This window comes from Topomyia yanbarensis, chromosome 2 (assembly GCF_030247195.1).
Source record: "Topomyia yanbarensis strain Yona2022 chromosome 2, ASM3024719v1, whole genome shotgun sequence".
Classification (NCBI taxonomy): domain Eukaryota; kingdom Metazoa; phylum Arthropoda; class Insecta; order Diptera; family Culicidae; genus Topomyia; species Topomyia yanbarensis.
In genome coordinates this window covers 415,136,673-415,208,761 of record NC_080671.1, presented here as the reverse complement: position 1 = coordinate 415,208,761, position 72,089 = coordinate 415,136,673, and the positions used below count along the sequence as shown (strand labels likewise).

The window sequence follows — 72,089 nt, the reverse complement described above, 5'->3', positions numbered from 1 at the left end:
CTTTATACATTCATTGCAGAATTTATTAAAATCGACATTTTCTGCGTGTTCGTGCTCATCACCCTGTAATTCCGGAACCGGAAGTCGGATCCATTAGAAATTCAATAGCAGCCTATGGGAACGTTGCACCTTTTATTTGAGACTAAGTTTGTCAAAATCGGTTCAGCCATCTCTGAGAAAAATGAGTGAAATTTTTGGTCACATACACACACATACATGCATACACACACAGACATTTGCCGAACTCGACGAACTGAATTCAATGGTATATGTCACTCGGCCCTCCGGGCCTTCGTTAAAAAGTCGGTTTTCAGAGCAATTGCAATACCTTTCTATTGAGATAGGCAAAACCGACTCAGAATAGTGGTGGGGTGGGTAAAATTGAATTTTTTTTTTGTTTATCACGGACGTCAAATCATGCACAGTCCTTCCCGTCTTGTGCAGGAAGCAAGACCTACGGTTTGGATCCACGCATCCGAACCGAGGGTCCAGATCCAGACACTTGCCTGGATCCAAGCACCAAGTCTGGGCCTAGTTCAGGTCCGTACTTAGTAAGGGGAAAAAGGGTTGGGCTGGATCCAGGGACTGGTCCGAATCCGGGTACTGGTCCTAATAAGGGAACTGGTCCTGATCCGAATGCTAGTCCGGATCCGGGTGCTGGTCCGGATGCGGGAGGATCGGGTTTAGGAACTGGTCCGGATTCGGAACTGTGCCGGATTCGGAAACTGCGGAAACTACCCAATAAAAAATCCAAAATTCCAGCTGGTTTCTGCCAATATTGTGGCAGATTCCAGCCTGAATTTGGGCAGAAATCTGCCAGAATTCCGGTTGGCTTGACGCGATACTAAAACAATTCTTTTTGTTTCGCGGGTAGAGCACGAGGGGAAAAAACAAAAACGCGTATACATTAGGACAGTTCATGTTTTACCACAACATTACACTTTACAAGAAAACGCAAAGTTTTTAATCCTTGATGAAGGTGGAACAAATCCATTGAAATGTTGGAAGTAAAAGCAATATTGTTGTTTTCGCTGTCTAATTTATCACTGATGAGCCGAAAAACTCCTCATAATAGAAGCTCGACAGTCAAGAAGACATTCATAATTAGTAGTTTTATTAAGATTTTTATATAAACCGCCTATAGGCGGTGGTGAGAACTAGAGGGTTAAATTCGCAGTATTTTTTATATTCGATACTCCAACGCGTTAAAATGAATAAAACTCTTTGTTAATTGATAAATCACTGAAACTGAACAATTTTAGTATTTAAACATATTTTCAGATAGTTAAATAGTTGGACTCGATTTATACGAACTTTGGTCGCTCGAAGTTTGCAGTATATTGAAGTACTTTGTACAATACCTATTAACTTCTATTTAACAATGAATATATTTTCGGAATTAGTTTAAAGAAACATTTCAATGAAAAACATTGGTAATAAGAACTTAAGGAGAGCTAAGGGTCTCAGCATGAAAAAAAAAAAACATTATTTTTGCGATTTTTTTTGGAAATTTGTGTGATGCGAATTGATCAAAACTTTTGTACATTATAATGAATCATTTTGATAACATTCTGTAATTTTCCATACAAAAATTTCGACAAGCTACTCGGCAACAAAGCTTTTTGTAGAACGTCTGTGGAAAAACACGATTTGCTACTACTACTTAACCGATTTATTTCAAACTTTGCATACACATTTTGTGTAAAAAATACTTAACCCCTAAGTTGAGTTTTTGAGACACTCGAGTTCGAATGTATCATCATTTTTCGTCTAAAAATTCTCAAATATTGCTTTGATTTTGCGAGGAATGCAAGAGAAGGTCCTCTCAAAATCAATTTTTAAAATTTTGCATTTTTTAATTTATTATTATATATTATATTATATTTTTAATTTAATATTACCACAAAAATAATTCAACAGGGGGATATTATATTTCCTGATTATACATCATATTATCATGATTTAATGTGTTCCACAATATTCCGCCAAGTCACTCGGTCAGTTGCTGCTTGTCTCCGATCTCTCAGGTGCCCGATACTTGCCAGGTTCTGCTCCACTTGGTCCAGCCACCGGGAACGCTGCGCTCTTCTCCGTTTTGTACCTGTCGGGTTGGAGGTGAAAACCAACTTGGTGGGGTTGCTGTCCGACATCCTCACAATATGCCCTGCCCACCGTACCCTTCCAGTTTGAGTTACTTTCCGGATACTTGGCTCACCATAGAGTCGCGCAAATTCGTGGTTCATCCTTCTCCTCCCCACGCCATCCTCCTGCACACCACCGAAGATCGTTCTCAGCACCCTTCATTCGAAGACTTCGAGTGCTTGCAGATCCTCCTCGAGCATTGTCCACGTTTCGTGCCCGTAGAGAACCACCGGTCTAATCAGTGTGTTGTACATGGCGCATTTCGTGCGGTGGTGAAGATTCCTGGATCTCAAAGTTTTGTGGAGCCCATAGTAAGCACAACTTCCAGATATAATACGCCTTCTGACCTCCCGGCTGGTGTTATTGTCCGCAGTCACCAATGAGACTAGATAGCTGAACTCGTCAACCACCTCGAACTCGTCGCCGTCGATCGTAATACTACTGCCCAAGCGTTCCCCATCGCGATCGGTTCCGCCAGCCAACATGTTCTTCGTCTTAGACACATTTATCTTCAGTCCTACTCGTGCTGCTTCGCGCTTCAGTCGGGAATACAGATCTGCTACCGTCTTCTTGTTTCTACCGATTATGTCCACGTCGTCAGCGAAGCACACGAACTGTCCGGACCTCTTGAAAATCGTGCTCCGCATGTTGAACCCCGCTCTGCGCATTACACTTTCCAGCGCTATATTGAACAGCAGGCAGGACAACCCATCGTCTTGTCTTAGTCCCCTGCGTGTTTCAAACGGACCCGAGAGGCCGCCCGAAATTTTGACACAACACCTTACACGATCCATCGTAGCCTTAATCAGTCTTGTCAGCATCCCAGGGAAGCCGTTATCGTTCATCATTTTCCATAGCTCTACACGGTTCACCGTGTCATATGCGGCTTTAAAGTCGATGAACAGGTGATGTGTCGGAACCTGGTATTCACGGCATTTTTGGAGGATTTGCCGTATAGTAAAGACTTCGTCGTTTGTTGATCTGCCTTTGATAAACCGGCCTGACAACTCCCGACAAATCCATTTACCAGCGGTGATAGGCGCCGGAACAGAATCTGGGATAGTACTTTGTAAGCGGCATTTGTCACTCTGATCGCTCTGTAGTTTTCACAGTCCAATTTGTCGCCTTTCTTGTATATCGAGGTGATGACCCCTTCCTTCTACTCCTCCGGTAGCTGTTCTCTGTCCCAGATTCTTTCGATTATTAGACGCATGCTTTCCGTTAGTTTCTCTGGACCCACCTTGAAGAGTTCCGCTCCAAGATTATCCTTACCAGCTGCTTTGGTGTTCTTGAGCTGTTGAATAGCCTCGTTAACCTCATTCATAGTCTCCGTCGTCTGCGACACAGACATGACACTCCACCTTTCGACCACCTCACGTTCGTCCATCAAGATGCCACCTTCCTTGTCTCTATACATTTCGGCTCGCTGCACAAAACCGTTGCGAGAGTCATTCAGCTTCTTGAAGACCGCCCGCGTTTCCTGAGAGCGATACACCCGAGCAAACGAAAAGCCCATAACACTCCCATGCTCATGGGGTTTGACATGGGTGTTTGAAATGGGTTCCCACGAAAACACCATCACCATGGTCCGGTAGATCCCATATAAAATACCATATGTTGGTGTATTTATGGGTTATTGCGACCATTTTATGGTGTCTTGGTGGTTGTGAATTTTGGCACGGACCACGTTTAAGGTCTTTTCATGGGGCTATGTGGTGTTTGAACCCATGAGTATTTGCTCGGGCAGCAGTTCCATCTCCTCTCTCTCAGACTCTTCCAGACCGCGCTTTTTGTCCTGAAAAAGACGAGTCTGCTGTTTTCGCTTCCGTCGATATGTTCTCCACGTCTCCACGTTCTGACGAGTGGCTTGAAGCAACATCGCTGCGCGTGCTGCATTCTTCTCGTCCAATATCTCCTGGCACTCGCCATCGAACCAATCGTTCCGTCAACTCCTCTGTACGTATCCCAGGACGCTCTCCGCATTGCTGCTTTAGTCCTGGTCCAGCAGTCCTCAATTCACCCCCTACGATGGCCTACTACGCCCGTAGAAAACGACTGTATCAAAAATATCGATTTTTAATGAAAAAGAAAGAAATTTGTGTTATCGAACCCTTCGGGCGTAGTTGGTAAATCAATCCTAACCCTACACATGGGCTAAAAAAAATTCTTAAGAGATTTTTCGAACCCGAAAGAAGAGGTGAATGACCTTAAGGTTGGAACCACTTGTTACCGTCATTTGGTAATAATTTAGTACGTGTTGGATTTTAGGGAATACTCTGTATAGCTTAGCTTGCGTCAACGGTCATTTCAAACACGAGTGGGTGGCTAATTAAACTGCATTGGTGGCACTGCTGTCGGTGGGGATTGGAAACCAATCCACTGAACTGATCCAAAACGGAAAAACGGAGAGAATTTGGTTTGGGGAGAAATTGGTTGGAGTCGATTGGAGATGGGAGAAAAATCACGATATATGAGGCAGAAAAGTCACGACCGCTAAACGAGACGCACGAGTTTTTTTGCATTCGCGAAAATAGTGAGCCGAATGGCTTCCCTAAGGACGAGCCTCGTTAAACCTTAACCCGCACGAGACCGGTTCCTGAATTATCGCCAGTTGTGTTTGGGTGAACCCAAATTTAAGCCTAAAAACGCAACAATATCAACGGGTGTTAATACCCTCCGGATTGAGCCGTAAGTTCCGACGTACCACGTGCCGTCCACAAACCGTACCCGTGATCGAAGGGATTTCCGCCCCGCCGCAAACCTTCCCTCCATCGAAAGCCGAGAGACCGTAATCGTCAGGATCCAGATCCGCCGTCCAGATCAGCTGCCATCATCATCACCACCACCACCGCCGCCGCAGATCCTCACTACCCCGCCATCCCACCGTGTAGCCACCGTCGTATTGACACAATAAAACGTAGAAGGTATTTATTGCAAGGGTTTATTAAGTGTAGGTTACCACACGTCCGAAATCTCCCCCATAGCCACAACGCCCTGGGACTTGGTGAATAAAAGAGGCCTTGAGTGCCCGCTCCAAGACTCCCATACCAGGAGTCGGAGTTTTGGCGAATCCCCATCTGGGACAAGCATTTTCCCGAGGCGAGAGCCTTATACACTATATTTAAAGTTTAAAAAAATCCCGACCTTTTCTTTATATGACAGGTAGAATGACATAACGGCTCTGTTGAACCCCAAAGTCGCGGCGTATCAAATAAATGAATTGAAATCTTCAGCTCCGCAAACAATATATCTGCTCCCAATTAACATCAGCATTCATGCACACATTCTTTCTGTTAACATTCAATGCTATTATATATTTCTATTGAGATACTCAAACTGACAAAACCAACACTTTTAAACAAAGTTCGCCTAATTGCAGGCATCATTCGCAGAACACTTTCTCGGTCCAAATAACCTCAGATCGTCCCAACCACAGCGGTTAAATATTTGTCACCATTCCCGTCGATCTCACGAGTGTCTTTTCATGCACTGTCTCACTCAGCTGCCACGATGGGGGGGGGGGGGGTTAAGTCAACCTTGTTAAACGTGCTTCATTTGTTCTCGCCAATTCTGAAAGAGTGCGCCGTTATATCAAGCAGCAGCAGCAGCAGCAGCAACAACAACCGATAGTGATGTTCAGTTTCTATAGCACAACAGGGTTCCACTTAACCTATTGCCAGCGTCCACATTCAGTGGCAGAAGTAGCGGCATCAACAGAGCCATTTATTTTCTTTTATCAAATCTCGGCCCACCTCCTCCGCCCATTCGGACAGCGGATGGTTTTTTTTTCGTGAACTTCTTCTTGTCATTCAGGTTCTATTCAATTTGAATGGTACTAGAGAACAGCTGGACAATTGTTCTTCACCGGTGAGGATTCCACGCTAGCCATTTTGATGTGGAAATCGGGGTGAGTTTTTTCCATCGAAGCGATGAAATTTGAACTTCTCCTAGTTACCGTTGGAAATTTTTTGTTCATATTGGAATGTTGTGAGTTCTGAATCTTAATTAAATATTTTAATCATTCAGGGTTATGTAGTAACCGGAAATTCCGGGATCTATACAATATCTAAACCGTAACAAGACGTTCTTTTTATTAGATATCATTTTTGTTGGTTTTGTAAAGTGCACCCCTATTTAGAAAACAAAGACCTTGTTTTTGTTTCACCTAAAAAACTGAGTTTATTGAATTTATAGATGTGCCTGGGGAAAAAGCTCTTCTCCACAAAACGAAAGATTTGTCCATTCGGTATTTAACTTCCGTTCAAAAATTCAGGAATTAGCGTCTTTCTAGTTATGTAACGAAAATAAAAATGTGCTAAAGCGCAGATAAATAAATATGTCTTTGACTTTTTCCGAAATATTTGGGATGCTTTGAGCTCAAAATGAGAGGGTGCGGGCATTGTTTTTAATTTTATAATTTTGAAAATATGATCAACAACATTTGTCCTGTGGAGGTCATATTTGTTCACCGTTTAACCTTCCCACACATGTTTCGCACTGATTCGCTAATCCCACGCCGAGAAATCTTCATTTCGATAAATGGTTCCGTCGCTCGCAAACTGATCAAGATAAATTACTCCAATATTTGTCAACATTGGGCGCCACCAATAACGCCATCCAGCATTGTTTATTCATACCGATCTCGAATGGTTTCTTTCGTTTGGTCTAATAGCTTTGTCGCTATGGCTAGCGCTGGTGATAGTTTTTATCCCGTCTAGCCGGTTCCATCCTCCGCCATTATGGCAACAGAGCAAAAAAAACCCAGATGCCACATAGCCGTCGAAAGATTCATGGTGACAGATTTCGCATTCATCGGTGACGCTATAACTCTTTTGGGAGCACTTTCCCACACCACTCTACCACTCTACACTGTGCACTAAGTTCTGCTTGGTGCACTACCCCGCCGGGCCGCATCCGGCAGTTCTACGGGGGTTATGCGTGCTTTCATTGTAAGTAGAACCCCCACACAAACACCGGGTTTAGGCTGCAACCGGTTGACCGACCATAAATCTTAGTCTGTGCGGCTTTACTGATCTAGCCCCGGATAGTGCCATGTTACGAATAGTCCGTCTGGCACGAGCTTACTTCCGGGTGGAATCGTTCGGAAACTTGCCGGGGAACCACCATAACACACGGCTACCGGAGTGCTGTTGTTGTCGATGCGGATTTTGCATGTTGACAGATTTCGATGGTCATGTTTTTGTCCACCCCTGCTATTTTGTGGGGTTACCATCACCGGTGTCGCCACTGCTGCCACAGGGTCTCAAAAGTGAACATAGATCATTATGGATAATGGGACTTATTTCACGCTCCGCTTGGTTTCAGTTGTTTCGAAATTAGTGAAAGGTTTTCAGTGACGAAAGCCGCTCTAAACAATGTTAATACTAAAACGATTTAAAAAATTACCACAACCCATCGAGACTGTAATACAAATGACAACATTACATATTTGTTGGCCAAACAATGACCCCAACCAATTTGTGTCGAACCCGAGCAGAAAAAGGTAACTAATGGATCACCGTCAATCACGTCCGTCGGGGTCACAACCGACATCAACAAACAATTCAATCACTTCCTACGCCTCTTCCCCTCCCCGTCCAGGGGTAGGCACCGGAGATTTTACGCAGCCAAAGAATGCGTCCGGAAAAAGAAAATGTGTGCGCGACCATACCGCCCGAGGTGAAGTCAATTTATAACAAAATGCTCGTTTTACTGGTCAAAGCAAATTAATCCTGAAACCGATGGAGTGGCCAACCGGCCGGCTGGCTTCCATTGGCTGGCGGGTCGGCCTAAAAGTGGTCATGTTTTCAGTCGACGACCAGCCGAATTCATTAATTTGCCCTGTGTCACTTTCGCTTTCACGCGGACCATTTCTTCTCGCGGCTTGCCAAAAATATGGCCGACGATAATTCATTCACTCCATTCATGTGCGCTGGCTGGGAATGGTAATTTTTTCCGGGAGGTAACCCTGGAGCTCGGTTGATTTCCCGGCTGGAAGTGAGTGGCGGTTGTGGCGTAGACGAGTGGATTGTTCTAATGGAGGACTAATAATTCAAGCTGGTATCAGCGCCTATGGTAAACAAACAGTGACGTGCACAGTTTAATGGCTACTGCCGCTTGTATATGAGTATATGTTCGGTGGTTTAATCCATTAAGCCTCAGCGTTTTTGCTCGACCCAAAACTGAGTGAGATTCTAACTCGAGCTGTTGTCAAACCACACATTTTGACAGCAGGTAAGGTTAGAGGCTGACCCTGTTTTGCGTCTCACACAAACCACTTAAACTGTACTTTTTTATTTGGGCAACAACAGAAAGGTCCTTCTTTGGGTGACCTTGCAAATCAAATATATTTCTTCATGGTTGGGGTGCCCATATCAGGCGACTGAAAGCTCAGGACAATCGAAGTGGAAACCCCCTCCGTTACCACTCGATCAAATGTGCTTGGCGATACTTTCCTCAGAGACCTGCCAGAATGTCTTTCGTGAGAATTTGCTCACCGGGTAGTTGTTCGGATTTAGACACAAGCGGTTTGTGCTACACCAATCAATGAATGCTTCAAGCTCTTGTTGGAGAAATCTGTAATCTACATTTGAGCGGATCAAACGAAATATTTTTAAATTATCTACGAAAGACCACGAGGAGTATTCAGAACTAAATACACGTCATTGAAGTAAAGTAGAAACATGGACGATCCTAAGTAGCCTCCCTGTCGTAAAAGTAAATGTCTGGCAATCTCCAATGAAAACTGTGACCTCCCGACCTGTGAGCTAGGACCAAAGCAAAAACTATCGTTATATCCAAATTTCTCCATTTTAGTAATTGTCGTATCGTGGTTCATCTAATATCAGTTTGAGTGCTACATTCCCTATTACCTGTTATGAAGGATATTCTGGCATCACTGCACCGATCCTGCCGTATACTGAGAACCTTGGGCCGAATTACAGCAGTGTGACACTGGGACAAGAGGCGGGAGCTGACTAGATGACACAGCAAGTCGATAGAAACAACGTGCAACATAAAATTGCGGTTAACATCATTTGTGAGCAGATTAAATTTGTAATATTTCATTATTATAGTTAAATATTTCTTTAAACACCTTTAATTTATAGATGATATTGATCATTTACATTATTTGGAGGGAATTGGACCTAACCTAACAATAAAATTGAATCATAGCTTTGAGCTACCGAGAAAATAATCGTCGCTACGAAGAACTCTTCATCCCTCCGAACATAGGATGTTAGACATGGCAGGATAGACACTAAAGAGACAGAGCTCAAGGAAGAATATTTTTATGAACTGGAAACGTGGTCGCGGATTTCCAGTGAGACAGAAAAATTCCATAGGCAAGGGATGTTCGATAGATTTCGTACTTCTTATCATATTTAAAACAACAGATGGAGATGGCTTTTGGTCAACGGTTTTAGCAAATATTATTTAATTTTACTGTATCGATTTTGTTGGTTATTTTCGGAAAATTTGAGAAACGAAAGCAATGAAATTGAAAGACGGATAGGTATTCTAGAGCGAATCAGTTATAAACTTAGAACGGAAAACTAGGACTAGGCAGGCTCATATGGACATGATCGAAAGGAAATGTGAAGAATCCTTTGCCTTCTGCTAAGTAGGAGTTGGGCGTTGCACCCAAGTCGCTATAACCCAATTAATATGGGTATTTTCGGAATGGTCTTAAAGAGTAGGTGCCAGAAATTGATTTTTGACGTCATTTTGATATCAAAGATGGCGACTTCCGGTTTAGCGAAATTCGCTATAACTCAATCAATATGGATATTTTTGGAATGGTCTTGAGGATTAGGTGCTAGAAGTTGATTTTTGACGGCATTTTGAAATGCGACTTCCGGTTTAGTAAAATCGCTATCACCCAAGCAATATGGCAATATGGATATGTGCGGAATGGTTTTGACGAGTAGGTGCCAGAAATAAATAAATCTGCACCTTCCCCGCAAGGTTTTCAATTAAAAATTGATTTTTGGCGCCATTTTCAAATCCCAAATGGCGACTTCCGGCTTAGTGAGATTCTCTTCAACTCAATCAACATGAGTATTTTCGGAATGGTTTTGAAGAGTAGCAGACAAACGGTTGGCGTCATTTTAAAATTCTAGATGGAGACTGCCGGTTTACCGAAATTCCCTTATGAAAAATCTGGACAATCATCTAAATCACCCTCAAATATAAGATCTAATAAACCAGCAAAATGCAAAATATTTTTATGTGTTCATCCAGAAGAGTGCGGTGATGATGGAAGAGAGAAAAGAAAGAGACGTATGTGGTGTGAGTTGGGGGTTTGAATTTATTCAAATTAAACATATTGCTTAAATTTAAGTAAATTTAACTGTTTAATTAAAGCTATTTGTACTACGACTTCAAATTCCAAAAATACTAATATTGATTGGGTTATAGCGAATTTTGCGAAATCGGAAATCGACATCTTGGATTTAAAAATGGCGTCAAAATCAATTTTTGGAACCTGCTCGTTAAGATCATTCCAAAAATACTTATATTGACTAGGTTGTAGTGAATGTGGCTAATCCGGAAGTCTTGGAATTCAAAATGGCGTCAATCATTGATCTTTGTCTCCTACTCGTCAAGACCATTCCGAAAATACCCATATTGATTGGGTTATAGTGAATTTCGTTAAACCGGAAGTCGCCATCTTTGATTTCAAAATGGCGTCAAAAATCAATTTCTGGCACCTACTCTTCAAGATCATGCCGAAGATACCCATATTTATTTAGCGAATTTAGCTAAACCGAATGTCGCCATCTTGGATTTCAAAATGCGTCAAAAATCAATTTCTGGCACCTACTCTTCAACTCCATTCCGAAAATACCCATATTGATGGGGTATAGCGAATTTCGCTAAACCGGAAGTCGCCATCTTTGATTTCAAAATGGCGTCAAAATCAATTTCGGGCACCTACTCTTCAAGAACATTCCGAAAATACCCATATTGATTGGGTTATAGCGAATTTCGCTAAACCGGAAGTCACCATCTTTGATTTAAAAATGGCGTCAAACGTCAATTTCTGGGACCTACTCTGGGACCTTTCCGAAAATAACCGTATTGTTGGGGTGCGGGTCATAAGGAATCTTCCAGAGCGTGTTTCGACAATCTGTGTTAGAGAGCCAACGCGAATCCGTGGGGTGACGCCTGCAGAATCGTGATGGCCAAGACCAAAGGGGGCTCTTCACCCCCAGAACGGTCTCCGGACCGGTTGTCGACGATTATCGAAGTATTCTTCCCTTCTCGAGCCACAAGCCCCTGGCCACCTGCACTACGAGACAGTGCGGGCAAGGCCGAATTGGTGGCTCCGGTGACGAATGAAGAACTACTCGCAGTGGTTAATTCCCTAGCAATGAACAAAGCTCCAGGGCCGGATGGAGTTCCAAACAGCGCTCTCAAGGCAGCGATCATAGCGAACCCGAACATGTTCAGGCTAGCTATGCAGAGGTGCCTTGACGAGTGCCGTTTCCCCGATAGATGGAAAAGGCAGAAATTGGTGCTGTTGCCGAAGCCCGGGAAGCCGGCAGGCGACCTATCGGCGTACAGACCAATCTGTCTGATCGACACGACTGGCAAATTGCTTGAGAAGATTATCCTCAACAGGCTAACCCCGTACGCAGAAGGTACGGATGGCCTGTCAAGCAACCAGTTTGGCTTTCGGAAGGGTAAGTCCACAGTGGACGCTTTCAACTCAGTGATAAAGACTGCCGAGATAGCGATCCAACGAAAAAGGCGAGGCATTCGATACTGTGCGTTAGTGACACTTGACGTGAAGAACGCATTCAACAGCGCAAGCTGGGATGCCATCGCGTTCTCGTTACACCGGCTTAGCCTACCGGTGGGTCTGTATCGGATCCTGGAAAGCTACTTCCAGAAATGCTACTGCTATACGAGACAGATGCCGGTCAGAAAAGGGTTCCGAGTACCGCCGGAGTCCCGCAGGGTTCGATCCTAGGCCCGGTGCAATGGAACCTCATGTATGACGGGGTTCTGAGACTGAAGTTCCCTCCTGGGGTCAAGATCGTCGGCTTTGCCGACGACGTAACCTTGGAGGTCTACGGGGAGTCAATCCCTGAGGTAGAACTAACCGCAGAACACGCGATCAACACGGTGGAGGAATGGATGAGCGCGAGAGGCCTGGAGCTCGCTCATCATAAGACGGAGGTAGTTATCGTCAACAACGGCAAGTCGGCACAATATGCAGTTATCCATGTGGGAGAAGTCGCGATCACTTCACAGCGGAGGCTGAAGTCTCTCGGAGTCATTATAGACGACAAGCTGACCTTCGGCAGCCATGTCGACTATACATGCAAGAGAGCGTCGACTGCTGGTGCGGCTCTATCGAGGATGATGTCCAACAGCTCAAAGATGTGCGCCAGTAGACGTAGGTTACTGGCAGGCGTTGCCGTATCTATCCTCAGGTACGGCGGCCCATCATTCATGGTCAAGAGCACTGAGGGTAACCAGCTACCTACAGAAACTGGAGAGCACCTACCGCGTGATGTGCCTCAGAGTGATATCTGCCTACCGCACGGTATCACACGATGCATCCTGCGTGATAGCGAGCATGATGCTAGTCGGGCTGGTTATTCGGGAAGATGAGGAGTGTTTCGAGCTACGTGGAAATAGAGGAGCCCGCGAGCGCACCCGGGTGACCTCGGTCGCCAGATGGCAGCGTGTGTGGGATAACTCCTCGAAAGGTAGGTGGACCCACCGTCTGATACCTAACATATCGAGCTGGGTGGACAGACCCCATGGGGAAGTTCACTTCCATCTGACAGAATTCCTGTTAGGCCATGGCTGCTTCCGACAGTACCTCCACAGGTTCGGGCACGCGGAGGTCCCAGCCTGCCCTGACTGCCCAGGTGTAGACGAAACTGCCGAACACATACTGTTCGTATGTCCTAGTTTCGACGTCGAAAGAAGAGCAATGCTTGACGTCTGTGGCTGGGACACAACCCTTGATACCCTTATTCAGCGGATGTGTCAATCGGTGGAGAAGTGGAACGCAGTCTCGACTGCAAACACCCATATTGCCTGTAGGCTACAGGTAATTTGGCGCACCGAGCAACAGACGACGGGCACGACTAACTAGTGATTGGTTAGTTGGAGCAGAAAAGGCCGAGCGCAGAAAAGTGAGTGAATGGTCTGTTCATGCTGAGGCAGGTTTGGCGCAGCGACTGGCAACCGCGTAAGGAGTAAACCCAGCCACCCCGAAGCAAGGCAGAAGAGCGAGTGTATAGGCGTATAAGTGGACTACCTCATGCCAAGACGGGAGGGTCGTAGCGTAGTATGTTGGGACTTAGCTATCGATGCCTCGTGGCGTGGCAGAGGAATGAAAGGGTGAGCATCCAAGTCAGTCTCACACGGCATGTTAAGGGTGAGCACAAAAGTCTGCCTCACATGGTATGAAAACGGTGAGCACCCAAGTAAGCCTCGCATGGTATGTCAGAAGTGGGGCCTAAGAAAAATGTCCCACATGGGATGCCAAGGGGAGCGACAGGAGTATAGAGTGGTACGATCGAGACTGAACCAGGTGATAGGGTGAGCATCCAAGTCAGCCTCACATGGTATGTTAGAGGCTAGCACAAAAGTAAGCCTAGCAAGGAATGAAAAAGGTGAGCACAAAAGTCAGTCTCATGTGGGGTGTTTGAAAGTGAATCAAGGTGCGACAGAGAGAGAGCACCCAATTAAGCCTAATACAGGACGTATAAACGCGTGAGCGACAGTGAATGAGTACATCAAGTACAGCCATCCCCCAGAAGTAATACCGAGAGGTAATCGAATTTCGAAAAACTGTTCAAATTATATTTTTTATTTTTCGTTGCGAATCCATAAAAAATCCGGAAAAAGCTAGACCGACGAAAAATCGTTTGCACATTTTAGAGATTTTGATTCGCATATTAGTTTGTTCCTGATATGAACAAAGAGTTCTCTGCGCAAGGGTATCATCCCTTTTGGTTGACAACTTCTATACTTTCTATACTACCACGTAGATAATAACAGTAATAACAGAACTAGGAACTGCCCGGAAACACCGGTAAGTGTCTAGTTGTTTTCGTATGAATTCAAATATAACTGCGCAGTTCTTTGAATTGTCATCATGTGTCCGAATTGTTTGAAATACTGATTTCCGGTAAATATGTAAAAAAACTAAAATAGATCAGCTTACATCAAGCGACAGTGACAAAAATTCTGCATGCAGGGAATAAGGGAAAACCGTTGTTATTTCGTAACTACCCACGCGAAAGTTTGACGTCAGCATACGATTGCGAAATTGTCGTTTAAGCTGCACTAAAAGCGTGTCAGTCTGAAATCCTCTCGAAATATGAAAACCATTGATTGTATTTTACTTTCCTAGAAAAAGTCGTCGATTGAACGGGCCTCGAATTTAATAAAATCACAAGCGAATTGTAATAGCAATATATTGGTTACACACAAACATTTTCCATTGGGATGGAGTGATTTACAAAAATATACTTACTAACAAAAAGTACTTCAACTTTCCAAACGTTTCAAAAACACGAAAACCTCGTCCATAGCCGACATCAGCAATTGCAATTTACCGCACAATTCCATAACACTCAAAGTGCGGCAAATTACCGAACTATTCGAAAGCCATACAAAATTTCGTTGGATAGTGTATCTCACTCACTCTCTGTCTGTCTCGTTCGTTCGCTCGCTCGCCATCACCCCGCCCCCATTCTTTCGTCGAAAATCGTTTTCCTGTCAGCAGAGTGCCAACAATAGAACCAAAATCATGTACAACGGTGTGGAACAATACTTACTCCCTTCTAGGCTCCCTTAACCACCGACCCGAATGAACGATCCCATCAGCAGCAACCAACTTGGAATAGATTGGGCTGCAAAAACCAATGGTACCTTCCGTTGCGTTACCTCCCCCCCCCCCCATTCAGTCAATCCATACCCGGTTGGAGGAGGGACGCCGAACGTAACGGAAAATGGCAATGAAAATTGATTGCGTACCCAGCCACTTTTTCCCTCACTTAGCTCTGGCTGCAACTGCCTGGCTGGAATGGTGGGAAACGACCCATCTCGCCTACTATATAGAACCACCGCACGCCGGTTCTGGTTCCTGGTGGCAAGTGGCACTGTCGCGGAAAGCGAGCGTAAATTAAACAATGTGAAATCAATTTTCAGCGTGAAATTGCGCGGTGTCGCCGATGGGGACGAGGTCTGGCAGTTAAAAGTGTAGAAGAAATGGGTTTGAGTTTTCCAGTTGGGAAGAGCCAGTGGTAAACCTCGACAGCAGGGGTTGAAAATCATTGACCTTGTTCGATGATTTTACGATTTCCTCCTCGCCCACGATACGTGCAGGGCACGACCCTATGGCACATAGGCTAACCGGGGCGGTTCGTTGCATTTCCCTGGAACTCGCGATAGTGTACACTGTAAATGTGGAGCGTACACTTTTTGCTACCTCGTCGTAGTCGTCGTCGTCGTCGTCAGCGGTAAAAATTGGATCATTGGCTTCCCAACAGCTGGCGTAGGGTTGCCGCAATTGGTCCAATTGTTTACGGCACTCGGATGCCGTTTGGAATTGCCTTTTACACCTTTAGTGGGTGAACGCGGTGGCGGTTGTAATCGCGTGCGTCAGCCACCTGTTCTACGCTTTCAGGAAACTAATTAAGGAGTTTAATTAGATTGCGGGTTTTTGTCTGCGCGGGAAGGGATTTAGTTTCCGCGTTGGCTCTAATGGAGGGTATTTCCTATAGGGAGTCTGTGGGGGGAATCCGAACGAGTTGTCAGGAACAGATTCTTTTTTGATACCACCCACGACACGGTACGAGACATAATGTAGCGAAACGCGCTTTGTTAGCTACATAGTTCGTCAACCACCTACGTAAGGGTTTATTACTGCTTTCGGGAGATACACATGTCGGCAGAATTTCGTTATCTTAGCCTGATTGGGTCGGCAATCCTATTCGTTTCTTGGAGATGACAGGTTCCTGGAAGCGAACTCACGCCCACAACGGTATGGAAGTTCGCCAACTCCGATATTATAATGTTTCATACGTAGCCGTGCCTTCCGCGAATAGGCTTTTTTACTTGTTCATGCAAATTGTTGAATAAAGAATTCAATTTTAACTGGAGTTCGCCGACATACGGGTCGGTTGAAAGAACCTATCAGAGCAAATCCACCAAAAGTTGTCCAAAAATCTTTAAAATCGATCTGTTTGATGTTGTTTTGTTATAGTTTTCAAATTGCTTTACCGTGGTTAACAGCGATCTGGATTGCTAGTAAACGTATATAAATGCGAGTTTGGATATTGTGATTAATTTTTAAATTCTAATAATTAATTTTATACGTCGCCTCGAGCCGGACATATCAAACGATTGCACAAACGATTTGTAGAATTATAGTCTAGTCTACACATTCACTGCCAATACATGTAGGAATCCTGGAAAATTGCAGACGTTCGCCTACAATTTTTTGTCAATATCAATGTTTGTGGTACATATGGTTTGGAACACAATCATCAAAGCGGCCAGGCCAACTATGCAGCGTACAAAATGAAGATGATTCAAAATTATACGGCAATCAAATTATTCAGTTAATGAAGAATTTAATCAACGCATTATTTTGAACCTAGAATAAGGAAAAAACGTGGACAACTGTACCGACCGTGTCAATTTGATAGGTGTTTAATAAATCGTTGGGAGTAACTTTGCTAAGAGAGTTAATGTCACTCCTTTGGTCCTAAGTTCCTGGGATGGGACAGAGGTATTTAGTCTTTTCCTGGCCAATGAGCCCAGATTGCAGCGCCTTTACTCGCTCTCTGAAAAAGAAAAAAGGAAAAGGCACAAGATGGTTTAAAATTTAAACATATCACAAACTAATTTTATCTGAAACTTAAGCTAACTGTTGAAAAGTAAAACAAGTAGACGGTAGAGGATCTTCGCACCCGCTAGCTACCCAAGTAGCAATTGCAACTTGTTGAAAGTTCTAAATGTTGCACATCTGCTACACAATATTTTTTATTGTTGGATATATTTGAAAAGAATTTCTACGGGTTTTTAAACTGATTGTACAACTATGTAACTATAGAGCAGGCCAATAGTGTTAGGTATGCAAACATCAATAACAGTTGTGAAACTAATCAGAAACTTTGCTAACTTGCACAAACAGTCTAACAAGTTGCAAATGCCTCTTTGTTTGCCATTCCACCCTAAAACAGGACTGTCCAACTACCCAATGCTCGACAAATGGCACAGCTATTGTTTTCATTATTTTGCTGCATTTAGGAACATGTTGCCCAACATACAAACAAAGTGCGCTTTTTCCATAACATAGTTGTTACCAAGAGAGTTACAAATAATATACAGTAACAAAGCGTGCTACTTGGGTACTATCAAAAATGTTTAGAACATCAGCACAATTGTTAACCTTATATACTATTTTTCAAATGGTTTCAGTTTGTGATATTTTTAAATTATGAAATTTGTGAATATTTTGCTAAAAGCAAATTAACAGAACAAAAAATAAAAACAATATTTCCTTTTATGCTGCAACTTAAACCTCAGAGATAATCAGTCTGTGTTGAACCGTCGTTTCGGTAAGACCTCTTTTAGAAGTCGTCCTGCAAAATAGTTTTCACCCCGTCTCGTGAGATTAGGTGATCAAATCTATTGTGCTTCAGATTTCTCTCAATTCTCGGATGTTAAGCTAACAGTATAACGTGAATTATTCTCCCAAACCTACGTTACACTACTAGAACGTGTCGACTTTATTTCATCGTATATATATTAGCGTCATCTCGATATCGTGGTCAAGGCCATTGTATTATAATAGTGATAGTGCCAAGTATTAATCCCCTTTGTCCAGAAAGCGCGTAATCTGAGTTGTAGTGAGTAGTTGTGATATATTCACCCCCGTCGCCATGGCGACTGATGGGTTCCGAAAAACAGATGAGTTCCCTTTATTTGGATCCATTCCTCAAAGCGGAAGAGGTGAAATAAAATTCGTCACAATTGAGCGAGATGGAGAAAACACATCGTTTGTCGGTGTATTTCATTTTTCGATCCGTTACGAGTGCCATTGGTGAAGTTGAGGATTCCAGGGTCGAACAAGGTGGAGCACGCCTTGTACTAAAAGTGAAAGGCCTTCGTAAGTACGAAAAGGTACTCAAAATTTCAACACTGCTTGACGGCACCAAGGTTAGGATAACAGAACATAATTCTTTGAATTAATGCCCCTGAAGTCATCGACATAACAGAGGAAGATATTCTTCACGAACTCGGTGACCAACACGTAAGTAAGGTAGAAAGAATAAAAAAGAAGGTTGGCGAAAAATTGACCAACACCTCCACACTAATTCTTACCATATCTAAGCCCACCCAACCTCAACTCATCCACATAGGCTTCACCAAAAAAACTACGCACCCCTACTACCCCCGACCACTACGCTGCTTTAAATGCCTAAAATACGGCCATCTTGGTCTCAACTGCAAGAAAGAAAAATTGTGTCGAAACTGTGGTGATGAATGGCACGCGACGAGACATGTGACCGACAAGCTAAATGTGTGAACTGCTCAGGACCACACGCAGCTACTTCCAACGAATGTCCAGTATTTAGGAAGAAATTCGAAATTACGAATATTAAAACAGACAATGACATCCCTTACCCCGTTGCCCGACGTCTGTTTGACGAGCGCAATGGCTTCAAATCTTATTCCGAAGCCATTAACTCCTCCACCTCTTTGAGATGTGGCTGTAAATGCCAATGTAATACAAATACCGCCGCAACTAACGTATCCGTCAATACGCGGATCGACAACATCCGAAACTCCGCTCCCAACGAAAACACTACGGCAAATCGCCCGTCGCCCACAGATACTAAGACACCCAATGGCCCTACTCTCATAAAATCGAAACCAACCATTAAAAAATCAACTACACCTGTACCCAGTGGAGCGAGCGGAACTGTAAGTAGTAGTAAGGTAAACGTTGATGCAAAATCTAAAAATTTACCGGAAGGAACTGAAAATATACAAAAACCAAAAGACAAAAAATTACACCAAAATCCGCCCTTAAACAACCCATCAAAACAACAGTCAACAAAACAACGAATCGCATCAAAATCTTCCGACCAAAGCTCCCCAGAACTCTCAGTAGGTACCAATAATCTTCACAAAACTTCTTACTTAATTTCTGACTCTGATTTCCCCTCTGATATGGATCAAGATTGATTTGAATAAACCTCAGTACTGGTGAAATAAATAACTAACACATTCAAAATCATACAATGGAACATTAACAGCTTAGGGAAACAAAGAAATGAGTTACAACAACTTATCTCACGGAAACAACCTCACATTATCGCTTTACAAGAAACGCACCACAAAGCCACGATCAATTTGAAAGACTTCACTTGCTACGACAAAAGAGGCCCAGGTTACAACAGTTCCTGGGGCGGCGTTGCTCTAGCCGTAAAAAACGGCTACCCACACGACGAATTCCATTTAAATACTCCTTTACAAGCCGTTGCCATTAATCTTATACACCCTATCAAAATTACCATTGTTTTCCTCTATCTCCGTGCCAACCACTGGAGCCGAACCGACCTTGTTAATTTAATTGATGGTCTACCAATCCCGTTTCTAATTTTAGGAGACTTTAACGCTGTGCACCCGTTGTGGAGTGATCAGCCAGCAAACTTGCAGGGTACCATTATCTCTTACATAATAGACGACTACAATCTATTCCTTTTAAATGATGGAACAGGAACTCACTTCTGCTCCAATTCCGGGAATACAACTGCAATTGATCTATCTTTGGGCAAAGGATCCAAAGCTGCAGATTTTCACTGGTAGCGACCATCACCTAATACAAATATCTCTTCAAACCAAAACTGCATATTCGGAAAATAAGAGAAGAGTGGGTTGGTGCACTAGAGCAGCAAATTGGGAATTATTTGAGAACATTATTGATAACGAGCTTCCTGCGGGGACCGTAGCAAACATTTATTTCATATCTACAGCCTCAGTGCAGTAAAATTTCATTTCATTCAATCGAAACTGAATGAACGCAGTCAATCAGTCGTCTACGGTAGCATTCATATTCATTTAACGCATCAGATGCTGTTGATCTGAAGCTCGGTTCATGGCTCTTCACTCACCGTCGCTTTCAAATGAGTCGCAATTCATAGTCAACCTCCTTCGTTTGATCCTCTCAAATGAATAGATCCGCTTTCAATTTACCCAGTGAGCACCAGTCAAATGAGATCCAGGTAAGCCTAAGACAAGAAGAGACAACTGGCTTCGTGTTTTTGGTTATCTTGCCTTTCTTGTGCCAGATGACAGATGAGTGTATGCAGCTATCGAGGTTGGCAGTGCAGCCAATTTCTTTGTCATATTTAGATATGTTGCTATAATACACATAATAATGACCGTTTTATTAACACACATTTCGCCAACATTTATCTGGTACTAATCAATCCAACAGTTTTATCACATACTTCTTGTTTCTAGCAAATTTGGCCAGCATAACAGCCTATTCATCAGAATCAAATTTGCAACAAAAATATAATAGAGATGAACGTACTACCAAATACGTTTTTCATTGCAACCAGTTCCAACAAGCTGTTATTACTAGATTCATTATATTTTGTCTGAAATCTGCGAATTTAAGAAATTGTGAAAAATAATTATGCAATATGCTATAATTATTGTACGAAGCTGTCAAAGTCATTGCTAAAATCAAATATGTAATTCAGCAATTTTCTTTGCACTTCTACCAATATTTTCCTGTTCCGATGACATGGTGAAGGGGTAAAACACTTCCACACTGGTTCTATAGGAACACATTACGAGCACAGTCTACAGACACGAGAATAGTCGATGTTCTCTATCAGAAAAAATTCGAAAAGATTTTGCTCGACATGAATGCTATAAACAAGTCATATCGATGGTGGGTTTATTGAAGTAACCAAAAGTCGCCATATTGGATCGATTGCAAAATGTCCTCAATCATCAGTTTACGTCAACTACTGACCAGGACTACTTGTACTTGCAAAAGCAATGTAGACATATATTGATTATGGTTTCGCTTTAGTGGTTACCGAAAAACCGCCATCTTTGTTTTCATGATGGTCTAAATTCATAAATTCCGGTGTTTTATGACTATTTTAAATGATACCCATATTGATAGTTGTTTTCACTGTTTCTTGGTAACCAAAGGCCGTCATCTTGGATTTCAAATAAACCTCTTTTTAAATGGTATCCATGTTGCCTCATCTCTGATTTTAAAATGACTTTAACCATCGAGCTTGAACTTGAGCTTGACTTTATACGACCACCCCTGGCTGCCACTCCGTTATCGATCTGGACTAGCTGAAGTTGCACAGGGAATCAGAAGGTAATTATGCTTGGGATTAGGAAAACATCTTTCAATGTGCAACTCTTGGTAATCCTAAAGTGTTTATTGATCAAAACCGGCATCGGCCAGGCCCGAAAGTAGATCGCAGAAGGAACGTTCGTCCGGCCTACAGCAAGTGCTTTTGCTAGAGGCCGTATATACTACTGCGTACTCCAAAAGTATCACGGGAGGAGGACATTTGTTAGTAACTAGATATCGACCCATCAACTCATGGACCGGAAATCAACGGCCTTACATCCCTTCCGAAGGAAAAAAATTCAGAAAAATCTCTACGACCTCGGCTGGGATTGAACCCAGACCAACTGGGATGGGTGGCTGTCACGCTTACCACTCAACCAACTGCGCCTTCGTTTAAAATGACTTTAACCATCGATTTCCGTTATCTATCATCTTGGACCTTTAACGAGTTCGACCTTTTACTCTTAAGACAAGACAAGGCAACTAGTAATACGATTTCTGTATATTTCTGTATTTTGATAGTACGGCCATCTCTATATAAATTTTAGTGGCAAATTTGATTCTGATAAATAGGCTGTTATGCTGGCCAAATTTGCTAGAAACATGTAGTATGTGATAAAAATGTTGGATTGATTAGTTCCATTTTGGAAAATTAAGAGTTAATAAAACGGTCATTATTATGTGCTATAATAAGCAATATATCTAAATATGACAAAGAAATTGGCTGCACTGCCAACCTCGCTAGCTGCATACAGTCATCTGTCAACAATCATTCAGCAGGATAAAAGAAAGGTGAGAAACTAAAAATACAGAGACAACTGCTCCAAGATTAGGAGAAAGAAAGGGTCGGTACATTTGTCATTTTTGAGTGAATTTGTTTAAACTTGTAAAATTAAGCATGCCCACCGGGCCGCTGGTAGTAAACATAATCATCCGGACGAGCATCCCGGTTCTTTGGCGCACGGTGAAAAGAGAGAAAAGGCCGGGTTTTACATTTTTATCTCGAAACTACTGATAAAAAATAATTATTACCAAATCAAAACAATACTCGAAAAAATGACAACCTCACTCATACAGAGAAAAAATGTTCCTACCTGTATCCGTCTTGAGTTGTCTCGTCTTATCATAGCCTTTACCCTATATGTATTTATTATCTTGGTTGGAGTTATTTTCATCTCAGTGAGTGTTCATTCATATTCATTTGTGAGTGGTTCATTGGAATGGTTCACTTCCATTAACTGAGACCATGCTAATGTGAGGTAGGTTTTCAATAGAAACTAAACAGGCAAAAACGTCAAATGACCAGAACCTGTTGTTCAATTGACAGTGAACTCTGAGCGACTCAAACGAAGACGGCAGCAGAACTCAACTGATATAGTGGTGGTATGCTTACAGTGAAAGGCTCGCAGTTTCAATTGAAACGAATATTTTCGTTTGAAATTGATATTTTACCGCACTGTCTACAGCCATATTGAAAGCCGCAGATGCTTCCATTCCGAAAACTTCCGACTCTTTGAAAAATAAAAATGTTCCGTGGTGGTCTGAAGAGGTTCACAACAGTATTAAAAAAAGGCGTAAAACACTTAGAGCATTGAAAAAAATTGATAAAAACGATCCTGGTCACTCGTCACCTCTCAGTGCTTTCCAAACTGCTAGAAGTGAGGATAGAAAAACGATTTGGCAAGCCCAAAAAAAATTTTGGAATGATTTCACCCAATCATTCAACTCAGAAACTCAAATTAGCGTAATGTGGGGTAGACTTTGGGCCCTTCGTGGCACCCACAGTTTGTCCAAAACGCGCGTGGTAAATACCCCAAACGGTACTTCCGATGATCCCTTTATTGTGTTTGAATCTATAGCCGATCACTTTGCAAAAGTGTCAGCTAATTCAGCTTATGATCCAGTGTTCTTAAACCACAAAAACCGAAAAGAAAAGAAAAAGAACCCGGTACAACCCTGCTCAACCGAGGAATACAACACCGTTTTCACCATGCACGAACTTATAAAAGCCATCGATCTGGGAAAAGGGGAGAGCTGCCGACCAGACAACATCAATTATCACATGATCAGATACCTCCCATACCACGCAAAACGTACACTTTTGGCCGAATATAACCGACTCTGGACAACAGGAGAGTATCCAGAAATTTGGCGTGAGGCTATAGTCGTACCTATTCCAAAGCCTGGTAGAAAATCAACAAATCCTGATGACAAACGCCCTATCTCTTTAAACTGCTGTTCAGCCAAAACTATGGAAAGAATAGTATCTAGCAGACTGGCTGCTGTTTTAAAAAATAGACACCTCCTTGACCCGCACCAGGTTGCTTTCCAAAAAGGGAGATCCAATCTCAATGTTCATAGCAGATATTAAGCAAGGTTTTGAAAAGAAACAAATTACTGACGCAGTCTTCCTTGACATTTCGAAAGCCTTCGATACCACCTGGAGATACAATATTGTCAAACAACTACACAGCTGGGGCATACGTGGAAATATGCTCCTATTCATCAAAAACTTTCTAGAACACAGATCATTCAAAGTGGTCGTCAACGGTACCTTTTCTTCGAGTAAGCGCCTTGAAAATGGAGTACCTCAGGGATCAGTGCTCAGTGTTTACCTTTTTCTAATAGCCATGAATACTATCTTCAAGAAACTCCCAACCAACATTTATTAAAGAAACCCTATCAATTTGCGAGAAACGTTGCAATATTCTGAGAGCGATTAGTAACATCAACACCGGGGGAAACTCTAAAACAATGATGAATATTGCAAAAAGCATCATATTTAGTAGACTTTCCTTTGGATTGCCTGCACTAGCAAACGCTAACAAGACAGCAGTTAAAAAGCTTGAAGTGATGTATAACAAAGCCATCCGTTGTTCTATCGGGGCTTTTCGCACTAGTCCTATAATAAGCATTATGGCGGAAGCCGGAGTTCCACCTTTTAAATATTCCTTCAACACAAATCTTGCCAAATGCATTTGCCGGTTAAGAGTCTTCAATCCCACAATAACTCAACATTCAACTTGCTTCGCTGGAGTAATTAACCATATCGAGTCATGTATAGATTGGTCACTGCCCATGCCCGAACCATTCATCCCTTATCCCATCGAGTGGAACCTTCCTCAACCCATTATAAATTGGGACCTTCTACCTAAAGAAGGAAAGCACTGTAACCCCCATATATTGCGAAACTCTTTTGGCTCTTTGGTACGCGAAAACTTCGCCATTCACACAAAAATTTTCACTGATGGCTCAAAATCCCAAGATACAAAAACTGCAGCGGCTGGTATCTATAAACAAGACGAAGATCAAAAAATATCGATTGGACTCCCCGGACACCTTACTATTTTTTCTGCGCAAGCTTTCGCTATACTCTATACACTTCGCCAGTTGACTAGCACCTCCTTCCTAAATCCCACCGTTATTTTCTCTGACTCAGCTAGCGTTTTGCTAGCTGTAGAATCATGTAACTCTCGACATCCCTGGATCCAACAAATAAAGGAATTTGTTTCACAAAATCCTCACATTGAACTATGTTGGGTACCCAGCCACAAGGGAATTGCCGGGAATGACAAAGCAGATAATGCATCTAAAATTGGCCTATAGCTTGAACCAGTGAATATACAAACGCCCTTAAATGAGGCACAAAGACAAATCCAAATAAGGTTCCTACAGGCCTGGAATGAAACGTGGATAAATACCACGGGCAATAAATTAATGGAGATAAAAAACACTACCTCTTCTTGGCCCTATACATCCCGATCACGCCGTAACGAAGTTAACTTACGACGCCTAAGAATAGGGCATACTTGGCTAACGCACCATTTTCTAATTGACAAAACTAATCCGTCTTGTTCTGCTTGTAATTCACAGATTTCTTCCGTAAAACATCTGCTTCTAGATTGCCCAGCTTTCGAAACGGCCCGAAAAGAATGCGGTCTTAGTAACACCATAGGCGAAGTATTAGCTTACGACCAGACCACTGAGGACAAAGTCCTGAAGTACCTAAACATTACTGGCCTGATGAAGAAGCTCTAACTAAACATGAATTCTATTATGTAAAAGTCTCACTGTTGATATGCATTGTAAATAGTTTTAGTTATCATTATATCTTAAGTCTACAGATTCGAGTGAACGCACGGCGTTTAAAGAGTCTTTAATAATAAAAAAAACCTGTTTTAATCCACCTAGCGGTGCAATTGTGCCTTTCTCAATCATGAACACGAGAATGTTTGTGTTGTTTATATTCATTAAATACTTTCAAATGCAAATATTACATTTTATTATTATACATGACATGACAAATATACAAGAAAAGAAATCATTATTCGAGTTCTAAAATTTTGTAAAAGAAAGAAAGAGCCACGGTAATATTGAACTGAAAAAAAAGGTGCGAAATCGGCAAAGTCCAAAAAAATCGATTTTTACAAAAAAAAAATTTCGTGATGACATAAAATCTCGACGTTTCATACATTTTAAAGATGTTTGACATCAAAAATACGAATTTGATTTCTGAAATTTCATGGGGTCCCCCCTTTGAAAAAAATTTTGAGCTCCGGCTTATATGGGAATTTCATATGTGACCGGACGGTTCAGTCTATATTTCCGGAACCATATAAGCGATCCGTGCGAAATTTTGTAGACATCTGTGGGGATATTATAGCTATCATTGTGAAAATCGGCCCAACCATTTCCGGGAAACTGATGTGAGTTCATCAATTTTGAAAGATGGCCGCTTTTCCCGGGCACTTCCGGAACCGTCTATGGTGGTCAATGTAGTGAACGAAAGTTTGGTTGGCCGTCGGGGACCTAGAACAGCAAATTTAAGTTGTTTGAGAGACATTTTAGCGAAATTTTTACCTTTTTTGCTTTCATCGGAGTATCGGTTTGAATCACAATTTGCTATGTGATCGTACGCCACAACCTGTAACTCTGGACCCGAAAGTCGGATCGGGATGAAATTAAATAGCCATTTACAGGGACGCAATACCTTTCATTTGAGACCAAGTTTAGTTGAATCGGTCTAGCCATCTCCGAGAAACGGATGTGACTGTTATTCTGAATTTAGATACTTCCGCCGGGGCTTTCGGAACCGATGATGGTGGCCAATGTGGCCAAATAGACTTTGAATGGATGTTAGTGACCTAATACTACAAATCGAAGCAGTTGTGGTCATATTTTGGAAAAATTTTCACCTTTATACATTCATTGCAGAATTTATTAAAATCGACATTTTCTGCGTGTTCGTACTCATCACCCTGTAATTCCGGAACCGGAATCCGGATCCATTAGAAATTCAATAGCAGCCTATGGGAACGTTGCACCTTTCATTTGAGACTAAGTTTGTCAAAATTAGGTCAGCCATCTCTGAGAAAAATGAGTGACATTTTTGGTCACATACACACACAGACGCACATACACACATACATACATACACACACAGACATTTGCCGAACTCCGGAACAAGATGTCGGTTGAAAATGAAATTCAATAGCAACCTATGGGAATATTATACCTTTCATTTGAATCTTAGTTTGTAAAAATCGGTTCAGCCATCTCCGAGAAACTGATGTGGACCTTTTGTTAACAAATCCGCACATACACACACATATACATACATACATACATACATACATACATACATACATACATACATACATACATACATACATACATACATACATACATACATACACACATACATACACACATACATACATACACACAGATTACACACATACATACATACACACAGATATATTGGCGAACTTCATCTTATTTCGTTATACGGGGTGGATGAAGGAAATGCGGGCGTGAGGGTGGTCCAAGGGGAGGGGAGTGATGAAGGAGGGAGGTGTAAGGGCAAGGCGGAGAGGGGGGTGGGGGGTTATGCGGCGACGCAATACTCAACTGCGTACTTTACCTTCCATTTGAGACTTGGTTTGAGAAAATCGGTTCAGTCATCACCGAAGAACCGATGTGACTTTAATTGTGGAATATGCCCGGAATTCCGGACTTCCGGAATCGTCGATAGTGGACAATATATTCAAAGAATAATTGATTGGCAATCAGTGATCTAGATCTGCGATTAGAAGTAATTTGGTGACCATTTCAATAGTTTTAAGCCTCTGAGGTATTACGATTGTACCGATTTATATGGGAAATTCCAGTGTATCCTTACTAACACCCCTGTAACTCCGGAAGCAAGAGTCAGAACCGAATGAAATTCAGCAGCAGTCAATGGTATTACTGTATCTTTCATTTGAAATCAAGTTTGTGAAAATCGGTAGAGAATTCGTTGGGGAATGGGTGTGATATTAGCTTAGGAACTTGGCGGGTTCCCCGGGGGCGTCATGATCCGTCATAGGTGGCCAATGTGATCAAAACTGCTTTGATTGATCATTAGTGATCCAGACCCGCAAACTAGAGTAATGTTACATAAATTTTAATATGTTTTACATCATTTGAACATCATGGTGGTACCAGTTTATATGGGAATTTGCTGTGTGACCGCACTCTTCAACCCGTAACTCCGGAACCTGAAGTCGGATCAACTAAAAATTCAATAGCAGCTTATGGGAGCGTTATACCTTTCAGATGAAACTAAGTTTGCGAAGATTGGTTCAGCCATCTCTGAGAAAATTGTGTGAGTTTAAATGACACACACACATACACACACACATACACACACACATACATACACACACAGACATTTGACGATCTCGACGAACTGAATCGAATGGTGTATGACACTCGGCCCTCCGGGCCTCGGTTAAAAAGTCGATTTTTACAGTGATTGCATAGCCTTTCTTTATATGAGAAAGGCAAAACCTCAGAGATAAGCACAATTTTCCTGTTCTTCATCTCCGCCTGACAGTCAACCGGATCTAGCATGATTCCAAAACAGTTCGGGGAACCAACACTTGTGACTGCAAGAACACTTGATGCACATACAATTTGTTTTTGTTTTTCAATCTCAAAAAAGGTTTAAATTTTTTCAAAACATTGACATGAGCGAAAAAAACTGGCATCCATCGCGCATGGCTACTACGACGCCCTCTGAGTATTTTGCGAAATATTTCTCAAAAGAAATTCGTCAAGCGTCCATTAAAAGTTCACATTTACGGAGACTTTAACCAACGCAACGCAGATTTTATTCCGGACTCTGAAAACGAACATATTTTAATCCCAGTCGTGGGAGAAAACAAAACATTGCAGTATAATTTTGACAAAACTGCTGGCATAGGACTAAATCAAATAAATCATGTAAAAAATCGACAAAATTGCTATCTTGACCTTTTATTTACAAACATTCAGGAAGACTTCTGTGTATCTGAATCTCTATCTTCTTTGTGGAAAAATGAAGCATTTCATACTGCTATTGAATTTTGCTTGTTAATCCATGCAATTCAAAAACCCAGCGATTGTGACTTTGAGGAATTCTTTGAATACCATAAAGCCAACTATGACAATATCAGGCGGAAGCTAAGTAGTGTCGACTGGCAAATTACCCTCAGAAATGAAGGAAATATTGTAACCGCCGTGGACGTATTTTAAAAAATTATTTTCAAGATAATTCATGAAGAGGTGCCTATTAAGAAAAAAAGACGACACGGCAACTCGAAGTATCCCGTTTGGTATAATAGAGTTTGAAAATAGTAAGCAAAAAGCCCATAAGCTATATAAGAAAAACCAAAATAATGAGCACTTGGAAAAATATTTCGACATTTGCGATAAACTAAATATGGCCATAGATTCTGCACTTGCGGATTATAACTCAAAACGCTTTTAATCCACCTAACAGTGTGATGAGACATTTCTTATAACTCTTCGGATATTATATCGTTTGAGAACATTTAGAACTTGATGCTTCGCGATGTTTTTGATAACACATACTACATGGGATAGTGGCAGGACTCAGAGAATCGTTCAAATCAGCATATGACAGCATCAGTGCTAGAAATCTCAAACCAAATCAATGTGAAAGCGAAAAAATGCCCCATAAAATAGACATACAAACGAATTATTGCTAGTGCTCTGTTAATAAAAAATAAAATATCTAAATTCCTCAATCAATGCATTGTGGTGGGAAAACTGCATTTTCCTAAAGGGGTTATGTATATTGTACTGAGCCAAAAAAATCGAATTTTTCTTTGAATCGATTTGAAATTTATACTTTACTCAAATTTCTAACGCGACTGAGAACTAAGAAATCAACGCTTTTTCTTGGAAAAAAGCGATACTAGCAGTAATACCATTCAAAGAAAATCAACAGTGAATATTTCCAGACTTGGTTTTATTTCTTATTTAAGAACTATTGTGTTTTTACATCCTAGATTGCATGATTCAGTGATCGAAACCCAAAACTTCTTGAAGTATTTGAAATTATTAAATTAAAATTTGTGTTTGCTATTGAAATTGATAAAATGATAGTATCGCCCCTTTGGCGATTGTTTACATTTTCGGTCCCACCTATCAGCATTGAAGTATCGCCCTTGCGTTTTTTTACAATACCAATTTTACAATTGGTGGGGGTTTGGTGAAAATCGATCTTACTGTCCAAACAGCATAATTCCGAAACCGTAATTTTTGAAGTTTTAAATTTATGCAGAATTATTTTTCAGAAAATAGTAACAGAGTTCGTGTCTTTAGCGAATTTGTTGAGACTTTATTGTAGTCATGAATATTAACCTGAGAAAATTCACCATACATACTTCTTGGACGATATACCGTCAAAATTATTTTATCAAATGGTGCGCTGTTTAACGTTTGTAAAACCCATCGAAGATACTAAACCTCCGAAATTGGCGGTTTCAAAATGATGTTATCTTGATCTTAAATTACTGTTTTTGAACATTTGACCTATACATATAATTGGTCATACAACAAAAATCAAATGCTCATCAAAATCGATCAGGACCTGCTAGAGTCGAATGGAAATCGTCATTTTTCATAAATTTCTCTCTACATTCCTCGTTATTAATCATATTACGTTTTCGTCTCAACTCGACGCATTCCCAAAATAAAAACCTGTTTTAATCCACCTAGTGGTGCAATTGTGCTTGTCTCATTTGTCCAGACTACGATTCCATGGCTGGTTATGTTCAATACAATGGTGGAAATGAATATTACATGTTCAGTACGATTTGCACATACGTACAATGGATCGACAGCCACGATCTTGAGATACTATGTGATATTGAAACATCGCTTAAAACCAGCGGCGGATCATGGAGAAAGATCCGGGAGGTCCAGGTCCTGCCGAAAATTTTCAACTTGTTAAGAAATTTTAAACTATTTTTAATTTTAAAGTAGCAACCCCTCACTGCATACTCCCTCCGGGCCGGTTTGATTGTCGATTTTTAGAGTGATTGCATAACCTTTCTATATGAGAAAGGCAAAAATGTACCAAAGTCCAAAAAAGTCAATTTTTGTCAAACATTATTTTTTTCGAGCTTACATCAAATCTCAATGTTTCATGCATTATAAAGTCATTTGGCATCAAAAATACAAATTTGATTCTGAAAATTTTTCATTTCATTTGTGAAAATCGATCCTGCCATCTCTGATTAACAGAGGTCACATTTTTTTCACATACACACATACGCACACATACACACATACATACACAAACAGACATTTTCCGATATCGACGAACTGAGTCGATTGGCATATGACACTCGGCCCTCCCGGTCGGGATTAGATTGACGAATTTTAGAGTGAATGAGAAAGGCAAAAACATTTTTAGCAAATGTTGAAAGTTATGCATTTTTTGATGAGCAGTTCTATGTTTCATAGACATTAAATCAATTTTAACTTCGCTTCTTATTAAATAAAGACCCTTATTACAGTACATCTCTACAAAAACGAGCTCGATTTGAAAATAAATCTGAGGATTATCATTGATTACAGAACTCTGGAATTTTCTATTGGAATGTTTTCAAGCAGGAATTTGATATTGATGCTATTAGACAACTGTGAAATCAAGACCAATAGATCAGTTACATATCAGGACCCCATTCCGACAATTTATCAAAAGTCCTCATGATGTTTACAACAACTGGTTATCAATCTACGGATCAGATAATTGTTATTGTAATATTGAATTAAATCAGTCAGCATCAATAAATTATCAACTTCAATCCAATATTTTTTTGGGTGATGCGGGGGGGGGGGGTTGTATGGTGTTAAACCCCAAAACCTTCTCTTGGCTACGCCGTTTCTTGGAGTTATTTACTTCGCTTTCATTTTCCGATATGTTTCAGATCGATCCGATTCGTACAAATGAACATTTTTGCACTGATAAGTTATCAAGTTCCTTCCAGACAACTTGGAAGTGTTCGGTGATTATTTCTAGCGGTTGTAGATAGTAAAATGAAATACAAAATTTGTTTTATCTTAATAATGTTTGGCTTATTTCAATGCATTATTACTATATTGAACAAAAAAATAGACGACAAAGAGTAATCCACAAACAACAAGCCATAACTTTTAAAGTATTCAAAATAGATATTTGAAGCCTTCACTAAAGTTATTCGCAAAAGTAAGAGCTATAAATTTGCTGAAGGCATCATTTCGATAAAATCACTTCCAAGAAAATTTGTGAAAATATCTCACTCATAGGAGGATTAATCTGAAAAAGCACAACACCAAAAGAAAGGGCATATTGCCTCCATTATATTCTCCGAAGATACTATTGACCTAGAATAAGCCGTTTTGGCGTTAATAATAGATTACATGTTTTTGGTCATATTTCTGGCAATGGGAAATGATAAAAATCTTTCGTCCGCATTTAATGTTAAATATCTCTTTTGATAATAGTCCGATTTCAACAATCTATAGCTTGTTCGAAAGGTATTCGTTAAAGCTGTCTAAAAACATATAAATTGTTAATCTATATCGTCAATTTCGACAGATAATTCAAAAAAACTGCAAAAAACGCCATTTTTACGCATTCAAACATTCATATCTTGGAAACTAAACATCAGAATCAAAAACAAATTAATAGCGTTTATACTGTTTTTTAGTTCTTTCATTTAAAATTGGTTTGGAAAAGATCGGTGCAGCCATTGCTGAGAAACACGAATGAGAATTTGTCCGTTACATACACACACACAGACACACACACACACACACACACACACACACACACACAGACATTGTCCCAAATCGTCGAGCTGAGTCGATTGGTATATAAGACTCGGCCCTCCGGGCCTCGGAAAAAATCTTGAAAGTTTGAGCGAATTCTATACATTTCTTTTATAAGAAATGTAAAACGGAACAGCAGATCAAATCTTGTCCAATGAATTTTTTCAACTACGTAAAAACTAAATTAAAATCAGACAATTTCCCATCAACAATGCACTTGGATGACAACGTACATGATAGCTCGGAAGAAATCTGCAACCTATTTGCAACATTCTTCCAAGATATATATACGACTTTTTCTGTACAAGATCTTGATCGCGATTATTTCGTTTTTCTTCACGATTTTCCTATGGATATTAGTGTCAATCATGTCATAGTGGAAGACATTTTCAATGTTCTAAAACATTTAGATGCATCAAAAGGTTCTGGCCCTGATGGAATTCCACCATTATTTATGAAAAACCTAGCAACCGAGTTAACTGCCCCATTGTTCTGGCTGTTTAATATGTCTTTGCAATATGGACAGTTCCCTAAAATATGGAAAAAATCTTTTTTAGTGCCTATATATATATATATAAATCTGGCAAAAAATCTGACGTACGTAATTATCGTGGGATAGCCATAATCTCCTGTATTCCGAAACTTTTCGAATCAATCATTAACGAAAAAATATTTCTTCAAATAAAAAACAGAATTTCCTACCTCCAGCATGGCTTCTTCAAACTTACTAGAATTTATTAATTATTCACTGATTGCAATGCATAATGGAAACTACGTGGAGGCACTTTATACAGACTTTAGTAAAGTATTTGATCGCATTGACATTCCAATGTTACTTTATAAATTGACAAAGAGCGGCATTGAGCCTGGGCTACTTACATGGTTAGAATCATATCTCTCCGAACGTCAGCAAATAAATAAATTTAAAGGAAAGCAATCTAATCCAATTAAAGTCACCTCAGGAGTTCCACAAGGCTCTCATTTAGGCCCTCTATTATTTATTTTATACGTGAACGACATCTCCTTTATTCTCAAAAAACTGAAAATATTGATTTATGCGGACGATATGAAACTTTATTTGGAGAATACAAATGCCGAGGATATTAATACATTTCAAAACGAAATACAAATTTTCCACATGTGGTGTCAAAAAAGCCTCTTACAACTGAACGTGAAAAAATGTAATTCAATAACATTTAGTCGAAAACGACAAACAACGAATGTTGAGATTACCTTAGGAAATCGGACTGTAGTAAAATGTGAAAGAATTATGGATTTAGGCGTTATATTAGATTCGAAGTTAAATTTTATTGATCATTATAACATAATTATACACAAAGCTAACAACATTCTCAGTTTTATAAAACGCTTTAGCTATCATTTTGATGATCCTTATACAATAAAAACATATTGCATATGTTAGGTCGATATTGGAATATTGCAGTATTATTTGGTGCCCTTTTTCAAGCAGACATGAAGAACGAATAGAATCGGTACAAAAACAGTTTTTATTATTTGCCCTTCGTAAATTAGGATGGACAGCATTCCCTGTGCCATCTTATGAAGCACGCTGCTTGCTTATCTATATTCAAACATTAAAGGAGCGTCTCGAATTTGCAATGCTCTCATTCATTAATAATATCGTTTCGCATCGTATCGATTCAGCTGAAATTTTATTCAAATTGAACTTTTATGCACCTTCACGACAGCTACGAAATCGAAGCATATTTTCAATAACTCCTTTTCGTCCAAACTATGCAAAATATAGCCGCATAAATCGAATGATGTCTATTTATAATTACTATTGCGACTCAATTGATTTTACAATGTCTAAACAAAAACTAAAACAATATTTTATGCACAAAAGAAATTCAAACGCGTAAGAGGATGATTCTGTAAAAGCCGAAATTGATTCATTTATACTAAATTCACGAAATATACACATTAGTAATTAAGAAAATCTGTAGTCTACATCGATTGCCGAAATAAATAAATTAAACAGCAAGTCACTCGCTGTTTACACAAAACTCCAGGTTGCCAAAACTAGCAAACAAAATATCTTGGTAAACCGTTGCACAAACGGTCTGTTGAATTCATTAAAAAATAAACGTACCTAAACAAAAATTCGTCCAAAAAGGGATACTACAAAGACCTGTGAACATAATATTAATTGATTTCAAGCGTGGCAAGATCCGGCGAAGTGAATCATTCATTGGAAGAGAATTTGAGAATTTTTCCGATGTCAATTCTCAGGTTCATCACAGCAGGAATGGTATACTGCTCACAACTAATCTAAACGGGATAATGTAACTGTTGTACTGTAAATCCTGAAATATTAAAATTGGCGAACTATGTTTGAGTTTGCAATGCATTCCCAAATTCAGTTAGCTTAGTTCGAAAAAAAAGCCATAATTTTGGTAGATGACAAGCTTTAACTTTAGAATGATGAGAAGAAAACTCAACTTTTTGAATAAAATAACCTTGTTATTCACCAAACTAGATTGAACATGTGCTATTAAAAAGATTTAAGACATAAACAACTTCGCGCTTCGAAAAGCACCTAAAACACACCAGGGAGTACGAAGACGTAGTTAAATGGCGGACGTTAAACCCGACTACTTCATTATTTCTCTTTGGCCAAGGCACTTCATCTTCAAACAACGTCATGGAACTATGAAGGTCAGATTCCTACATTTTAATTGTCAGTTTACTAATAATTGCATAATAATTTATTTATTTTGAAAAGCTTTGAATAAAAAAATCATCTCTGTGATATGATGCCTTATCATTTTATTGATAGTAACTCTACGTTCGAGTACCCATAATTATGCACGTTTTACAAAGTCCTATGCATCCCGAAGTCATTTGCTCCCCATGCCACTCTGTGCCAAATTAGACTCAAACAGATCAACACTGACTCAATCCTAAAACATTTAGAATGTTTAAATGGAAAAAATGGTCATAATATATAGGTCATCCATAGATAACGTAGCATATTTTGAGTGTTTTTAACACCCCCCTCCCCCATCGTAGCATTTTGTCACAAAACTCCAAATATCCCCTGGTAACTACGTAGCTGGACGGTAAACCTCCCCCCCCTCCTTGTCATCGTCAAAAATAAAAAAAAATAAAAAACTATGTTAGTTAGATGAAACTAGAGTCTGTATACAATATAGAGTCCCTACAGAGGAATGCGCAACACTGCGTAGAATACAAACTATTTATTTTTTCTGGCAACCGGAATAGTTGCTGTAACTTTGATCAAATTACGCGGTATTTACCGCACCCGCACCGCGAAATCTGCGGTGCGGTGAGACACTTTTTCCCGCAGATGCAGTGCGGGAAAGAGCTCTTAGTGCGCGGTTTTACCGCAACTGCACCGCAAAAAGAAATGATAATGTAATAATTTTGATTATTCTAAATTGATAAACAGACTGCTATAACGAAAGAAAATCTAGCTGTGTCGGAAATATTTTGACGCTATTATTTTTACGACATATTTTGGACTAGTTATTTTATACTTCTAAGTAAAACTTCACAAACTAACCATTTCAAATACATAAAATTCAAGAACCCAATAGAGACAAAATTATTAGATCATTTAAAACAATTAATTTGTACTCTTAAATCCTATTTAAAAGTGCATCACTTCTCCCGATTTCTGTTGGAAATCGTGGAATTATGAATCGTTTTCGATATCAATTTTTCAACTGTGAATTTTGACTAATTTAATGGAATTAGAGATGAACTAATTATGCTAGGACTTAAACACAACCCTCTTCATCAAACCAAACGAATTTGGAGTAATTGGCAGTAAGGGATACAAATGTATGAAAGCGTCCAAAATAAGGAGGGATCCAAATTAGGATGATTATTCTATCATTCGTTCATCAACATCGTATTTCTATCTTCTTTGATTGCTGTGTAAATTCAATGTGAATTTTCTGCAGTCAATTTTATTGGACTCTTTCTCGAAAAGTATGCTACATAACTTTTTTTGCGTACTTCCATTCAAATTTACTATATTTTCAACCAAATTAAGTCCTAATATTTTTTAGTTAAGACTATTTTGTAGCTTTTTTTGCCAAATACCACATAGTTTGACTCCGGTTCACTTCAATTGAAGTTTTTGCCATTGGCTCTTTGGGAAAATACTATAGGAAAATACATTAAATGCTAGAACTTTCGAACTAGCCTTTAGAAAATAACACTTCATACATTTTTAAAGGGAGCAATCTTAGTTTTTGAATGAGAATACATCTGTTTCTTGAAGAATGCGGAAGTTAGAGTTTTGGGATATTTTGTCCGTAAAACCCCCTATTTTTAAAAACCATACATTTTTTGCAGTTTTTCTAATGTTCAATAATTCTGTACCGGTTGAGACCGGACTCCTGCTTAGATGTAATGTATAGAGCAATTTTTTTTTGTCAAATATGGCGTCGTTCTTATTGATGAAATACAATATGTTTATATTTCACTGTATTGGAATATATGCGCTACTATATAGAAGTACTGGTATTTCGACTTTAATTTTTTTTGGTGAGATTCCTTTAAGAATGAAAGGTTGTTTTTACTACGTAAATGCGAAAATCATCCATTTCATTTTCATATGTCAAAAACATTGAAAATATGAAAATTTAAAGAAAAAAAATATGCAACTTCATTTCTTATTACATTTTTATTCCATATTTTTCAATTAACTAAAGGATTGCTAAAATAAAAGTTTTCCTATTACTGCAGTAGAACATCCTTGAATGTATAATGTTTGCCTTAAAATGTACGGAATTTTATTAATAGAAAATACAAAAGTTGATTTTTTCATAAACATTACATTCTGAGGAGTCTCTTAAAGTTAAATTTCGTGTGAATAAGAATTACATTTTATTATATATGGTTTGTACAATTTTTCAACACTATTTTTAAAAATATAAAAATTTTACCGCGGTTGCGGTAAGCGGTGCGGTTTTATATTTTTTTTTGCGGTTGCGGTGCGGACAATCCATTTACCGCCCACATCCGCACCGCGACGAACCCTACTAAGCATTACGTGTATCCATGCGTGATATATAAACCTACTGATTTCGTGCTGCTTCCAAAACCACGATTCATCTGACTAGTTAGTTAGTTTCATGAAGTTTGAAGTTTTAGATGGGTGCAAGATCTAGAATTCGCCCCAAGCAAACGATGCGACCTGTAAAGGATAATTTGTTATGTAGTTGTTTAATAAGTCTTCGTGCATACTGTAACTCGAAAAATAAATGAACTTGGTGATTTTTGAGCCATCCGGCTACCGAGAATAGCTTATGTTTTATAAACAGAAGAAATTTGAACTAGAAATAGCCGGCCGTTGGCGTATTGCAAATAAAAGCTAATCTTATCTGCGTGGTTGAACAGTTAACTGATTATTGCAACCATATTAAGACAGGTTTCGTTATTTCAACTCTACGATTTATTTATTGGGTTGGAAACCATCGAATGATAAAACGCAGTATGGACAAAAAGTTTTGATAGCGCAAAATATTATAGATTAAGGGTAGTATTCTCAATTCATGTCAGATTCATGAGTCGAACAAATAAAAAGTTTGGCAGTTCCATTTGGCAAAAAACAAGGCAAAGTAATGTATCAGCAATTCTATGAAAAAAAGTTATGCGAACTCTCAGAATTCTGCAATATTTGATAGAATCGTTCCTTACCAAAAAATTCTAGATACATATTTTTTTCGTCATTAGGGTGTTTTCCACGTTAAACTGGTTCAAAAATTGTGATTTTTCAAAAGTTGAATTTTTCAAAAATTCATAACTTTTGAGCTGCTGAACCGATTTTTAAGGGTTATAGGTCAAATGAAAGGTATTTAAGTGAAGTTTCAAGAAAAATTATTTATTTTAAAAAATATTGAGTTTTGTACGAACAAAATACGCATTAAATGCTTTTCTTAATTTTCACTGCGAGGGGGTTTGAATACTCCTTACTTTTATAATTTTATTTGAAAGATCATTAAATTCTACACAACATCTCCAAACATATTTTTGAACCAGATCTAGAGGTTTCGGAGATATAATTTTTTGAAAATAAAAAATCTATTTATACATCCCACATGCATGGAAACGATGTAACCGCATGGTAGTTCACCATACACTTCCATCGAGTCACAGCAGCTGTGAATAAAGAAATCTATGATTTTCTTATAAGCTGAGTGCAACATTCGTTTCAACCTGGGGGTTGTCCATTAACCACGTAAAAAAATTCAGACATTGCAGACCCTCGCGTTCAAAATATTTTTACCGGGCGTCATCTTTGGTAAGAAATTCCACTTCAATAAAAATTCAGGTGGTTTTAAAAGGGTCATATTTCGGCATTATTTATTTTTGTATCAAAAATCCAGATGAAGCACGAAGATCACATTTTTAAAACTCTATTCGTTTTATTTTTCACAAGACATTTTATTTCTTTAGCTACAGTTTAACACATATTTATTCCGTCGAAAATGAACACCGTTTGACAATAATATAGTTTTCATTTTGAGAGTTAAAACTATGGAATGACTGTGTTCCCGAAATTTGCTTTACACGTGTATAACGATTTTTTAACTTATTCTATTTTATTGTATTCGGATTCTGAAAAGAGCTGATAGTGTATTTTTGAATCTGGCTTAGAAATAGCCCATGAATAAAGTTCTTGGGCTGTTGTTATATGATGGCCTTGCAAACTCGCTTTCGCGCCGTTTCGTTTCAATACTCCTCCCAAAGCATCACAAGGACCCTTTTCATGACAAGTTGCGAAAAAAATCCATTCGGCATCAATGCCAAAATCTTTTTGCATGTTGCACAAATTAAATGCCGTCATTTTATTTTTGTATTGGCTTCCTGATCCATCTGAGAAAACTACAAGGGGCAGCCCTATGGGGTTGCACGAACAGTAGACGTAGGACTATACTACTTAATGTAAAATATTTATTTTCTTAGTACTTAGTGTGAGGAAAAAAACACCCGGACCGGTGAAGAAAAATCAAATTTTAGACAATATAATCACATTTCATGTATAGAACAAGCTTTCTAGTTGCTCTCAAACAGATCCTAAAAGTTCAAACACCCATGGATAACCCCAAGTTTGTAGATGTGTTTCGATGCCACAGGATTGTAAAATGGTTAATATTACGTCATGAAAATTCAATTCTTCCGTGATAATTTTTTTTTCTGCAAAATGCCCTGTGTGTATGCAAAGCTCATGATTTGTTATAATATTAGCATTGATCGGAAAATGCTATCCAACGCTGCGCATTGCATACATACAGGACATTTTGCAGGTCACCAGAAGCTGTTCATTTTACCACCGCCACATGTTCATTTTACCCACTCGATATAAACATGTCTCATTTTTGGACATGTTTAGAAATCAAGAATCATGTTTGAAAAAATGTGTTTATGACGAAGTATTTTTACCAGATATGTACAAAACATGTTTAACAAGAAACATAAGGTGATTGTAATATCTCATTCACTTATGAATGATGATGGGTAGAGCGAAAGAGACAACTAGTACCACCACGTTACTATTAGCGCGTTTCACCAAAATTCCACGCGGCCTTTCCCGATTGAAAGGAACGGCCGCGCTTAGCCCATCTGTCATAATATCGTGATTTTGCATAGCGAAGGGCTGAATGATTTTGTTCCAAAAAACAGCCCTGCGTTATGCAACACTTTGTGCAGGTTGATTATACCAGTTGCAAGTGAGGCCAAATTCACCAAGTTCCGTGAAATACCCTTTAAATTACAGAATTGATAAAATTGCTTAGATGAGCTAAACTAATTAATCAAATCCTGTTTTAAAAACTGTCCTTGCGTTTAAACCAAAATGGGAAGCTTATTACTACCACTACATTACTTAATTTCAAGCGCAAATAACAAATACATGTGCTAGTTAAACCAAAAATTTACTGGCAACATTACAGCGCCATTTAGGAAGCAGTTGGAGCGGTCGCCTGTTGGACGACACAGGGTAGTGTCCCTCCATAGCCAGTGTAACGGACTTCTAGCTCAGCTACACTGGCTGTAAAAAACACAGCACAGTGATCTGCTTCGCCAGCCGTTCAACAGGGAACTGAGCGTGTCTGCAGCGTTGCCATTATTTATTTTGGGAAATCCGCAAATGTTATATCCCTGGCTGATGTAAAAATCCGCAAAAATCCGCAAGCAATAAAAGCCCCATTTTTTATTTTTTCCATCATTAAGGGCTTTTCGAGCTTTTTAACAATCTATTATCATTACACATGCATAACTTTAATTTTTAAATTTTCAAATATTTGGCTGAAAACTGAATGTAGGAGAATATCTACTTTCTCAGGGAACTAAAGGAGCTGCGGGAATTCGACCAGACGCATATTTAGTTTTGCGCACCTTGTTCCAGAAATTTTCAAAAAGGAACATTTAAAAAAATCATGAATATAAAATTCATGATTGAATTCAATGATTGAAAAATCACAAATAAAAACCTAATAAATTCCAAAATAAAAAATAAAAAACAATTAAAATTAAAAAATAGAAGCATCGAAAATTAAAAAAAAAACATGAACTGAAAAAATGATGAAAAACACAAAAATTTAAGGATGCGTCAATCAAATTCAAAGGGGCGGGCATAGCATCTTTGAAAAATCGTTTGCCTTGTTCGCAGCTCACTTGGGTTCTATTATCAATCTCGCACATAGAGTTAAAGAGTTTTCTAAAGAGATTTTTCTATCCTGAAAAAGGAGGCAAATGACCCTAAGGCTAAGACGTCTAGAATCGAAATGCTTCAAAATTTCAAATTTAATGAATTTTAGAAATTAAATACTTTGAAATCTAAAAAAATTAAAATTAAAAAACAGTGATTTAAAACATCAAAAATAAAATTATTTCAAAATTTAAAAAATAAAAGCATGAAAAATTGAAAATTGAAAGATATAAATTTTTTTAAAAAACATTAAAATCGGAGGATTCAAAAATTTTCAAAGTTAAAAATTTGCAATCCAAAAATTGAACATTTAAAAATCTTTATTAGATATAATTTTTTTGAATGTATGTTTGAGATATAATTTTTTTGTATGTTTAATTGGAAATTTGAAAAATTACAGGCCAAAACGTTTAATTTGAAATTCTGATTTTTTTATTTTAATTATTGAAATGAATAAAAATTTGAAAATCGCAAAATAAATATATTTGAGAATTCAAAAAGTTAAACATTTAAAAGTTTATAAATTTTGGAATTTGAAGATTTGTTAAGTTAAGATTTTATGATACAAAAATTATATCAGAATTTGGGAATTAAGGTTTAAAGGATTAAACATTAAAAACTTTAAAATTCAAAAATTTTAGAGTTCAATTTCTTCTCAAAATTTAAAAATCGGAAATATAAAAGTTTAAGAATCAAAGAATTTTGAAATTTAATAAATTCAGAATTGAAAAATATTCAAAAATTCAAAAGAAAAAAAATAAATATTTATTTTTAAATATAAAATTTGACATTAAAGCATCATATTTTCAAAATTATAGACTTTGAAATCTCTGAAATTTTAAAACCTTAGCGTTTTTAACTCTGAATGCTTAAAAATTTAAAATAATACTTAACGAATAGTTGAAACAACGAGAAAAGCGGGATCGAAGAAAGAATCTCAGTTTATAGTATTTTTTGCCTTAATGTATTTTTATTTAGTTCTCAATGGTTGCTAAAACTCGGAAACTATTTCGCTGAAATTCAGCAACCAAAATTTACTTTGCCGTTTCGAAATCAATTGTTTACTCGTTCCGGAAATTTCCTAGCTGAGTTAAGTGAGTAGGGGAACATGAGGAGACTTGACCAAGCGCAGAATTCTATTGTTATCAATGACGGCAATTTTTTTCAAAAATGCTTTTATTCTTTGTTAATTTTAAAAGGTAATTTTAAATGTTTGGAATGAAAAATCCTATCCTTATAACATATATTCAGTAATTAATAAATTTAAGATAAATGATGTAATTTTTTATCAAACTTTGTATGGACATATCTACTCGACTAATAATTACTTTCAAAGTACTTATATCACATCTTATTCCTTGTGAAATAGCAAAACGATTTTACATTAATCGGAACATTGGAATTATTATTACTAAAATTTTGAACGTAAGAACCAATGTTGGGGCGACTTGACCAAGATTCTATGGGGAGACTTGACCAAGTGGCGATAAGCTGAAGAAAGATACCAAATTTCTGATATTTACTATGCTGTGGTTCCTACTGTAAATGTTATCACGTCACATAAAAATTCCACCTAAAATATCAGTCTATATATTTTAGTATTAGTAATCAAAGTTATGGATAATTTCGTAACGTGTGAATATGCAATTTAAGCAGTACAGATAATCCTTAAAAGGAAACACATTTATTGCGATCCTTCGCAAGCCCCTCGTCAAGATACTGCAAAGCACAACCCTACTGGGCAACGATCGACAGATAAGCGGAAGCTGTGAAACGAAGAGTTGATGAACGAGAACTTGGATAGTAGGACGCCACTAAACGTAATCTTTATGAACTAATTTGTATTTGAGCTAACCTACTGTATTTTCTAGGAGATTTATAACGACCCTAATTAAGCGTTACAATCACGGAATTTTCCTGCACGTTGTAGAAACAACAACATTTAAAAATGGAAATTTATGAAACGCAACCCTTTTGTATTTTTTGCTGCTACCCAAGGATTTGGACAATATGAAAAAAAGGATTACAGTATGTTTTATAACTTTATTTTTTGTCCTGATTTTTTAATATTTTCTTGGTTAAGTCTCCCCAGGCCTTGGTGAAGTCTCTCCGCAGTTGACCAGAAAAGCGTTCACAGAAAAACTTTTATAACTTTTGCAAAAATAATTTAAAAATTCTGCAAAAAAAATCATGACCACGCACAATACCTTAGTGCATCATATCTCAATGAGTTTTGAGGGAATGAAAACTTTTTAGAGAGTTATACAGGTTAAGCCAAAAACCTGGTCAAGTTTCCTCATGTTCCCCTATATGTGAAAGTCGGTTATATCCCTGTACGCCAATTATTGCAAAATTAAATTTATTTAAATAATATAATGTACGTATTGTGATTAAACATGAAATTTTAAATTCAAAAATTAAGGCCAACAATTTGATTCATTCATGAAAAATCCGCAAATTCAGAAAATCCGCAGAAAAATCCGCCACTCTATTTCAAATTGCGGAAAATCCGCAGGATTGCGGAAAAATCCGCAACTATGGCAACGCTGCGTGTCTGGCCAAGTCCGTTCTTTAAATAGTCGATGATGACGTCATTCATAGAAGCGTTGCGCGCTAGGTATACCAATCCGTCGTACAGGGCTTGGGAAGCGCTATCTTCGGTGTGTTAATGCGCGATATTTTGACAAGGTTGTATATTATTTAATTTTTTAATGCTATGATATCAAAAATCTTTGGGTTTATCTATTGGAATCTATTCTTAGAAGTATTTCGGGGCGATTTGCGCAAAAAATTTGAAAATTTTTCGTGAGATGGCTGAATTATATGCGTTTAAAATTGGACCACTTTTCGTTACATACCATTTTTGTAGAATTTGCAGAGTGCACCCCCATACCGAAAACAAAGACGTAGTCCTACGTCAAAAAGTAAATCTGTTGTAAGCCTGGCTATTTACCTTTTATGAACGCTAAACAATGAGTCAAAAATAAACGAACTTCGACAAGATTATGTTTAGTGATGTCAGCAATTGCAATAAAACTAGTAAACTCCAAATCGTCCGATTCTTCGTTTTTAAAATAAATAGCACAAGGGGGAATAGTACATTGAGCGTTTACCCAATGAAAGCCTTGAACTGCATCCTGCACAAAGAAAGAATAATTCTCCGAGAAATCACAGATAATGATGCATTCTATAGCTTTCAAATTGCTTTTGATGTGTTTCAAGAATACTCATTAGTTCTGTCGCTAAAATTTTGCGTTCCAGGGCAGTTTCCGTAACACTACAGCCAATATTGTTCGCTCGAATTTTCACAAATTATTTTTGGAAACAAATCATGATAGGAGTTAACACCATCTGGAAGTGATTTACTGCTTTGTAATGTTTTAAAAAATAAGTTTAATGTTTTGATGATATATACATACGCATACGGTATGCGTGCCACTTGTCCCTGCCAAAATGCAGTGTTCTCTACGATTACTAGCCAAAAAGGGGAAAATCCTATTTTAATATCAGGATAAGTATTTTTGAAGATAGAATTCGCCTCCAGCAAGTTACACAAAACTAATCTTCTCTGTACGTAAATTTTGCCTTCCTCATTGTTAGATATTAAATAATCCCTGTTCCCTGCACAGACGCGGGTTACATCGTCACTATTATAAAAATTCGTAACACATGTTATCGTTTCTTCTGTAGTTAAAATCCTGTATCGCTCATTGCTGTCTCTTGTTTCTTTATATTTCTCCTTACGTTGTGTAAGAATTTCATTATCGTCCGACAAAGGTGCGTTGTAAGTGGTAACGATCGATTCAGAACTGGGTGCTTCTAACAACTCTGAAAATACATATGATAGATTGATTATCAGAAAAAAATACATACAAATGATTTCTTCTTTATTATTTACCTTGGTAGGAAAATGGAACGAATCCGGAAGGTCCTGAAATGGCGGTCAATGTTTCGAAGAACTCTGGTTTCAAAGAACAAGAGTTCGTGTTAGTGGTTTGAAGAAAAGAATTGAAATTTCAAAAACAACCATGTCATATTTTCGATAATATACCTGGAACAGCGATTCTCGATGGTCCTGCAACGGCTTCTTCGGTATCGGGATCATTTATTTTTTTTTTCAATTCGTTTATTTGATAAGGCAGGTTTGCGTTAGCTTAAAGGTGCCAATTTTGTTTTGTTTTACATTTTAAATTACTTAAAACTAGGGGCTTACATATTGATTTTTGAAATTAAACTAAGGCTAATTTATAGCTATACATATACACAAGGGGGTAGTATAATTTTCGTAAGATTAGAGGGGTCATTTAGTTTTTATGGCAATATGGTTTGACATTTTTAGCAATGAGATTATTGGAGCAAATAATGTTTAACTAAGGGGGAAAATTTTTACGACTATCTTAAAAGTAGAAATAATTAGAGGGCGTGATTAAATTTTGTAAAGATTCGGAGACATTAATTAGAGTTATTTTATGTGGTAGTAGAGTTGGGCATTTTCAACGAGATCATAGGGTAGAAGTATTATTCTTCGCCCCCTCCCTAATTTTCGCCCCCTTGTAAAACAATTACAAATAATTCTATCTGCTTTACGATCTGAACTTCCGCTTTCGACTATTATTGAAAAACAAACTAAAACTAATAAAATGTGAAAACTGCCCTAATTTAAACAAATATATTTCATAACGTATTTTCAATCGTAAATAAAGTAATACCTGCAGAGCACTTATTTTCCTGAAAACGAAAAATGGTGACAATTTTTTATCGCGGGGAAAGTTATATAAATTTTGTGAGTAAGCATTAGAATATTCAATAGTAATGTTTTTAAGCATTTCAGGAATACATGTCAACGCACATCCGCGATTATTAGCTTTATTTAATTAAGTTTGAACAATTTTAAAAAGTGGCGAAAATTAACGCAAGATCAAACTCAATTCTAATCTTCGCCCTTGGCGAAATCCTATATAGCGTTCTTTTCTTCGTATGGGTTTCTATCTTCGCCCCGTTCCACAGTGGTCCCTGTTGCCAACACTGCAAGCACCTAGTTTTGCTCGGGTACCGGGCTTCCAAGGAAACAGCAAAAAACAAACCGCAGGAGGCGAAGGTGAAAATTTTTCCTATTTTTTTGATTCTGAAGAAATAATTCCTTCGAACAAGAAGCCAATTTGACGGAAGATTTTAATATCTATAATTTTAATAAAAAGTAGAATTGTATTATTAATTCACACTTTTATTGCACCAGTACGTGTATGTACTGATCGGGAATAGAGGAATCTGGATTTGGAGTTCCGTTCCCAGCACGCAGCTAAACTGAGTCTGGTCCTTCTTCCGCAGGTGAGCACTGTCCCGCTGTTTGCTACCAGGAAGTAGCCTACATTTTGGTCCTTCGAGCCGGATCGTTTCTGGCGTAGATGGGTTGCAGAGTATCGTCCGGAGCTGATCCGAAGTCGCAAGTGGCCTGACAGCAGAAGCTATCACGACTACAAAGTTGGTGACATCGTGATGATAGTAGATGAAAGTTTGCATCGTGGTACCTGGCCAAAAGGTGTGGTGGAAAAGGTCTATCGTGGTCCGGACGGGAAGGTTAGGACATTGTTGGTCAGAACGATGAAGTCAACCTACAAGCGTCCAGTCAGTAAGATTGTTTTGCTGCAAGCCATCAGTTCGGTTCCTGGCCTGGAGAATGTTGCCAACACTGCAAGCACCTAGTTTTGCTCGGGTACCGGGCTTCCAAGGAAACAGCAAAAAACAAACCGCAGGAGGCGAAGGTGAAAATTTTTCCTAGTTGAAATTCCGAAGCACAGCAACATGATACGCACTCCACCAAGCCAACTGAATCCAAATGTCCAAGACGGGGAAAAAGGTGCAGACAATCAGGACAAAGTACCAGAAAATGAATCTGTTGTCTCTGACGTATCGAAAAGAGGTACATCGCGAAGCAGCATAACTGACAGCCAAATCAAGCTCTTAGATCTAGAGGAGGAAAATGAGGAGGCGGAACTGCGTGCTTCTATTGAACAAGACAGGATTGTAGCCGAACAGAAACTAGCCGAATTGCAGATTCAGCATGACCTGGCACTGAAGACGGAACAAAGGAAAGCTGCGTTTCTGAAGCGACAACGTGAGCGAAATTTGAGAAAGGTTGAGCTGCTGTCTAGATCGAGTACCTCGAGCAGATCGAGTGTGTACACTAATGCGTCTAAGCGTGTTGAAGAGTGGGTTGCTGAGGCAGAAAAGGTAAGGCCACACAACGAATATGAAGAATCATCCCACCGGATGGATCATGCATTTTCACGAGAAACCGAAGTACGGAATACGTCGACACCTGGCGTAAGAAACGCGACAGCACCCGAGCCTGGGGTGAACGAAATCTTGTCTCAGGCCTTTAAAGCGTTGCAGAGTCGAAACATGAAAGACCTGCCCTCGTTTTCGGGTGACGTAATGGAATGGACGATTTTCGAAAGCGAATTTAAAACGTCAACTAAGGAATATAAACTAACTGATCGCGATAACCTGAGACGGTTGAACAAAGCGTTGCAAGGTAAAGCGCGCAAGACTGTGGAATCACTGCTTGCATCCCCTGAGAATGTGCAGCAGATTATACGAATGTTGCAGTCAAACTTCGGACGCACCGAATGGGTGGTGGCAAATAGACTGGAAGCGCTAAGAAACCTGGAGATCGTAAAAGAAGGTAACATCGAATCTTTCCGTGCCTTTTATAATGCGGTAATTGGTACCAAGGTTGCGATGACCAACGCGAAGGCGGATAACTACCTGATGAATCCCGAACTCATCTCTCACCTGGCTGATAAACTGCCTGCTTTCAGCAAACAGATGTGGGTTCGGCATAAGGCCGCTTTGATGAAAGAAGGCGTCACTATCGAGTTTAACACTTTCTCGCGTTGGTTGGAGGATGAAATGGACAACCAACTTGCTAGTCTCAATCCTGTATTTAGCGCCAAGAAGGCCAGCTACCAGCTCAAGCCGAAACCGATGGTTCTGAATGTCAACTGTCGCGACGATGAAGGAACAAAGATTTGTCCTTTGTGCTCGGCAAATTCTCACGTTGGTCTAGACAAGTGTGAACAGTTCCATAAGCTGTCTGTTGCTCAACGTCGGTCTGCTGCTAATTCCTGCAAAGTCTGTTACATCTGCCTCAAGTCAGACCACTCCAGAAGAAACTGCAAGTCCGAGAAGAAATGTTCAATCTGCAAGAAGAATCATCACGAGTTAGTCCACTCCGACGATTCTGCGAGGAACTCGAAGTACACCCGTACGAACACGTATAATAGTCAGCAGAATGTATGCAATGTCCATGGCAAAAATATGAATACACTGCTCCGAGTAGGAAAGGTGAGGATCCAAGGTCCGAGAGGTACAGCAGAATTATTTGCACTTTTCGATGAAGGTTCGTCTCTGTCGATGATGGATGCTGCAGTTGCGGAGAATATTGGATTGCGAGGACCGATCGCTCCTGTGTCCTATCGTTGGACTAATGGTATTTTGCATAAGGAAGAACAGTCGATGATGCTGTCGTTTCGCATTTCCGGACCATCGGAGCAAGCGAAATGGTATAACGTTAGCAATATCCAAACTGTGCAGAATATCGCTCTACCTCCGGTGAAATTCGACGTTGCGAATATCAAGCGATTGTATCCTATGTTAGACGATGATAAATTAGTTGCGATCCAGGATGCCTGTCCCTGTATACTGATTGGCTCGAATAATGCGGGCCTGATTGTACCTCTGAAGACGGTGCAATATTCGCTTCAAGGCTTGCAATTGACTCGTTGTCACCTGGGATGGACGATCCATGGAGTAATAGATCCGACCATTGCTGGATCGAATAAACATCATGCATTCCTGTGCTCAGAAAATGATGACATTGAACTTACTGATCTGGTGAAGAAAATGTACAAAGTTGAAAATTTTGGGATTTCTGGTCAGATGGCGAAAATAGCCGATGAAGATCAGCGTGCACTAGATATCATGAACCGCACGATCAAACGGCGTGGGGAACGATTCGAGGTAGGCCAGATTTACAAATACAACAACTTTGACTTCCCGGATAGCAAACCACAAGCGCTACGTCGGCTCCAGATTATCGAAAAGAAAATGGACTCAAACCCCGATTTCGCTGAGCGATACTGCAACAAAATTCAAGACTACGTTGATAAGGGGTACGCTAGGAAATTGGAACCTGAAGAAATAGCTGAAACATCGAACACCTGGTACCTGCCACACTTCAGTGTGGTGAGCTCCGAGAAGTTCCGTTTGGTCATGGATGCCAAAGCAAAGTCACATGGGTTTTCTCTGAACGATCTGTTACTGAAGGGTCCCGATTTAGTTCCACCACTGATTGCGATTCTGATCCGCGCCAGAATGAAAAGGATTGCTTTCGTCGCGGATATCAAGGAAATGTTTCACCAAGTACTCATCCGTAGAGAAGATCAAGACTCCCAACGTTTCCTGTGGCGTGGTATGAACCGTATGGACCCTCCCAGCGTGTACGTTATGATGGTGATGATATTTGGCGCTGTTTCGTCTCCGTCGATGGCGCAATTCATTAAGAACTTCAATGCGAAAGAGCTTGAAGAAAAGTACCCTGGTGTTGAACGAGCTGTCGTCAAACAACATTATGTGGACGATTATTTTGATTGTGCTGACACGGAGGAAGCGGCAATCGAAATGGTTCAGCGTGTGATAAAGGTACACGAACAAGGTGGATTCAAGCTGCTAAAGTTCTCGTCGAACTCCAGAGCTGTGTTGGATTCACTCGATCCTGAAATAGTAGCGGAACAGAAACAGGATGGTATTCGTGTCCTCGGAATCAAGTGGGACCTGCAGTCCGATGAATTTGTATTTCCATTGAATTTTCCAAAACTGGATGCGTTGTATCGGACCGGAAAAGCGGTGCCTACGAAGCGGCAACTGTTGAAATTTATGATGGGCATCTTTGACCCGCTAAGTTTACTCAGTCCTGTTACGATTCAACTGAAGTTCATCTTTCAAGAACTGTGGCGGCTGCAGTCCGGATGGGATGATGAAATTCCGGACGGTCTTGTTCCCAGATGGATGGAGTGGTTAAATGAAACTGCAAAGCTAGGAGAAATACGACTGCCAAGATACTACTATCCAACGGTACCGTCATTCGATAATGTGGAATTACACGCTTTCTGTGACGCGAGTGATAAGGCCTTCGCTTGTGTGATCTACATGGTTCATCGTCGAGAGGGTAAGTCACACGTTGCTTTGGTTTATGCAAAATCAAGGGTAGCGCCCCTGAAGGCACAAACCGTGCCGCGATTGGAACTGCAAGGATGCGTTCTGGCCAGCCAAATGATCCATGTACTGCAGTCTGAGCTGACGATAGAAGTCAAGAAGATTTTCTTCTGGAGTGACTCGAAGATCTGTTTGAGTTGGCTGAAGACAAATCAAAAACTGACGGCATACGTTGGTGCTCGCGTTATGCAAATCAAAGAGAATGGTCACGGCGTAGAGTTGTGGCATTGGCTTCCGTCGCAGCTGAACGTGACCGATTTGGCTACGAAGTGGTCTAAGTTTGGCAGCATGCTAGAATGGGTTCGTGGTCCAGACTTCATTTATCGTGATAGTGTCAACTGGCCGAATTACGAACCGTTGGAGATGTCTTCTACAGAGCTTGTGAGTTTCCACTCGGAACTGGATTGCACGGAGCAGGTGTGTTGCGGTGCATTCGCTGAAGAATTGATTGATCTTCCTGATATTGCGCGGTTCTCTGACTTCAATCGATTGGTTAGATCAACCGCATACTACCTGAAGATGAGAAAACTTTTAGCATTGCCGAAATGCGAAAAACCCAAACGATTGACGATAACTATGAAAGACATAGTAGATGCTAGAAGTGCATGGTATAAGAAGGTACAGTCTGAAATTTTCGGTGCAGAGTTGCGCAGCTTGATGAAGATCGGTTTCGTGAAGAGTAGCAGTCGCCTAAGAACATATTCACCATTTCTACACGATGGAATCATCCGTATGAAAGGCCGTATTCAAGATCACAACAAACCATTCGAAGTGAACAACCCTGTCATTCTTCCTGATAACCACCCGTTCTCAACATTGCTCATCCGTATGTATCATATTGCCAATGCACATCAGGGATTAGAGACCGTCGTTAACAGTATTAAAGAACGTCACCGCATTTTGAAGATTCGTTCGCAAGTAAAGAAGTACACGATGTCCTGTGTGAAGTGTCGAGAGCTAAGAGCAAAACCAGCCGTTCCGCAGATGGGCATCTTGCCAATGGAGCGCACAACGCCGTTCGTGTATCCATTTACCTCTACGGGCATCGATTACTTCGGGCCGATGGCTGTGAAGGTCGGCCGTCGTGTCGAGAAAAGGTGGGTAGTGCTGTTTACTTGCATGACGTCAAGAGCAGTACATTTGGAGGTGGTCCCATCACTCGATACAAGCAGCTGTATAATGGCAATTCGCTGCTTCATGTCGATTCGTGGACTGCCACAGTGCATCATGACTGATAATGGGACCAACTTCACCGGTGCTAACCAAGCGTTGAAGACACTGGTGAAGACGCTGGATCATCCACAGATTGAAGAATCATTGAGTGTTAGAGGTGTTCAATGGAAGTTTATACCGCCTGGTGCTCCTCATTTTGGAGGCTGCTGGGAGCGATTGGTACGTTCCGTTAAAACTGCTCTTCGTGCGATGTTGCAGGAACGACAACCCACCGACTTGGTGCTACGTACTGCTTTGTGCGAGGCAATGAACACAGTAAACAACCGACCGTTGACGCATGTTGCAGATGACCCGTTGGATCCAGAACCGTTGACACCGAACATGTTGCTGCTAGGACGAAACAATACAATCCAATTCGACCATGATTTCGATGAACGAGACCTAAGCTGCCGTGCTGCGTATAAGCATGCTCAGATTTACGCGGATCGTTTCTGGCGTAGATGGGTTGCAGAGTATCGTCCGGAGCTGATCCGAAGTCGCAAGTGGCCTGACAGCAGAAGCTATCACGACTACAAAGTTGGTGACATCGTGATGATAGTAGATGAAAGTTTGCATCGTGGTACCTGGCCAAAAGGTGTGGTGGAAAAGGTCTATCGTGGTCCGGACGGGAAGGTTAGGACATTGTTGGTCAGAACGATGAAGTCAACCTACAAGCGTCCAGTCAGTAAGATTGTTTTGCTGCAAGCCATCAGTTCGGTTCCTGGCCTGGAGAATGTTGCCAACACTGCAAGCACCTAGTTTTGCTCGGGTACCGGGCTTCCAAGGAAACAGCAAAAAACAAACCGCAGGAGGCGAAGGTGAAAATTTTTCCTATTTTTTTGATTCTGAAGAAATAATTCCTTCGAACAAGAAGCCAATTTGACGGAAGATTTTAATATCTATAATTTTAATAAAAAGTAGAATTGTATTATTAATTCACACTTTTATTGCACCAGTACGTGTATGTACTGATCGGGAATAGAGGAATCTGGATTTGGAGTTCCGTTCCCAGCACGCAGCTAAACTGAGTCTGGTCCTTCTTCCGCAGGTGAGCACTGTCCCGCTGTTTGCTACCAGGAAGTAGCCTACAGTCCCAAAGTAGACTATTGATTTTAGCTAGGGTGATGAGCCTATTTTCACCATGCTAAGCAAGGTGCCTCACTAATCCGGTAATTTCTTGCCTTACAATCGATGGATTGCGTAAAAATTGACATCAACTGCTTTGCTTCGTTGTTAAGAACCAATACAATAACACAAATGCGTTGAAAACAATAAAATTCTCGTGTTTGAGCACAATGAAAACTCGAATCGAGTTCCCCTATTGTTGCGCTACCATTTGACTCAATGCGTTGAACAAATATGGCAGACACTGCTCTAACTAACGACTTCAAATGGGTAGGGTGATCATAGAACATGGCGCAAATAGGCTCATCACCTTATGTGATGTCTTTGAGGAAATTTCTTGAAATAAAACGCTCCTTCTTTCAATCACATCGGATCGTTGACCTTAATAGTGAGCTACGAAATTTATTTTCTTCAATAATTCAGATAGAAAAATACTCACTTCAATAAAGTTGTAGAAAACTTACCAGGAAGATTTCTTTCGGAAACTCTTGGTTTTCGAGATACAGGGCGTTGTTTGTGAAAGGCCCCTCAAAAACGGTTTTTTCACCACAACTTCTATTATGGAGCTTCGAGAGATTTCTGATGTTCTAGAAAGTAATATAGACGGCTGAAACAGACAATTTTCTAAAATACCATAACCTGTTTTCGCTTCGCTTTTCGCCATTTACAGAGCATTCACTCTCTCTAAGGTCAACATTTCTAATCCGAGCAAAAACGGGTAAACTACTTGGTAACTAAATGAAAGTACCTTTTATATATACTGGAAAAATAAGAGCGCCCCAAGACTGCTCTTTACCTATTCAGTTGCAGTGAAGATAGTCAGATTCTGCAATCTATCTTCGAATCCCGCGCAGTTATTTTCGATTTCTAAAATATGTTATTAACAATTCAATTAAACTATATCAATAATAATTAGAAAACCTTTTACAAACGTAATGTTTGGTGTTTTACGAATATATTCATGATATGCGGATTTTAAACAGCACCGAGCAGGTTTATAGGCTTTCTCTGTAAGGAAGACAAAACCTATCGAAATACAACCTCTCAATTTATTTTTTAATAGTTTATAGAGAAAGAAGCCAAAAATTAATTCGTTTGGAAAGCCTTATTGAAAACAAATACAACGGAGTTTCTGTCTGTGATTAAGGGGTTATATATATATTGAGGTGCAGGACAAAAGAGAAAAATTTGAAATTTTATGAAGGTATGTAGCCATATTTATATCGAATACTTATTATACGTCTAGCGTAGTACAATGTCTAATTTGCAAAACCCACTTGTGAACATGAATAAATATTAATAGGGTGGGTGCTCCTATACTTGAGGTGTACCCATAGTTGCAGTAGTGGGTTATATGCCTAAGTAAGGTACCATCCATCAGCAAATATTTTTTTATCGATTCATCGCACTAAAATTATGCTACAATAATCCTTGAAATTTGCTCAAATAATTTGAATTTTGAGCTCCCTTGCACCTATAGTTGATATAGTGTACCTGTAGTTGCAAGTTACATAAGAAATCAATGAGATTTGCAACAATAGGACCCGAAATTAGCGATTGCACCACTATTGTTACATGTGTTCCTATAGTGGTACAAGCGGTTTTGAATACATAAATTGGTTATTAAACAATCTTTATATTTTTCCTATTAAGTAGGGATTGAAAGCTTTCGTTTAATGTTGTAACATTGCCCATAGGTCATCGATTTTTTAGCAAAAGTTTTCCTTAAGTATGCGACTATTGGTACATCCACCCTAATTGTCGAAGTTATAACCATTTCCGCAAAAGCGCTTTTTTCTCGAAGAGATTTGCCGTGACTACGATTCCTGTATAACAGCTCAATTGAAAACATAAAAAAATCATAAGTACAAAGACATGTGGTGTCCTTGAACTATACATTGTAATTTTTTTTTATTTTGCGAACGGGAACATTTTTTCCAAAAAAGTCACTGTTTTTCTATTATCACTGAATTTTTTTTAAGAAATTCATAATATTGATATGAAAATTTTGACGAAAAATGGAATCATTCAAGGAAACGACAGTTAAATTACAAACAATTAAAAAAAAAAGAAATTTGACATCGGTTGAAAACATTTTCGGCAATTGTAGTCATAGCAAAGACGTTTTTGGAAAAACATGATTTCGAGATAATCACGTGCAAAGTTTCTAGTACATATCCGAGACCTCATTAGGGAATAGTGAAATACGCTATAATGTTGGTTCTACTGCTTGGATTATTATAATAATTTGGGAAAACATTTTTAAGAACTTATACTGCCGCTCTACATATAATTGTCTCATGTGTATTGGGAATTCCATTGCAAATGGAGTAATTTTGCGTATAACTAATAATTATTTTTTCGATTTTTGGATCTACACATATATCCCTTTAATTTAAGTGAGCATCTGTAGTCATTTTGGGCATATTCGAAATATTTGAACGAAATTGAAATTGTTGCTTCAAGTCAGCTACCAAAAAATCTATCTGTTTCATTCATGATTTACCTAAAGAATATCAGTTGATACTTCCAAAATGATTTTTAAAACATATGCTTGACATATTAATTTATGTATCCATTGCACCTGCTGCAAAACTGAAAGCAAATAAATTTTTAATCCTGTGCAAATACAAGAATGTAATGAGAAGCCTTGGGGTGTCTTGATTCATCTAGCATGTAGAGTATTTTTCTAGTAATGCTTAGTTAACATATGGTTGGTTCGTTTTGCCTTTCTCAATAGAAAGGTATTGCAATTGCTCTGAAAACCAACTTTTTAACGGAGGCCCGGAGGGCCGAGTGACATATACCATTCGATTCAGTTCGTCGAGTTCGGCAAATGTCTGTGTGTGTATGTATGTGTGTATGTATGTATGTGTGTGTGTATGTGTGTGTGTATGTGACCAAAAATGTCACTCATTTTTCTCAGAGATGGCTGAACCGATTTTGACAAACTTAGTCTCAAATGAAAGGTGCAACATTCCCATAGGCTGCTATTGAATTTCTAATGGATCCGACTTCCGGTTCCGGAATTACAGGGTGATAAGTACGAACACGCAGAAAATGTCGATTTTAATAAATTCTGCAATGAATGTATAAAGGTGAAAAATTTTCCAAAATATGACCACAACTGCTTCGATTTGTAGTATTAGGTCACTAACATCCATTCAAAGTCTATTTGGCCACATTGGCCATCATCATCGGTTCCGGAAGCCCCGGCGGAAGTATCTAAATTCAGAATAACAGTCACATCGGTTTCTCGGAGATGGCTAGACCGATTCGACTAAACTTGGCCTCAAATGAAAGGTATGATGATGATGATGATGGTCCCACCTCATACCCCCACAAAGGTGTGAGCTGAACGATTTATCTAAAAGATAATTAATATTTTGATCCATAACAAAACCAGTTAACAAAAAGAAACGGACTGGTTCAATTTGCAGACATAGCTTTCCTTCAAAAGAACCTAACCAAATACATTTCGAATATTCCGCCAACAACCAGGGTCCATCAAGAAAATTTCCATTCCGGGAAGATACTTGATAGAATCGGGAATTGAACCCAATAGCTTCCATTTCCGATAATTCTCTGTAAGACTCCTCCCGCCTGACCAAAACATCGGTACTACCACCTGCTAAGGTGAGCAGTGACGAGCCTAGTGGCAGTGCAGAGTCCGGTCGAGTTATATCATCCACATCAGACCCCTTTATTGAAAGTTTCCTACCATTAACCCAAGGCAATCAAGGGATACTTCTATCCGAGAACATCCTTGATTGATCAGGAATTGAACCCGATATCTAGTAGTTATCAGAAGGAGTCATCAAGCCCCATACTCAACGAGCTAACTCCGTTATTACCACTATCGCAGCAATAACCGAACTTAACTCTATTGTCGAGCAAAGTCAACACAACGCCATCATCAAATCAGACCCTGATCACAACAAAAGTCTAAAAGCTTCGATTCAACCCGATGAGCTTTTAGTGCTGGTCACCATGTTCGATTTCAAGTTAGTCTCTATCTGCTTAGCGCGCGCGTGGCTCAGACTTTTGTAGACATCTCATTATTTTTTAATAGCTTTAATAAACAAGTAACAAAAATCCATCATCATCATAGCGAATATAATAACTTAGTGTGACTAAATGCAAATAATAGAAGAGAAAAAAAATACAATCTTCGTGGTATTACATAGTTATTCAAATAACTCCAAAATATAAAAATTCAAAAATCTGTCTACAAAGCAGATTTTACGTGTGAAATACATAGTGTTTTGAACTCCGCTAATGTTGCTGCACGTTTAATATGCCTAGGCATCGAATTGAAAAAACTTATTCCTTTGTACAACAAGGAGTTCTGTGATCTACTAAATAAAAAGTTTGGTGTTCTTGGATCCGACGCGTTTCTAGTGTTGTACCTATGCACATCACTTCCTCTTTCAATTCGATCACACAAATATCGAGGCAGCATTCCATTAATAATTTTAAAAATGAACACCATTGATAAGTAATAAATTCTTTGCTTCACAGAGAGCCATTGTAATGCGCTTAGCATGAAACTAGAGGAAGTGTATCTGTTACATTTTAAAATTAATCGCATGATTCTATTTTGCAATCGCTGTAACCTCAATATTTGTGTTTGATTGGCAAGAAACAAAATGGATGGGCAGAAGTCAATATGTGGTGAAACAATAGATTTATATAATAAAATTTTACTACTAATTGTTAAATCATTTTTCAGACGACACAATATACCATACTTTTTAGCAATCTTTTTGATGACATTGTCGATGTGAGACTTAAAGGTTAACTTGTCATCAATGATTATTCCAAGATATTTTAATTCACTAACGCGATCAATAGTCTCACCATTTATTTCAACGTTAACGTCAGGCCTAGTATTAGTCGAAGAGATGATCATATATTTAGTTTTAGCAACATTTAACTTTAATTGTTTAAATTTTAACCAACGAGCAAGGGAATGCAAATCTTCGTTCAAATGCGCCACGGCTTCATCTATATCCTTAGCTGCAATGAACAGAACAGTGTCGTCAGCAAACAAATTTAAGTCACAAAATCGTAAAACTCGCCTCATGTCATTTATATACATAATAAATAAAATAGGACCTAAGACACTACCTTGCGGCACTCCAAGAGGATTGCCGAGAGGACTAGATACAAAATCGTTGAAACTAGTTTTCTGAGTTCTATCACATAAATAGTTTTCAAACCACTTATGTGCTATCCCTCCGATACCAAATCGCTCTAAAGTTTTCAAAAGTAATGGTCTCGAAATTGTCTCAAAAGCGCGTTTCAGATCCAAAAATACAGCAAAAATAGTCTCTTTAACCTCGATTTTCTCTTTCCATTTTGCTAACACTAGATTCAAAGCGGTTTCGCAAGAGTGTCCCTCTCGGTATCCCGATTGCTCCGGAATTAGCAAATTATTATTATTCAAATAACTCATCAGCTGGCCCTTAACAACAAGTTCTAAAATTTTCTCTAATGTGTGCAACATGTTAATGGGGCGGTACTCTTCGGCTTTATCCGTCCCAGTAACTTTGGGAATAGGAATCACAAGTGATTCCTTCCAAACTGTCGGCACGTGCCCCGTTTGTAGCGATTCATTTACAAGGTCCAGCAGATCGTGTCCGATGACATGAAAGCAATCCTGTATCACTTTTGCATTGACATTATCGATACCAGCCGATTTTCCCAAAGAAAAACAAATATCTTTCAATTGTTCAAAAGTGATTGGGTGAAATCCATCAAATCTACAGTTAATATTAATCGGCTGTGTTATTTCCGCAGGTTCACTGACCAGCTCAATACTTTGATTGATCAGTTGCACACTGTTAACGAAATAACTGTTCAATTTTTCAGCTATTATTTGCTCAGATTGTTCTTCTACCCCGTTAAAAGTTATGGACTGCGAGGAACTAGGTTTAGGTTTAATTAAATTCTTTAGGATTTTCCATAACTCTTTGCTGTTGTTTTGATGTTGATCGATCTTCTTTTGAATGTACTCACATTTGGTCTTTTTCAAAGCTCGTGAATAAATATTTCGCGCGTGTGTGTACCCATTCCAAAGACGTTCACTATTAGTTCTGCAAAATTTCTTGTACTTTTTATCCCTTTTACGTTTCAGGCGCAAAAGATCTAAAGAGTACCAGCTGTTCGAGTTATTTAAATTAATATACTTTTGAGAAACTAAACTATTTGTACACTCTTTTAACACATTAGTTAGAACAGCTGCCTTGTTATCCAAATTTCCATTCAATTCCGTAAAATCCAGGCTTCTCGAAACCAGTTGAGACATGGCTTGTTTCGAATATCTTTTCCAGCACTTAATTTTAACTTTATCCTCCTCACGGTTTGGTTCACTCTCCAGCAAAATTGAAATTGTCTCATGATCTGAAATTTTACAATCGGCCTCTACATACGAATGAACCCCATCAAAATTGGAATACACGTGATCTATCAATGTTCTACTGTGTCTGGAAATTCTTGTAAACTCACTAACCGTTTGCTTGAAATTGAAAAACTCGGCCAACTGCTTCAACTGATTCGAATTTTGATCGTTGAGCCAATCAATATTGAAATCGCCCGAAATTACATTAAGTTTGCTTAAATCAACGAAATTCTCCCACCAGTTTTCTAAAATTTCTAAAAATCGTCGATCGCTAGAACTAGGAGAATGGTATACTACTGCAAAGTTTCCCATCTGCATGCCTCTTTCAACTGATATACCCAAGAACCAATTATTATCAACTGCTTCGTTTAACCGAACGTTGAATTTAATCGATTCTTTGGCGTAAATAGCAACTCCACCGGTATGTCTGGAATGAGATAGGCAAAAAGCAACTTTATAACCCGGAATGCTATACTGATCAAATGCATCAGCATTAACAATATGTGTTTCTGATAGAAAAACCAACAATGGACGTTTGTTTTCTACAAGATGTCGCATTGCAACAAAGTTTGTAGACAACCCAGCTATATTTAAACATAATATTTCAGACAGCCTCCCGTTTGTTAGTTGCTATTCACTCAACAAAACGTTGCTTTTTTTCGATTCTAGCAGTCTCCAATATACTGAACACTGCTTACTAAATGCCGCATGGTTTACGTCCAAATTCATTTTGCGTTCACTATTCTTTTTTATACAATTTACACATTTAAAATCAGTTGACGAGCATTCAGATGTTCTATGTGCTCCATTACATCTGGAGCATGTTTCTTTATTAACGCATCCCGTACTCTTATGACCAAATTCTCCACAGTTGAAGCAGCGCAGCACGTTAAAGGCCTCTAAAACAGAACACCTATCCCAACCAATGTTCACCGTACGGGCTGACATCAGGCCGCTATAAGTGTTCTTATCAACTTCAATTATAACATTGTATTTGTTATACTTGAAGCGTGGATTTTCAAAATTGGCAACAACTTTAACATAATCGACCGGAATGCCCTCATTCTGATTCTTTAATAAGTCAACGAAAACTTCCTCAGAGTATCGATCACTCATCCCCATTATTTTCAACTTCGGTTTACCGGGTATCGGTATAACAGCATTATACTTTTCACCCAGATTGCTTACAATGTTTTCTTTCACCGATTCAATATTATCCCGAGTTGCACACTCCACAATAATCGAGCCATCTTTACCGTTTTTAAAGTTGCTAATTTTGTGCACCTTTGGATCTAATTTATTTTTTAATTCATTCCTCGTGTCGTCACTCGATTGCAACGGCTCGACTGGTTTAATCACAATGACCGGGCGAGCCTTACGTTTCGTTTGACTTCTAGTTCTAATTTTATTCGTCCCAGTAGCTCCCGACAAAACATTCGCGTAAGTAATTCTACTATTTTTATCAAAAACCTCGTCATTATTTCCATCATCGTCTATTTCAATTAACATCGGTTCATCTTCTTTATTCGTCAAAATTTTTCGTTTTCTACTGGGATTCCCGTCAGATTCAGAATGAACCTTCCTATTACTAAAATTCCTCTTTCTGTTCATTCCAACTAATTCAATTTCACGCTTAACATTTTCATTTAAACAACTTTTAAAATCTTCCAACTTTTTGGCAACACTGTTTTCCAAGCTAGCCAATTTACTCTCTCGAGAGTTGTTGAAAGACCTGATCAGTTTTTCTATTCCGTTTTCTACTGCGATGTTTATCTGTGCATCGATGTTTTTTCGGGCATCAGTGAGAGACTCAAAAATGGAAGCGAATTGTTCCATCTTCTTATTCAACTCAATGGATATCGAACTAACATCCTGCACACCAGAAGACTGATCTGATAAACACTTCGCACACTTGTAGCAAAGACTTGCATTATCTGCCACCCAATTTACCATGGCCTTTGTTAGCCCGGAACATTTTTGATGATATTTATCACCGCAAAAAAGACATACAACCAGGCCTTCGGCGAGACTGATCGTGCTCGTACACTTTGCACACAGGCCGCTCATTATAGGCAAATTAAACTACAGCTGGAGAAGCGGGACAATACCAAAGAACAATATAACACTGCGTCTTCCACTGCGGGTATTGCGTCCCCGTAAATGGCTATTTAATTTCATCCCGATCCGACTTCCGGTTCCGGAGTTACAGGTTGTGGCGTGCGATCACATAGCAAATTGTGATTCAAACCGATACTCCGATGAAAGCAAAAAAGGTAAAATTTTCGCTAAAATGTCTCTCAAACAACTTAAATTTGCTGTTCTAGGTCACCGACGGCCAACCAAACTTTCGTTGACTACATTAACCACCATAGACGGTTCCGGAAGTGCCCGGGAAAAGCGGCCATCTTTCAAAATTTACGAACTCACATCAGTTTCCCGGAAATGGTTGGGCCAATTTTCACAAACTTAGTCCCAAATGATAGCTATAATACCCCCATAGATGTCAATAAAATTTCGTACGGATCGCTTATATGGTTCCGGAACTATAGACTAAACCGTCCGGTCACATATGAAATTCCCATATAAGCCGGAACTCAAATTTTTTTTCAAAGGGGGGACCACATGAAATTTCAGAAATCGAATTCGTATTTTTGATGCCATACATCTTTAAAATGCATGAAACGTCGAGATTTTATGTTATCTCGAAAAAAAATTTTTTTTGTAAAAATCGACTTTTTGGGACTTTGCCGATTTCGCACCTTTTTTCAGTTCAATATTACCGTGGCTGTTTTTTTTTCAAAATTTTAGAACTCGAACTCTTTTAATGAATATAAACAACGCACACATTCTCGTGATTCATGATTGAGAAAGGCACAATTGCACCGCTAGGTGGATTAAAATAGGTTTTTTCACGTTGCTATTCTCGTTCGTTGGCGCGTACATCGCCTTCCTCGTTCGCTTGAAATATCGAGAATACTCTTAGTAGTCCATGCTCTTCGTGCATCCACACTCGCGTGTGCTCTTCAACGCATTTCTCGTTTGCGAGGTAACAAAGCACACGAGACTTTGCGAGAAAAGCTTCCTGGATATGCCCTACATACTAGTTGAAAGCTTGGGTTTCTCGCGAGCATTTCCGCTCGAAATTTTGCTTCATCTGGACGCGAACGATGCAGAGCGCTAGGCATGCTATTCGTACACGCTCGTGAACAAACGGACATGTGTGCTTCTCGCTCATTTCGCAACACAACATAACAAGGCTATAAATACAAGAGCTTGTAAGTTAACGTATTATTTGTTTAATAGTTAGTTTTTGAAAATATAATCTGAATTTGGCTAATATTTTCTCTTTTACCTATTCTGTGATATTGTAGCATGATAGAAGTCGTGAAATTGTGCGTGGGCGCACGGGGGCGAAAGAATAGAGCAAGAGGGGGGGGCGAAGATTAAATTTAGGGGGACGAAAATTAAAACACATCTTGATTTAGAATATTGTTATTTTTTCGTTAATTTAATGTTTTAAACGACTTTTATTCAGGATTATTGGATATTATATGATACATGATGAGAATGATAAAATAAAATTAGTTAGAGCAATTCAAAATTGTTAAAATTTAAAGTTTCTCCACAAACAAATATTTTAGGGGGGCGAATTATAGTACATTTACCCTATAATATAATAGTTAAAACTAGAAAAGGCAAGAAGAGCTAAATGCTTCATGAAGATATTTGGGGGGGGGGGGTTGGAAGGGGTGTTACTTCTGTGTATAAGAGTCAGGGGAAGTAGGGTGGACAAACATGGCAGGGGGAGAACATTATTTCAGTTTCAGACTTCGGGAGATCAACGGATGGATTACAGAATGAGGGTGGTCTTCATCAGGAAGAATCATGTACTGGGACGCCGGGTGGTCGTTCTCGAGATGGCAGGGGTTTCTCCAGACGATTTCGTAGTGCGGCTCAGATGTTGATCGGCTACATTTCGAGTTGTGCGTGTGATGTTCGTGCTTTAGGTCCCGTGTTTGTTGGCTCATTCGACAGGGATGTTTTGTGTCGCCTTGGAGTCGCATCAAACCATCGTGGGTGTATGGTACAGGTGGAAGAGAGCGCTTTTGAGAATGATAAGGAAAAAGGGGCAGTTAAAGTTGGATATTGATGGTTTTTATGAAGGTGTATATAAGGGACATATAGAGGACATCGCGGCTTGCCAACACATCTCGAACCGGGACGTTGGGTGGTCTTCCTCGGGCCCGGAGGGTGTCCATAAGCCGAGACCTGGCGGAACTGTACTCGGTGCACGCCCAGACTATGTGCTCTATATCGTGATAACCGTCGCCACAAGCGCAGATACCACTCTCCACGAGCCCAATACGTCGGAGATGTGCATCCAGCGTGTAATGGTTCGCCATGAGTCGGGACATCACACGAATGAAGTCACGACCCACATCCATCCCCTTGAACCAAGGTTTCGTCGATACCTTAGGGACTATCGAATGTAGCCACCTTCCTAGCTCCCCATTGCTCCACGAGGTTTGCCAACTTTCGAGGGTTCTCTGATGAGTAATACTGAAAAATTCGTGGAAGCAAATTGGTCTTTCAAAAACGTCACCTTCAATGGCACCCACCTTAGCTAAGGAGTCCGCATTCTCATTGCCCGGAATGGAGCAATGAGAAGGGACCCACACCAAGGTAATCTGGAAAGATTTGTCAGATAAAGCACTCAGTAGCTCCCGTATTTTCCCCAAAAAATACGAGGAATGCTTTCCATGTTTCATCGAGCGAATAGCGTCAATAGAACTCAGACTATCCGAGACGATGAAGTAATGGTCTGCGGGTAATGTGTCAATGACTCCAAGGGTATACTGAATAGCAGCTAGTTCTGCGGCGTAAACTGAAGCAGGGTCACTGAGTTTGTAGGAGGCGGTGAACTTTTGATTGAAAATACCGAAGCCAGTGGACCCTTCGAGGTTTGATCCGTCAGTATAAAACATCTTAGAACAGTCGACTTCTCGGAATTTATTATAAAAAATATTTGGAACCACTTGTGGGCGTATATGGTCCGGAATTCCAATAATCTCATCTTTCATGGATGTGTCGAAGAAAACAGTAGATTCAGAAGTATTTATGAAATACACACGGTTGGGATTGTAAGAAGAAGGATTAATATTTTGCGCCATGTAGTCAAAGTACAGGGACATAAAACGGGTCTGAGAATTGAGCTCAACAAGCCTTTCGAAATTTTCAATCACCAACGGGTTCAAGATATCGCATCGAATGAGCAATAGATATGAGAGTTCCCAAAATCGATTTTTCAGCGGGAGAACGCCCGACAGGACTTCGAGACTCATCGTATGGGTCGACTGCATGCACCCTAAGGCGATACGCAAACAACGATACTGAATTCTTTCGAGTTTGATGAAATGTATGTTCGCGGCGGATCGAAAGCAGAAGCATCCGTATTCCAGTACCGACAGTATCGTTGTTTGATACAACCTAATTAGGTCTCCTGGGTGGGCACCCCACCACGTTCCGGTTATTGTACGAAGAAAGTTGATCCTTTGCTGGCATTTCTGTTTCAGATACCGAATATGGCATCCCCAAGTACCTTTCGAGTCGAACCAGACCCCTAGATATTTTACTGTGAAGACCTGAGCTATAGTTTGACCCATTAATAGAAGCTGTAGTTGTGCTGGTTCACGCTTCCTAGAAAATACAACTAGCTCAGTTTTCTCCGTGGAGAATTCGATACCCAGCTTAATAGCCCATGCAGACAAATTGTCCAAGGTATTCTGTAATGGTCCTTGTAGATCGACAGCTTTGGGTCCCGTAACAGACACCACGCCATCGTCTGCAAGTTGTCTTAACGTGCAGGAATTGTCAAGACATTCATCAATGTCGTTGACGTAGAAATTGTATAACAGGAGGCTTAGACATGAGCCCTGGGGAAGGCCCATGTAGCTAAATCGTGATGTCGATAAGTCACCATGCGAAAAATGCATGTGCTTTTCCGACAACAAGTTTAGTAAAAAGTTGTTTAAAGTCGCTGAAAGACCATGCTGGTGCAGCTTCTCTGAAAGAATGTTGATAGAAACTGAATCAAAAGCCCCCTTTATATCTAGGAACACTGATGCCATCTGCTCTTTACTAGCATAGGCCATTTGAATTTCGGTTGAGAGCAACGCAAGACAATCATTCGTCCCTTTGCCTTTGCGAAAGCCAAATTGTGTATCTGACAGTAAACCATTTGCTTCGACCCAATTGTCGAGGCGGGATAGGATCATTTTCTCGAACAACTTCCGGATACAAGATAGCATTGCGATCGGTCGATACGAATTGTGGTCGGAGGCTGGTTTTCCTGGTTTTTGGATGGCGATGACCTTCACTTGCCTCCAATCGTGTGGGACAATGTTAGCCTCAAGAAACTTATTAAATAAGTTCAACAAGCGTCTCTTGGCAGAGTCTGGCAGATTCTTCAACAAGTTGAATTTGATTCTGTCTGGCCCTGGAGCTTTATTGTTACACGACAAGAGAGCAAGTGAGAACTCCACCATCGAAAAAGGTGTTTCGTTCGCGTTATCGTGACGGGACGCGGCGCGGTAGATCTTCTGTGCCGGGGCGGAATCCGGACAAACCTTCTTGGCGAAATCGAATATCCAACGGTTTGAATATTCCACGCTCTCATTGGTACTGTTTCGATTTCGCATACGTCGGGCTGTTCCCCAAAGAGTGCTCATCGATGTTTCTCTCGTTAATCCGTCGACGAACCGGCGCCAATAACCGCGTTTTTTGGCTTTCATCAAACTCTTCATTCGCTTGTCTAACGTCGCGTACTGTCGAAAACTAGCGGGTAACCCGTCGTTCCGGAAGGTCTTAAACGCGGCGGCCTTCTCTGCGTACACGTCTGAGCACTCTTTATCCCATCAGGGATTGGGAGAACGTTTTTGTATGTTCGCGCCGGGTACTGGCTTAGTCTGAGCTTGATTCGCGCTGTCGAGAATCAAGCCAGCCAAAAAGCTGTACTCTTCCTCCGGAGGAAGTTCTTGAGTAGATTCGATGTTGTCGGATATCGCGGCAGCATAGCTCTTCCAATCGATATTTCGTGTGAGGTCATACGAAATATTGATTGTTTCCAATGGCCTTGAGCCGTTATTGATTGAGACTATGATCGGCAGATGGTCGCTACCGTGGGGATCAGGGATTACCTTCCACGCGCATTCTAACTTTAGCGAGGTCGAGCAAAGGGATAAATCTAATGCGCTTGGGCGCGCTGGTGGGGGAGGAATCCGTGTCATTTCACCCGTGTTTAGAATTGTCATGTTGAAGTTGTCGCAAATATTGTGAATTAAAGAGGAACGGTTATCATCATAAAGGCAACCCCATTCCGTACCGTGAGAGTTAAAGTCACCTAAAACTAGTCGCGGTGCAGGCAGGGATTCTATGATGTCATGTAGCCGGCGATGCCCAATCGCGGTGTTGGGGGGAATATATATGGAAGCTATGCAAAGATCTTTGCCTTTGGTTGTTACTTGACAAGCGACAACTTCAATACCTGTTATCGAGGGAAGGTTAATTCTGTAGAAGGAATAGCGCTTTTTGATCCCCAAAAGCACTCCTCCATAGGGGGTGTCTCGATCCAGGCGAATAATATTAAAGTCGTGGAAGTTGAGATCTATGTCGGAAGTTAACCAAGTTTCACATAATGCAAATGCATCGCAACTCAAATTATTTATTAAAATTTTGAAGGAATCGATTTTCGGGATGATACTTCTGCAATTCCACTGTAGAACAGTGATCAAATCCGTGACCTCGTTCGATGAGTTAGCCATCGAGGGATACAATCGCTGAAAGGAGGGGCCATTTAGCAGTCAACTGCTTCAAAAATGTTCTTACTGTAGGGAGAAAAGCTAACATAAGACTTTTAATAGGATCAGTTATATTGAAAGTTTTTATTATCCAGTCCACAATGTCCGAGAGTTTGATAATTCCAGTGCCGCGATTATTCTCGAACTGAAACAGAGGAACACTTGGGATTTTTGATGTTCCGGGAAGTGCTGGGAACTCCTTCTCTGAGTTTAATCCTCCGAGACCAGGAGCTAATTGCTTCGGTTTGGTTGCAACACTTCCAATAGATGTGACTTTCTGAGTCCCGTCAAGGGATACCTTCTGGCCTTTACAACGAACTTTAGGAGAGGAAATGTTCCTCCTCTTCCTATAACTTCTAGGCGCCCTAGTAGATGTTCCCTCTTGTGGGTCATCAGCCTCGCCCTCGTTAGGAGGCAAGTGAGCATAGATGTTTGTTGAGGTTGGTGGTGTAGCTTTCTTTAGCATTTCTGCAAAAGAACGTTCGGATCGTCCAGCAAGGGAACGTTTTAGTTTATCCCCGCGTAGTTTGTATGCGGGACATGCCGAGATATCATGCAGATTCTCTGCACAGTAAGGACACTTCTCAGCATTCTTACTGCACGAATCATCTAGATGATTCTCCCCGCATTTTCCACAGCGGGCCTTATTGCTACAATGGGTGGCTGTGTGACCCAATTGTTTACACTTTGTGCAATTCATGACCCGCGGCACAAACAGACGCACAGGCAGACGAACCTTGTGCAAGAGAACGTAATTTGGCAAAGCGGTACCAGCGAAGGTCAACAGATAAGAGTTTGATTGGGGGTACGTTTTTGAACCATCCCCCGCAACTACTACTGAGTGCAAACGCTTGCACTCGAGTATTTTCACTGGCTGAAGTAAGCGGTCTCTGAAACGGCCAACCCCGTACTGCAGCAGATCCTCGCATGTCAAACTGTCATCGGTGACAACGCCTTCAGACTGTACTTTCACAGCTGGAATATACACGTGATAGTCCTTCGTAAAGTGCTCGCAGCAAGCAATATCGTTTGCCTGCTTTGAGTTAGTCAGCACGACCCTCAGCCTTTCATTTGACCTATAACCCATGAAAATCGGTTCAGCGGTTCAAATGTTATGAATTTTTGAAAAATTCAACTTTTGAAAAATCACAATTTTTTGAACCAGTCTAACGTAGAAAGAGACACCCTAATGACGAAATAAAAAAAATATGCATCTAATATTTTTCTGTGAGGAACGATTCTACCAAATATTGCAGAATTCTGGGAGATCGTATAACTTTTTTTCATGGGATTGCTGGTATATCAGTAGTAATAAGTCTGATTCCATTCTGATTGTTTTAGATTCGCAGTTATTTGTCTCTTTATTATATGGATTAGATACACGGCATTTAACTCTTTCATGTCCAACTTTTTTTCTAGTGCATATAGGATTTTAATACTATTTTGCCTTAAAAACGGTGGGGTCAGGAAACATGAAAAATCTTGTTTCATAAAGATAGATGCTTCTCTCGCAGTGATAGAAGCTGCTCAGTTTTTACCTTCCAATGCTCAATACAATTCTCCTAAATCGTTTACAAATGTGTGGAGAACGTAATCGAAGACAGCCTAAATTGCTGTATTTAAACAGTTTTCAATAGCATTGCAAAATAATGAACGAATAACGAAAAGTTCATTTACTGTCGTAAACGTAAACTGTGGCTGGCAGCACTGTTCCATCGGAATTCAATCAGAACCTATTACAATAACTTCAGTTCTAGAGCTGATAGCTGTAACTGTTTGAGCTCAAATGAAATTTAATTTATTACCCTTACTTATTTTTGTGAGCAAATCTGGCCTAAATCAAAAGTTTTACCAGTTTAAAAACGTTGCTGTTTACAAACAAAATGGGCATAAATAACCACGGGTCGAATGCTTATTTTCAAACTTTTTATTACAATCAATTTGCATGCCAGACAAAAACATAGAATATGAACCCACACCGATGCAGAAAATAAAAACAATCAGCTGTTAAAAGTGAACAAACGTGAATTAAGTAATTGACTTCCCCCGCCAGTTAAGTTGATTATAGGTTGATGTATTTTTTCAAAACAACTCGCCATAATGGCTATGGTTTCATTAACTTCAGAAATAAAAATCAATGAATCCATATGTGTAGTAGGTCCATAAAATGTTCTGCATTCTGCAAGCCATTTCATGTTAGTGGAACAATTATACCCCAATGATTAGAATCGATGTTAAATGAATTATATTCATAGGCAAGTGAAAAGCAACCCACGCATTCTAACACAGATTCAGTTGGTCCCTGTTTCTCAAAACCAATGCGCTCAATGGTGCAATCAAATAACATACATCACCCTATTCCGGCACCGTACTGAACAAATTAATTCGAATCGGGCAAAATTGCTCCCACTGCCTTTCTGCTAGTAGTTTTTTTTTCTTCTTTCTATCGGTTCAACATAACCTGCAACCGTGTGAGTCTGATTTACGTGTCGTAATAATGACCAAAACAAGCCAACTCCAGTGAGCCGACCGTTGTCGTGTCCTGGCTACCATGCCGGTTGGCGGCACCAGGTGCACTCGGTATGTATGTACTAACCCGACCTCATTACCAGACCGGACAGTCTCAATTACGTACAAGCTTCTGCAGTCGGCTTTGGATTTCACTTGGAAAAAGAGTACGAGCAACCAACCACGCTTGTATAACCGCACGAATGAATGGGATGGGTGAAAATTTTAATGAAAACCAATAAATTAGTTATGGGGAAATTGCGGCCAATTGTGGGTAGCAACATAATTAGCGAGGACTCGAAATTTAAGCTGAGCCAATCAAGGGTCGAACTTCGGCGATAGGTGACAGGGGCAGGTTGGTATGTGTGGCGCCGTCGTGGGTCCGACGATGATCCTGGCTTTTGGGACATTTGGATAATTTGGTTGTTCACTCAGACACTTTCCAACAAAGCATTGCAACATATGTTGACATAACCATTTTGTCGGAGCGCAACTTTCATTCCAAACGATTGTGTCCAGCAGTACATTAAAACAACTCAGTCCAACCACCGATCATCAGGGAACTACGTATCTTTGAGGCAAAATCACCGCAGTTCCGCAACCACATCGGGCACTAGTAGGTTGGTACCTAGTCCAGCTACACGGTAATCAGATGCACGTACGCTGCTTCCAGCCCCGCCAGAGCAGAGCAGAAAGCTGTATCTTGCTAACCATCAAAGCCGAGAGCAAAACGTTTTTCGCGTGGTTTATTTGTGGTTTGGCTGTAAAACGAGCATTTCCATATATACATACAACAGGCCACACATGCAGCTGAACTTTATGATCGTATTCACGCGTGTATTATCCGGTGCTCGCCCGGTTCGCAACCACAGAACCGGGCAGATGAGGAGAAAGTTTTATCCTAAATTAGTTTCACTACGTTTCCGGTGCTTCAGCAAGCGTCGGCACACCGGCACACGGCTGCTGGACTCGAAGTTGGAATATCGTAATTGAGTATGATAATGCCGATAACGAACATGGAATTTATTTCCCATGGAAAAGTCCTTCTCTCCACAGACCGACCGGCCGACCTTCCCGAATCGAATTCAATTAAGGAAAAGCCGAAAGCTTGTCGAAAATTCCAATTGAAATATCGACTAGCACTAGCCCACAATCAACCGGCATTGGGAATGCCGACTGCTGCTGGAAATTTTGCGGTGGCGGAAAAGGAAGTAGATAAATATTATCACTCCTGGTGCTGACTACGGACACAGTGGTAAGCTTCTTGGCACTCAGCAGGGGGCAACCAGTTATCGATTCCCGCTAGTGGAATCCGGTGTTTGTTGACTTGAAAACATGAACAGCTAATGGCTTCCGATCGGTAAATGCGGAAACGTGTGCCTAGAGGATATTATCTAACTCAAATGGCATCGACCGGTTTGATGCTGGAACATGTGGACAAGCTTGAAAAGGTTCTAAATTAAAAAAGGCGGGGTGGGTAATGAATGAAACATAATCGAAGCAAAGTGTTAATTTAATAATAGAACATAGAATAACTGTGAAAGTAGATAGTCTAGTCTTTTCAATTTTCGTATAAGCAATGGAAGTTATTGCTTGATCCACAATGACCGCTTATAAACCAAACCTTCATCCTTGCAAGTTCAGGAGGTTCCTGTATCAAAATTAACGACTTTCTATGTGGTAGCATTGGCTTACGCGTGCGTTTTCGAAATAAATCAACCGTTTTGGCAGAATTCGTTATTAAAATAATGATTGATTGTTTACTTTGAAACGTTTGGATTAAGCAAAATGGTGTCTTCGGAATACTCATCAAAAATATCAGTCTGTTATTTGGTGGTGTGTTTTAGTAATTAATCCTACTTAGGGTTCGTCGCGGTGCGGATGTGGGCGGTAAATGGATAGTCCGCACCGCAACCGCAAAAAAATAATAAAACCGCACCGCTTACCGCAACCGCACTGCATTTACCCCACCACACCGCGCGGTAATGCGGTAAATATAATGTTTTTTTTTAAATTGTGTTGAAAAATTATTCATTTATTTTGTACAAGCATATATAATAAAATGTTATTCTTATTTACACGAAAATTAGATTTGATGGACTCCTCAGAATGTAACATTTATGAAAAAATACAAATTTGCAAGTTTTATTAATAAAATGCCGTACATTTTTAGACAAATACTTTCGAAACAAGGTAAAACATTCTCATTTCTCTAATTATTAGCATGGCACTGAAGTCCTATGAAATGTAGCTGTATTTCATCATTATTCATTCAAAAACGTTCTTCCACAACAACTAATAGAAAAACTTTTAATTTATTTATCCTTCAGT

The 72,089-nt window shown here is 39.7% G+C and overlaps 2 protein-coding genes and 1 long non-coding RNA gene across 3 annotated transcripts; all 3 read left to right on the top strand.

The window, feature by feature from the left end:
- Positions 1-43,167: 43,167 nt before the first annotated feature.
- LOC131685125 (uncharacterized) lies at positions 43,168-43,571 on the top strand. The gene is made up of 3 exons (XR_009304742.1): positions 43,168-43,198; positions 43,250-43,406; positions 43,462-43,571. It is a non-coding gene; the product is annotated as an uncharacterized LOC131685125 (long non-coding RNA).
- Positions 43,572-47,180: 3,609 nt separating this feature from the next.
- On the top strand, positions 47,181-51,253 carry LOC131680907 (uncharacterized). The gene is made up of 2 exons (XM_058961624.1): positions 47,181-51,071; positions 51,152-51,253. The coding sequence occupies exons 1-2, from the start codon at positions 47,181-47,183 to the stop codon at positions 51,251-51,253; spliced, it is 3,993 nt and encodes a 1,330-aa protein (XP_058817607.1).
- Positions 51,254-51,723: 470 nt separating this feature from the next.
- Positions 51,724-52,945, top strand: LOC131685124 (uncharacterized). The gene is made up of 2 exons (XM_058968587.1): positions 51,724-52,684; positions 52,823-52,945. The coding sequence occupies exon 1, from the start codon at positions 51,774-51,776 to the stop codon at positions 52,623-52,625; it is 852 nt and encodes a 283-aa protein (XP_058824570.1). The 5' UTR covers positions 51,724-51,773; the 3' UTR covers positions 52,626-52,684; positions 52,823-52,945.
- The last annotated feature ends 19,144 nt before the right edge of the window (positions 52,946-72,089 follow it).

What these genes read in the sequence shown, in the direction of transcription:
- LOC131680907 (XM_058961624.1), top strand. Translation starts at nt 47,181, where the DNA reads ATGATACGCACTCCACCAAGCCAACTGAATCCAAATGTCCAAGACGGG. An exon ending in AACTGGATTGCACGGAGCAG is followed by an intron (nt 51,072 to 51,151) that starts GTGTGTTGCGGT and finishes TCGATTGGTTAG; the next exon opens with ATCAACCGCATACTACCTGA.
- LOC131685124 (XM_058968587.1), top strand. Translation starts at nt 51,774, where the DNA reads ATGACGTCAAGAGCAGTACATTTGGAGGTGGTCCCATCACTCGATACA.